A 72089-nucleotide genomic window follows, 5' to 3' on the forward strand; every position below is an offset into this window, starting at 1 on the left:
ATTGTCTTTATCCTTCCTTCTTCCATGTTCGTGGCATATTTTTCTGCTTGCATTTCTTTTTTTGCCATTCTCAATATTTCTTCTAACTTGAATGTTTTTTCCAAAAGCTTTTTCCTAAATTTTATTGAACTACATCATTGTATCACTCTTAATCTTATTGTTTCTTCGTTATTGAATTTATCAAATTCATAAAATGTTAAAAAAAATTGTCTTGTTACAAAATTGTCCAGTCTCATATTCTCGTTGACATGCCATATTAAAATTGTATCTTTCAAAGTCTAGATTTCTTTGCAGAACAAATTTTGCATTTAAACATTTCATGAGCCCCTCATATGTATTTCTTTCACCTTCGACATCATCTCCTACAAGATTGAGTAATAATTCCTTCGCATGTTCATCTGTATATTTCTTGCATGTTGCCTTTAAAAAATGTTCAAATCTTCTGGTACACTTTTCCCATCTTTGTGCAACATTTTCTTGGTCACTTAAGTTAAAGGGTAATGCTTGAAGTGCTTCCTGAATTATCTTCTTCATTGAATATTTCTGAGTTCATGTTTACAGTAATTTCATTGTTTGCGCTTTCTGTATCCATAACTATTTTATATGCCTGTCTTTTTAGTTTTTTCTTATTATTTGGTCCTTTTTTATTTGTATTTTATTGCACTTCCTCTTTTTTCTTTTAAATCATAAAGACGGAACGACGTCCCACGTCTTTATATTAAATTCTTATGATGTTTGATTGTTATCTTCTTTTATTTTTTTTTAGAAGACGGACCGACGTCAGTGTCATCACATCATTACAGTGCTCCCCTGCACAGAGCGGTGCAGTCAGCGTTCACTCGGCTGCCATCAGGCCTCGGCCCAGCTCACCAGGACAGGGCACATCATCCGGCTGGAGCCACGTACCGCAGGCCAGCTCCGCAGCTGCCAGGGGGATCCCTTTGTTTCTCAGGAAAATCCATGGAGTGAGCCGCTCCCACTAAGTGCGGCAGCTCCGCTCCTCTGTGCAGCCCTAGCAGAGAGCTGCAACACATCAGGCCTCCATGCTCCTGCGTTGGTCTGGCGGCCCCAGGAGCCCTGCAAAGGAGCCCCAGGAGTCGGGGAGGCCGTCATTTCCAGGCCAGATAACAGCAGTTTTCCTTCGGGCATTGGGAGCTTCTCTAGTGCTTAACCGCCATGATTGCCACCTCGGCCATCTAGCAGATTCCAGTTTTGCTTGTTCATCACAGTATAGCCCCAATAAATACACCCTCCATATCTCTGCATTAATGTTGTCATACAGGAACATCTTGCTCTAGTGCCTAAATTAGCCCCTAGAATTGATTTGCGTTATGCAATGCTGGCCAGTTCTTTATATTGTGCCAACGTTTGGCTTTAAATTATTTTTCTCTTCTTTCCATCATTTCGCTTTATGATCTGCTCTTAAGCTATTCATTTCTTCTTGTTGAGAAGAGGGGTTCCACACCTGGTGTGGCACCTGGAGGGGCAGTTAAGCTGACTTTTAATGGCCCTCAGATCGTATGTATGTTTCATGGGCTTTTTTTGTTGTTTAACCTACCTTGATGTCTCCCATTGCTGGAGGGCTTTATCACCTGCTCTTACATAGAAATCAACTAATGATGAAAGGATGTTATCCCAATAACAATTATAATCACATTCAGTCACAGACTGGAATTATTCCTTTATTAGTTTACTTCTGTGTAACTGTCACCAGCATTCGCAAACCCCTGCTGAGTGTTCTTCTGAAGTTTTCCAGACTAGGATTGTGTTTGTCTTCTGCTGTGGTTATTAATTGATTAGTGCGCTTAATGCACCATCTAACTTATGTTACCGGAGGCCAATGACCGGTCTCCATTCTGGGCACTATGTAAAATGAAACAATTTGCTGCAATAGGGAGGAAGTTACTAGGGTAATACCTTATAAATTGCCTTTTGTACCCACAAAATGCAATGGCTGAGCAGTTATATCCAATGATATGTGTCCATTTAGATTATTGACCTGAATGCTGAATATTGGTAACGTAAAACTGGAATTGATTGTGGTGGAAGACCTTAGCTTGATTTTCATAGCTGGGATCTCTCGGAAGAATAGCAGGTCTTTTACTGGGTGATGAATAAGCCAAATTGGGTTCAGAGGCTCGTTTAAATTCTCTGTAAGGATAAACTACATGATAGTATTTCCCGTTTGCTGACTCAGGGTGTGATCAAAAAGGGTGGAAGCCTAGATATTTTACGTAATGCATCCGGTGGGATGTAGATGCTATACAGCACTAAAACTGGATGGTTAATAACCCAGCAACATTTTATTTCTGTAACTAGAATATAATCTGAGTCACTTGGAATTATTCTTTTTGGTATTCTCCAGACAAGATGTAATTACTGTGTCTTGTTTAATCCAGGAGGTAGAATTTTGAATCACAGGATCATCCTTCAACTACGTTTCATGTAAACATTCAGGGCCTGATTCACAAAGGGCCTCCCACACACGTTGCGGAGGCCCAACAGTCATGGGGGAACCTCCGCATTCAAGGCAGAAGCTTGGCAATAAGGATTCTCATTGCGGAGATTCCTCACCGAGTGCGGAGACTCCCCCACGACTGTGTTAAAGAAATAGTGTACATTTTTGCTCTGTTGATTTTTGTTTTTCATTAGCTTTTTTAGCTTTCATAATTCCTTCTTGACATCTCCAACATTGGCTGCTCCCTACTTACATGTGAAACGGGCTCAGTGTTAGTAGATTATCTTATTGTTTATCCTCCTCCGGCTCAATGGTAGCCAATATTGATGCTCATTCAGAAGTAGGCATACCTGGAATGGAATTTTCAAGCAACTCTGAATTTGCATACATAATTGATTAGTTTCCTCTACTCTATATTTGTAGACGGATTACGATTGCATTAATGTATATTGATTAGTTTTCTCTACTTTATATTTGTGGATGGATTATGATTGCATTAATGTATATTGATTAGTTTTCTCTACTCTATATTTGTGGATGGATTATGATTGCATTAATGTATATTGATTCGTTTTCTCTACTCTATATTTGTGGATGGGATGTGATTGCATTAATGTATTATTCCTGATTTCCTGGTTTGATGGTCTACTCCTCATTGGATCCATTCAGCCTACTGCATGCTCCATTTTGCCAGGCACTAATCAGAGAATGAAAAGCGATGGGTAGTGACCTTAGCTTATTGATGATCTCACCACAAAAGCAATGTGAAATTTCTTTAGATTGAATATTCTTATGCTTCCAGCTGACCTCGGAGGAAATAAATTTGGCAATGCAATCTACAGTAGGCTATTGATCTGAGTATCCATTTTTTATGTAATTGAAGATTGAGGGTTTCCACTGTGATTGCCAACAGGGCTGCCAATCCAATGTTTGATTGATTCCATTCTACATTGTTAAATACAACCAGCTCTTTTAGAGCCTTGTTTACCTCCAGTCTGGTCCATCTCTGATAAGCACGGCTAAAACATTATGATGGAATTAAATACTGTGATCAATCCATTACACAGAAGGTCAACCACAAAGAGCAAACAGTAGCAGCTCACAAATAATTGCAGCTGTTATCCCAGGTCTAGATTTGTTAACTAAGCACCAGGACTCTCAGTAGTATTAGAAAGTGTATGTTTGGGGACCATACACGAGCTCATTGTTAGTGTGTATATCAACATATCACTCCTAATTTTACTCATGTTTTATTGTTGCTCTTGATGCTCTTGTCATAGACAAGGTGTAGTGAACTAAATATGCACTCACTCGGCTGATCCCCAGAGCACTAGTAGCAATAGTCACAGACTTTGTGCAAAATAAAAAGATTTGAAGGGTTGCAAAAGGAAATTGTTTTACAATATTCCAATTTTCTGGTATTTTTTGTGGGTTCAATAGTTCTGTTATCAATATGCCATAGCAGTGCCTCTGCTTTAAGACCCGTGGCCACCAACCACCCAGATATGTGTTGCCAGCAGTATTGTGAACCTCGTTGAAAGCTTTTGGAGACCCGATGCCAAACATATTTTGAAGGCCCCTGTTCAGAACTTTAGTTTTGAGTTTACAAATTACAATATCATAATAAAAAACATTTGGCATCAATATATGTAGGCATATTATTGACATTATCAGTGGGTTATAAGGCAAAAGGTGGCGTCCGGTAGTGAGATGTACAGTGGGGAAAGGAGAAAATCATGTACAATCATATCGCAGTGAGGGAAGAAACCGGGCATATTACTGAAGTCCACTGCCCACAGTACTAGGGTCAACTCACCTGCCTCTCATTGTGATTACACCCCCCAGCTATACCCAGCCCACTTCCCTCCTCACTGTCGGTTGCCTCTTGCAAAGAGGATCCCCCCTCTACCAACCCAGAGTGATACATGTCACGCCAAAGTAGTAGATCTTCTTGCAACTTTGCATCCCTTCTAGGAAGTTTCATGTGGACCTCTTCAGCTAGGGACCATTCACGAACGTCTTTGAGCCAGGTGGGCACCTCTGGGGCCCTTTGCCCCATCCAAGTTATAGCTACTCTGAGCCTGGCAAGTACCAGCATTAATTGCAAAAGATTATGTGGGAATTTATTTTTTTAGGCTTCCGGACCAGCACCAGCAAACAATACAAGGGTTCAGGCGTCATCCGAAGGCCAGTGGCCGCTACAATCCTTCCCACCACCTCTATCCAGAACTGCCAAACCATTGGACAATCCCATGCCAGGTGTAAGAACCCCGCCTTCTCCGCGGCACATCTAGGGCAGCTATCTCCCCTATCACCAGACATGTGTTTTAGGGACATGGGGGTTAAATAAGTGCAGTGGAGGAAGTTGAAATGCGTTAACTTAAACCTGTTGTTGCATGACACTGAGCGTGTGAGCGAACCTATGCATGCCCACTGTGTATCATCTAGTTGGATTGCGATGTCCCTTTCCCAGGCCGCCCGAGATGGCGGCCTGGGACGGCAATGTCAGTCACCCTCCTTGCTGCCGCAGTCAGCCCCACCCCCACCCCCTTCAGCACAGATTGAATGCCTGCCTGAGCGGAGCGACTCACGCTGGGGCGGTGCGTCCATTGGGGCGTTGTCCCAAGTGGCCAAGTCACACTGCATGCAAGCAAAATACTAGAAAACGTTAAAGTACTCGAGAGTTGCTCCGCTCAGGCAGGCATTCAATCGGCGCTGAAGGTGGCTGGGGGCGGGGCTGGCTGCGGCAGCAAGGAGGGTGACTGACAGCAGCGCTTACTAAAGCGCAGCTGCAATAGTGCGCATGCTCGACCAGCCATAACATGCGCACTACAGCCACCTCCTAAGGACCAGGAGAGAGCGAGGGGGTTGTCGGGACCCGAGAGGCCGAGGGTTGCTTCATGCAGCAATCCCCTGTCTCTAATGGGGAGGGCGTCTCCATGACCTAGCCTTAGCAGCGCCAGGATTGGCTGCCTGAGACACAGTGCAGCCCGACGGGTCACTGGAGTCAGAGAGCCTGGTCACTGGAGTGTGATAGCGTGGGTCACTGGAGTGAGAGAGCAGGTCACATTGGAGTGTGCGCACACGAGTCATTGGAGTGTGAGAGCCCAGATCACTGCAGTGAGAGAGCACGGGTCATTGGAAAAGTAGATAACAACTGAAACCCGCTTCCACTTTTTGGCTACTTTAATTTGGAGGACATAAGGCCAGTCATGCGCACACAATAAGTTCAACACTTGTATTGCAAGGTTCTCTTTGTGTCATCAGCCGCTGCCCGTGCAGGTAAGCGCAGAGGATTGTTTCAACAGACAACAGTGAGGGGAAATTAATTATTTATGTAATTTTCCCTCATGGTCGTCTGTCGAATCCCCCTCCCCAACCCGGCCCCACCACTCCTACATGCAAGGGCAGGGGCTGTGTGTCATCTGTTTCACTGTCCAAAAATAACTCTGATTACTAACCTTCACTTTAGTGAGAGAGTTGAACCACTGCCCTTTTATATTCTGTTAGTGAAAAAGTGGGGCTGCCCTAAGATATATGCCTTGGTTTATCATTCTTTGTGGCACGATGGCATGCTGAGGGTTTCATGTGTCATGGGTTAAGCAAAAAATGCCTGCAAAGCCTCTTTGGGTGGTTATTTGGGGTCGTCTTTTGGAGGGCTGAACATTCATTGTCTTTGAGTGGTGTACTAAAGGTGAGAATTTAATTGTAAACCTGAACTGGCTAAGTGAATTAAACTTAACCTGCCTGCCTCCTGACTTTAGTAATGGACTGCAATCATCAATGATTATAAGCACCTCTCCTGTTTAATTTAAACACCATTGCATAATGGCAAAGCACCTCGTGGCAGATTACAGAGTGCTAAACAAACTTCGAGGCAAAAGAAGCATAACATTGTCATCAGTCCATCAGGCATAGCTTTTAATCTACATTAATGTGAATCATCAGCCCATAATCAATGTACCAAATTTGCTTCCTTTCTGTCCTCTGAGAAACCTCAATGGCCCCGGAGATTCCAATAAATACACTTTGATGAAGTCCTAGTATTTCCTCAATGGAATTGAATTCTTGAGCTGTACCAAGGATCCTCAGACGTGTAGGCATAGTGCCACTTACAACTTCTGTGAGTCGAGGTCCCCTCCGAAGAACACAGAGTCGTACTCCATTGTCTAGCGAATTTGATATCTTGGTGACAAGCAGACGTAGTTGTCATTCCTAAATAATCCTGCACTCTTAACAGAATGGGGAGGAGTACACCCTCTCTAATAACATGATGTGTGTGTTGATATTGCGACATTGGGTTGTTCTCATACCCAGGTCTTTTCAACAAGGAAGACATAGAACCTAAGCAACTAGCAGAGAGCACCACCAGCATATCATGACTGAACAGTCCAGCCCACCTATTACCTGAGAAATGCCCATATTCTGTACAGTCCCCTGTAACCAGGCTTTTCATAGTTACCAGCATAAAGAAACAAGTAGACATTGGTTCTAGTGGAACAAGCGAGACAGTGAAAGTTAATGATTTGCCCCTTTCTTCCCTTCCCCTTCTTTCAGATGAACTTGCACAGAAGCACCAATCCTGTGAGAGCCTAGACATGTTATCGTTTTCCACCACTCTTATCAGGTGAACAAATACATCAACAACGCAGAGGCAGTCTTGAAAACTTTATTGCATTAGAGGAAAAGATGTTCTAGAACAAACAGTGCAACAACAGGCACTCGTATGATCTCCACAGTGTATACAACTCCCAGGGAACCCATCTGACATCTCACACATGCCTGCATCACAACAGTAAGCTTGCTTGCTGCCTTTGACTCTCAGATCTGCAAAACAACTAAAATACAGGAATGGCCAACACGTTATGAGTGTGGAAAGACAGGGGGATTGCTGTTTGTAAAGTGGGAGATTTAATACCACAAATGTGTGCTTTGTGGCCACTGTATGTTTCTTGAGCATGATGATTTAAGACAATCCAGAGGAAAGGTACCAAGATGGTGCAAGCACACGATGCTGGTTGTGTTGACAATGCTTAGGCTAGAGCTGCCTCTAATACCATTAAAGGTGATGGTGAATTAGGTAGATGCTAGTAGCTTTGCAGGGAGTGACCAACCAGCCCACTATTCCTTAGGTCATTCCAAGTAGAAGGGCCTGATATCACTTACTTTAGGAAGTGTAAAAGATCTCAAGTGTGTGATTTGAATATCCAACATCACCACATTTGGCAAATAAATGCTTTGAGATAGTCATTCTTTTTGAAATGTGGGTTGTAGTATAGTGTTTGGATTCACAATTATTGTGTTGGATGGTCTTTGTCACGTAGAACAAAGCATTTTTTATTCTCTCTGTGAAGAAGGGGAATGTGTCCTTTTGTGCGTTTTTTACTGTATCTGTTGTATGACATGAAGATGTTATGAGGCTTATAAAGCGCACAGCTGCCCCAACAACGGGGCTTCCCAGCGCTGGACCCACAGGACAAATAAACTGCAGTTGCCGGCACCCCAAGAGAAGGGGGGGTGGTAGATGGAAAAAAAACATGTCTTGAGGTGTAGCCTGAAAAGCAAGTGTTTCTGATGTTCCTAATGAAGAGAGAACGTGAGTACCAGCGAAATAGGGCCAATGCAAAGAAAGATCAGCGCCCTGCTTTTGAGCTTCAAACTCTCCGATGTGATGTTAGTGCCATGCCTAGAGATTTTATCAATGAAGACTCTACACCCTAGGCTGTATTCAGGACAACCTGATGCATAACGAAACGAAACACCACATTTGACAAATAAACGACATTTAGATCATCAAAGCATGTGCCACCTGACCACCACAGAACAGTCACCCCATGTTAGATGTTGTGCTAACTCTGATGAAGTTTGATATGTTGTCATCTGTAATGTGATACTAAAGTAGCAGGGAGACTATGGGGTGATTGATATTGTTGAAGGGAGCTCTTCAAATATGATGCTCATAGCAGACAAATAATGTAGTCCTAAGTGCCCATATTTAAGCCTTCTCTGTTTAATATGGTATTGGACTTAATAGGTTTTCTCAGGTATGTATTTTAGCTTTGGATCATTAGGAAGTCAATGGATGTGTTTGTTTATTACATTTCATAATGTGCCATTGCAGCCACTTTTTGCCTCAGAGACACTCCCTGAGACACTGGGTGACAGAAAATATATAACCCAAAATATATGAAAACAAAAGGAAAGAGAACAGGCAGGGGAGATAAACAATTACATCAAACACATGAAAGTAGTTCAAGCAAAGCAGCCCCTTTACTAAGTAAGTATTTACTGGATTCCAAATCCCTTTCTAGGTTCTGAATCTTCTGAAGAAGGTGATTTCAAGGCAGCATCTCTCTGGCCATCACTCTTCTTACTCTGTTCTAGAGCTGGGACCACCTACTGGTATTAACTGGCAGCAGCCCAAAGTGTCCGCTTGGGGACACGAGGATGCCTGGAAGATAATGGTAGTAAAAGCTTCCTCTTTCATAGGAGCTGGTCAAGTCTTTCTCATGTGCACAACTGGTCCAGTCCTCCTCCGCCTAGCAGTCAGCCCTCCGATTTTCGTTAAGGCACACACGAGGTCTGGGGTTCTCTGCAAAATACAAGGAAGACAGAATCATACTGACGCACTCGGACTCATAACTATGTTACAATTTTCATTCCTTAGCACTGTGATCTATATTACTTTTGGTTTTGGGACTTCTGAAAACCATTGTGTCCCATCCCTTCCTGTTTGTTTACTGAATCCTCAGCGGTTCCACTCTCCCTGCAATTCGCTCTGATTGGCCCCGCTTACTTCTAAGGCAGCTTATATCCTTAAAACGGTGGTCACCTTAGATTTTGTAGTATTGAAAACCCGTTCTGAAGCAAGGACTAACTTTTGTACCAACATGCCCTGATGGTAGTACCTTTATCATTCAATTTTTTTACTTAGAAAATGCATCAGTTTATGTTTAACAATTCTTGCATCACTTCGAATTTATAGGGGTTCCACTGAAAATAATTAAATACAGTTTTACTGTGGAAAGTAACACTTCGTTTTCTTAATTTTGAAGAGATAGACTTAAGTCAACTGTAGCAATCATCAACTCACCTTCAATTAAAACTAAACAAATTTAACCATAAGGGTTAACCTGTAACTAATATCCATTAACCCTATAGCCCTAGACCCATACACTTTATCCCTGTATCATTAACCATTTCATATTAACAAGAACCCTATAACTTAAACCATGTATACTTTACTATATCCTTAACCTCCACACATGGTCAACCCTTTTCCCCAAACCGTTAACCCCTTGTCCTTATTTTCTATACCCCATAATCTTAATCCTGTATGCCTAACCCATAACACTTATACCCCAAAGACCTAACCCCTAAACCAATACTCTTAACCTCTGTACACTTAACCACTAACCATATATCTCAAACCCTTATCCCTACACCTTTAACCCTAAACCCCTAATCCCATGTGTCTGAACCCATGACCTTTATTCCAACATGCATCCTACACCCTTGACCCTTAATCCAAAAACCTAACCCATTAACATCAAACATAACCACTAAGCCCTTAACCCTACTCGTTATACCCTACAGCCTTATCTTCTTTATCCTTGTCCTAATTCTATAATATTTTGGGAAGAAACACTTTGGTAAGTGTTCCTTTTCAAAGTATTGTTTTGTATAAACAGATTATATTTGGTGTTGACAAATGAAATACAAACAAATCAGGACAACATAAACAAAAATAAAGCTCTGCATCTTTGGTCTCAGTCCCTCCCCTATTCCACCCACCGCCCCCTGAAAATCAAGCAACATTAAAAGGCAAATAATTCAACGTTGGGGACAACCCATAATGCTGCCATCATTAACCCAAATATTTTGAGAATTTCTCCAGACATCTCTGGGCAATATAGATCAGTTCCTCCTGTTTAGCACAGCAATCCATTCAAGAATGCCATTGCTTCAACGTTGGCAGGTTGGATTGTTTCCAAGATTGCGCTATTTCTCATTTGGCCTGGCTGCCAGTCCCACCAGTGTCCTATCGCCCCAAGATTACCCAGATTCATCCATTATACACAGCCGTGCCACCTTTGAGGTCAGTTGGATTAAGGTACCAAAGATGGCCAAGAAGGAAGAGCTAATCCTGGACCAATAACGAGTAACCTGCGGGTATTGCCAAACCATGTGAAAGAAATATGCAGTCGGAGATTGATAGCGGGCACATCTGGAGTCTGAAAGGACACCTGCGTAACCCAGTCACTGGGGAGTCATGTAGGTTTGGTGTAGGTAGGGCAACTGGATCAAACCGAAAAGGGCTAAAATCGCTAGTTCTCTAGGAGCCATATGTGCTTCCCGCCACTCAACCTCCTCCAGTTCCCCAATCCATCCCTCCCATTTCTGTCGAAGCAATACCAGTGTCTCCAAGGCATAACCTACAAGGGCACGATATAGATGGGAAGCACCCCATAATCCCAGTCTCCCCATCAATAACCTAGTCTCCAAAGGGCTGAATGCCAGGAGTTCTTGTAGGCAATCACCATAACATCCTAGGCAAGAGGTACAATGGAATCAAAAGTTGTCTTTTTTTAAATACCTTGATATGGCTCTGAAAGAGCGTTCAATTTACAAGATTTGGGAAATGCCCTTAACCCCACAAGCGTTTAAGAAAATAATTAACAAATTAGTAAAACATTTATCTCTTCTGAAAGATAAAGATTTGTTTATTAAGCAGTCGCATGCATGGATGATAGTCAATGAATATACAATGCTTCAAGTTCAGCCGTACTTAGAAATACCTTGGACAGTACAAACCAAAAATATATTTATGAAAGCAAGATTCAGCAACTTGCCAGGCTTAAAGCATGCGATGCCTTGGCTGAGACCTTCTACAACGACTCCCTGCAGACTATGCAATTTATGGGAATAATATATCACACATTTGGTTTGCATATGCGCAGCAATGACAGCTGAAAGCAAGAAATACCTGAAAAACTTCTTCATCAAAAAAGGTGTTCGCACATGTAGACATGCTATGGTAGTTTGTTTTAGTCCAACTGACATTATAATGAATGCTAATTTTACCAAATTTTTGATACTTGCAAAAAAGAAATTGGATGTCAGAGAGTTGAGTCTGGTAAATCTGGAAATTTTGGATAGCTAGGGATGAATTCTGTATTATATAAGTAAATTTGCTCATTAGTAATGAAATTATTATTGCTATTATCTATATCAAGTATTTGCTATATTTTTTAAATATAAAGGATTGAATTAATAATTTTGTGGCACTATCTGGAAAAAAAATCTGATTTAGATTATTAGGAATTTTAGACGTATTTGAAATGTTTTATTGGGTGTGTGTTAAAAATTGTTCTAATTGTAAGATTTTAACTAATCATACAATAACATTTTACTTACTTACTTATATCCTAGGGTGTGGTAGAGCGCCATTGTGCCCTTTTTATTTGGAGAGGTGCATCATAATCACGAGTAGTTTGCACCTGCATTTATTTTTGTCGTGTTAACATAATGGGGGTCATTAGGATGGCGGGCGGGCTTAGTCCGCCCGCCATCCTATAGGTTATTGGGACTGCCCGCCATAAAGGCGGGGGTCCCGTGGGGGGTATTAGCATGCGCCCGCCACTGTGGCGGGCGCATCCTGCATTTTTAGCATTGTGGCAGGCGGTGCTATCAGCGCCGGCCGCCACAATCCTAAAAATGCACGTATGCATTTGCATAAACAAAGCGGCAGGCACCGCGCGGTGCCTGCCACTTTGTTATGCAAATGCAGGGGGGTACCACAGGTACCCCCCGTGTGCACCCCCCATCTCTCCTTCACTCTGGGGGCCCCCAAAGTGAAGACTGCATGCCTTTCCGTGGCAGCATCGCCGCCACCGAAAGGCATCTAAACAAGCCCATGCTAATATGGCTGGCCGTGTCTATTAGACATCGCCACCATATTAGACCTTTTCCGCCCCGGTCGCAAAAGCGGCGGACGGTCTTTCTGTCCGCCGTGGTCCCCCCGCCATACTAATATGGCGGGGGGTCATTTAGGTGAGGATGGTGGGCGGATTGCCCCCGCCAGCCTGGCGGGGGCAATCCGCCCGCCATCCTAATGGGCTCCAATGTCATTAGAATGTGAAACATAACAAGAAAAGGTGAAAAGACAGAAATATTCAGTAAAATGTGAAGAGATTAACGTGGCAGTTGTGTTTTGAATAATGTAAATCTTAGTATTCTTTTATAATTGACTAATGAAGTTCATTTATCGAAATGTGATGCATTGATACATAGTGCACCATGTAAATGTCCGAACTTAGGCATGTTTAACTGGAGCCTTAACGTGTAGCATTCGTGTAGGTTGCTTACAATTTTAAGTATTTGATGTGTTCATGTAACGTGGTGATTTAGAGTTTTAGTAAAATGTTAATTTCCATGAGGCTTCATAAGGCCTACGTGTTATTCACTTATGTTGGCTGGTTTCTGTTGGCCTGAAATGCATTACCCCTGACGCTTATAGTAAGGGTTGTTTGTAATTCTCATGTGCATGTCGAATCTTTTTCTTTCTAACGTTTCTGTTGCAGGTGAAGAAATGTATCTTTCTTAGTTAGAATAACGCTTTTGTTTTAGGGTTAGGCTTGGGGAGGAGAAGATACATTTGTAAAAGGACTGCCGATATTGTGAGATGGTGTTCTTTCTCATTTAAGACGGCCTGGGAATCAAGGCAGAGTGTAGGTTCTCCCAGTCCTACACTGTTCAACGTGTACCTTCAACACTTGGCGGATATTATAGCTCCCTACGTGATTTCTATCATCTCTTACGCAGAAGATAACCAGCTGGCTTTCTCAATTGCACCAGACATGGATCCCTTAGCGTCCACCTTCTGACCTGTCTGGAGCAGGTAGCCAGCTGGATAAACACATCCTGTCTTAAGTTGAATGGTCCCAAAACAGAACTTATAATACTTAGGAGCAAACCCCATACCCGAAGTACCATTGATTGGCATGGCTGCCTCAGCCCTCCGCCGGCTCCCAAACCAGCTGTAAAAAGTCTGGGAGGGTGGCTGGAAAACTCCTACTATGGAAACAGCCTACTAAACTGTCTACTACCTGCTTTGGAATCATGCGTATGTTGCACAAGATTCAGCTTTTATTGCCTCAGCCCGCGGGGAGGCTGGTAGTCCAGGCTTAAATTCTCTTGTGCCAGGACTAAGACTTAACCTAGGTGCTCCCTAAGCAGTTACTTGAAAACTACAAGGCGTGCAAAAGGCTTCTGCATGCTTGCTGTTAAGATTACCTAAGTATGAGTCAGCTAAACAGGGCTTGATTGAGCTTCACTGGTTATCTATTGTTCAAAGGATTGTATTTAAATCCTTGTGCACAGTACACAGTCTTCTATGCACATGGTCCCCATATGTTATGCCAATTGGTTCCCCCTACATCCTTAAAATGCTTCTTAGATCCACCAATGCATACCTAGCCAACGTCCCCTCTACTAAAAGATCTAGAGGTGGAGGAACGTCTTTTTGCTCTAATGTGGGTAAGCTCTGGAACTCCTTCAATTTGGCTGTTCGGTCCATGAACAATTAGCTGAATTTTTGAAAATCCTTAAAGAACTGGCTTTTCAAAATGGAATCTTCTAAACTTCTGGCCTTAGTGGAGCAGCTTTCTTTCTCTGTCAGGGCTGGGATGCCTTCAGGTCGCCATGGGCCTCTATAAAACCCAAGCATAGCATAGCACAGCGTAACCTTTTGCTGTACCCGTGTCAGACAAGAGAGGGGTATGTCTACAAGCAACCGCTGAGAGCTTTCAGCAGGAGTACGCGGTTGGCGTGCATAGAGCTACTCATAGTAAGTAGCAAATACTGCTGCAATTTCATCAGCTCTGGTAACTCAATGTACATTCACGGCAGGGATAAATTGCAAACCAATGTTTCTGGTTGCCAGCTGATTTAGAAGCACACTGCTCTTATCGGCATGTTCATATATGCGCTGGGTGGTCACGCACCAGCACCGGAAGGCCTCATGAGAGACCAGTTGGTGCAGTACAGCTCAATCTAGTTCAAACTGTCGGTTCAACGCCACAGAGGAACTGAGAGCAATTGCAGTTTCATTATTAAGTATACAAGTCTCAAGGTCTACAATGTCGCAATGCCTATCTCTCTCCTTGCATTTAAGGTAGACCTTTGCCACAGGATTGTCGTCCTACTAGCTGCCCACGATTTCAAACATTTTGAACTGTCCCAGTGTTAGTCTTGACAGTTAGTCCATTGTCAACAAAGAACCATGCGTTAAGGCTCTGCGTAAGATGTTTATGGGGGGGTTGGGGATCCTAGTTGATGAAGTTGTTATAATGGTCTGATATACCCTGGGGGAGCATGGAGGCTCCCGTCATGGCAGAAATGGCTACCGCTGGGAGAAAGATATAGTTAATACAGGACATAGTGATGGTGGCTATGCCAAAATGTACGCACATCCTAAGCTGTAAAATAGTTCAACTGAATAAATTGTGAAAAATCGAGGAACTAAGTAAGGATTGGTTCTCTCCTGGTATAAATACCCTGCCACCTGGGGTGCATTGGCCAGAACTGGAGGATCCCCAGTTTGGCGTACAAATGGTCGAAGAAATACCAAAGCACACAAAGAAGTCCAACGTCATACACATGTATTCAATAAAGCAGTGAAGCAAAGTTGTAGGTGAATTTTGTGTGATTTAATCTTTCCACAGTGTTGCAAATTCCTTTTGTCAAAAGTAATATCCAATCAGACAGGCAGCCGACACGTATTTCATCACAGAGACTTTTTCAAGACTGAAAATTGTGGTATAGAGGCAATGGAAAAGGTGAGTGTGCCGCAGTATGGTGCCTCACTGTAAATATCAAAGAAACCAACCCGTAATGCTTGTGGGTGAGCAGATAATGGTAATATGAAGCTCTAGTAATCCTGTGAAGCAACAGCGTAACACACATGAAGAATGTGTATGCTACTTAAGAAGTTTGGTGTCAAGCATTGATAAGCCTTAGAAACGTTTCCAGTCCTCCCAAGGGTGTTGCCAGAACGAAGTAAACCAGCACTGGTGTCCCAGTCCATAGGCAGCCACCATTTTAAGTATCGGGGAAGTGGAGCAACCCGGTACGAGTTCAGCAGCTCCCTGGGCCATTGGGCAATAGCCATCCAAGCCACAGCCACCTCAAGCGAGCAGAGGGCCAAACCGGCTAACTGCTGGCAGTTTAGAGAACCTACAGTTCTGAATCTGCAGAATTAACAAGAAGGTCTCCAAAGCATCTTTTGGACACGTCCTTCATCTTGACTGTGTTGGCCACACCTCCTTTATTTTAGAACGAATAATTCGGAAATGTTATTTTTAAAAGTTTTATTTTCGACGATGGGAGGCAATACCACCCTGATGCACAAGTCATGTCAATCTTTGGACGATGGTCATCAACATGGGCTGTCTCTTGCCAGTGCTTTGTGCTGATGTGACCATGTCATATGCCTATGATGACACTGGCGCTTGCCCACCATTTGTATGTTAATGAGGCTTTGTTGTTGTTTTACCCCTTCCAAGAGCCCCTGCCGCTCCACTCAGCCTATTGCTTAAAGTTTCAGCTCCCCCGAAAATGTTTCTTAGCCCCCCCCGAAATGTCGCTCTAGTTGCGCCTCTGCATCTGTTCACACTATTTTGCTGCAGTCGCACTTGGAGCTATGGACTGATATGACACCATTCACATTCAATATGTGATTTTCAAAAGTACATGAATGTGGTGTAATTTGCACTGATATAATTCTGTGTGGTGCAATCAGTCGCAAGAAACATTACTGACTGAGGCATACTTGGCTGAAGTTACTAGACTTGCTTTGGCAAACTGCAAACAAAACTAAATATGTTGCACCTACTAAGACAGAACACTCCATCCCTTTACAAAATACCAGGACGATCAGGCTGACGTAGCAATATCTGGTCATGGAAGTGTTTATTGGTGGGAGACGGACAGCCTTCACTCATGACATCAACACGTCTGCAGTGGGGTTCCAATTTCGGAGTGTTTACTCTTTCATTTCACTGGATTTGGCAAAGTTCAAGAACATTTTCCAAACAAGAAAACTAAATATGCAGGAATTGTTCCTATAGTTCACACTTATTTACAAGATACATCCTGTTTCGGTCCAAAGCACGCAGCATATTGGTGGAGAGTAGACTTGGTATGCAGGTGCAGGTCACAACTGCACCTGGAGTGAGGATTCACAGATTCCGAACAATGTAGACTGTTTAGTTTTCCTCTCACAAGACAATGAATTGCTGCTCAATGCATGCTTGCCAACTCAGGTCAGCAATAGAAATACAGTTACCACAGATGTTCCCTGGAACAAATTGAGAGTTGCCCAGAGGATAGCAGTGTTTCAGCAGCTGTCTAATACACACTAGGATCTCAAGATCCTGAAGTTCTTCAAGATTCAATATATCTTTAAAAGATGCACATTGTCCTCCAGATTTACTGTGTGACAAACCTTTGCCAATAACAACAGCTGGTTTACCTTTGAAATGCTTCTGGCAGCTTGTGAATTAGAATAAAATCATTGAGACTTATGACACCTCTTGTAAATTTTTAAGTGGTTCCTTAAATGTGTTTCAGCACTTATACTCATCCTCTGCAACTGACTGTTAATTCCTGTAGTGAAATAGATCCAATCCATTGCAAATCTAATGGCCTTTACAAATGTAGGGCTAAAAAGTCCCTAGTACTGTGTAAATGTGACAACCTACCCCTATTTTATCATTCAGACTGACCTGGTATGTTTTCATGTGCACAAGATCCATGTCATGCATCTCCTGAGAAATGACTTACATGATTTGGTAAGTTGCTCAATAATGGAGTACTAGACACTACCTAATACTAGATATGGAGTGCCACGAAAGTGGTATTCCTTTTAATATGGGTGGCAACGACCACCATGGCCAGACGATTGACAGTGCTAATGGTTGATTGCAGCTGATTATCGTAGTGGAGTATAGGTCTGTTAACTGCATCCCAGTGGGGAGCCTGCCTACAAGCTCTCCCTAGTGCGTCTGTGTGGTATCCCATGACTGGGCTTGCTGATTATCCCTGAGTGTATGTAGTGTGCAGTAGAGTGCATGAGCACATGAGAGCTGGGGTACCACTGGGCTGCCGGGGTATAATTACACTGTAAGACTACAGAATGCTCTATTGGTGCTATCTTCCCACTGTTTTGCTCTCCTGATCCTCCTTTGCTGTAGAATTAATTGTAAAGCAAGGTGCATATGAGTTTGAATTCACAGTATTTTGAATAGAGCATAAAAGCTGTTTTATACTCACTCGACCTGGACCAACTAGTGCCATCAGGTCACCCTGTGTCCTTAAAGAGGCAATACTTATACAAGGACAAAGGGCATGAAAGAGACTGTATAAGGAGCAAATGAGGACCCCTGTAAATTCAATATATAGTGGAAGAACAAGAGAAAAACAAACTACAAAATACACACATCTGCCAACTCAACTACTTTATATAGGTAACATTTTTCAAAAATGTAATATCCAAAGTTTGGTCTCAAGCCACGAAATATTCAGAAGGAAAATTGTATTAAGTGTTATTTTCATTATTTAATATGTTTGTTTTTTAGCACTTAATAACACTTTATTTTGAATAGCCTTATTAATCACAAAGCATTTTGACTTAACAGAACACGTAAATAAAGGTAATCCCTAGACAGAACAATATATATAGAATGATCAATCAGTTGTTACCATGTGCCTATTACAGGTTTGAAGCACCACAACAATTCATCATATCACTGATTGTAAATTTTCACATTCAATTTGTATAGTCAAAAATATTTTATTAAAAATATATTTCAACGATTAAAAACATCAAATATCACAATTGTAATCACAAGCAAATGATTTAAAAAGCAGTTAATACAGTACAAGAAATAATTGCTCAATCCAAATAATAAATACCGTTATGAACCTGCATAACAGAGAAAACAACATTTATGAGACAACACAATATGTCATACACTATTGCACATCATATAGAACAATGACTTCAGTGCATAGCTTGGGATACATTCATCAATTCTGCATCTACAAGTCTATGTCGGTTCTTAGATTGTGCCTACAGATGTGTCGACGCGTTTCAATGGAGTAGCTTATAGTTCCATCTTTATCAAGAAAAATATTTAGGTTTTCTCAGATGGCATTTCTGGTTTCACTCTCCTATAAAATTATATAGGTACTATGAAGGGGGAAATGTATGTGGATATGATATCGAAATGATGAAGATAATGTGCAGGATATGTAACTGCAGACATTGATTGTACACATTTAGTTTGTACAGGAGAGTAAAATCAGAAATGCCATCTGAGAAAACCTAAATATTTGTCAGGAGAGGTCAAATTTACTATTCCCACTCCACGCAGTGCAACAGTAGGGAATGTGTTGGATTGCAGAGGGGTAATTTTCTATTCCCACTCCAGTCAGTGGGGCAGTAGGAAAATTGTTGGATTGCAGAGGGGTAAAATTTACTATTCCCACTCCAGTCAGTAGAACAGTAGGGAAAGTTTTGGATTGCGAAGGGGTAAAATTTACCATTCTCACCCCAGTCAGTGCAACAGTAGGAAAAGTGTTGGATTGCGGAGGGGTAAACTGTACTATTCCCACACCAATAAATGCAACAGTAGAGAAAGTGTTGGGTTGTGGAAGGGTAACATTAATATTCCCAACCCAGTCAAAGCAACAGTAGGGAAATTCTTAGATTGAGGAAGGGTAAAATGTACAATTCCCACTCCAGTCATTTCAACAGTAGAAAAAGTGTTGGATTGTGGAGGGGTAAAATGTTGTATTCTCACTTCAGTCAGTGCAACAGTAGAAAAAGTGTTGGATTGCAGAGGAGTAAAATGTACTACTCCCACTCCAGTCAGTGCAAAATTAGGATATGTTTTGGATTACGGAGGTGTAAAATGTACTACTCCCACTGCTACATTTAGGTATGTGTCTTCTAGGTGCGCCGCAAGAGTATCAGAAATATTTGATTCCAGGTAAAGGGAGATATATCCCCAAATTGTTAACTGAATGTGATCCATGCTAATTTACAAAACAAAATGCATTCTGGAACCACCCAGGAGTACACTAACAGTTAGTACCAAAAAGGTTAAATTCAATAGAGGACATTTATATAGGCCTTGGCGCAGGGCACATGCCATTAATTTTAGCTTACATCTTACTGCTCCTCACTACATGGTGGCAAGAGTTAAGAGGATGAAATCTGGTGTTTACACCCCAAAGCATTCATTCTCTCAACTGTCCCTTCTGCAAGGGACACAGGTACAAGCAGTCTGATGACGGACAAGGGCTCCTAAGTTAATGCCTTGGTGTTGACAAGGGGGACAGTGGAAGAGGTGTGGCGCAGCAGCCAGGGTGCCTGACTCCAGACCACAGAGTTCATGGTTTGATCCCCGGCACCAGCGGCAGGTTAGCCCAGCACCATGTGACTCTGGGCAATAGCTTGCTTAATCTTCCCGACGGCCCCCAGTGCCGGGACACCTCTCTGAAGGTAGCTGTGCGCTTTACAAATGCTGGTATTTCACTTTTTTTGACTAAGCATACATAACATCACAACACAAGTCTGTTCTCTGATCCCTAAATTATTAATGACAAGATGAGATTTGGCCTCTCGAATTGAATGTGCTGATTTCATAGAGCAGAAAAGAAGGTCGAGACCATTTCATCACATATTTACAAAATACTGTACATGTGCTAGAGGCTGAGGTAAAATATTGTCTCTAGTGTCTCTAAAAATAGAAGCTCTGTTCTTTAAGAATAGTTCTACTTTAAGCAGAGTACCATGTGCCAAAAAAAGGTAAATATTTTGGTAGTGGAAAAAAAATTTTTTCGCTTTCAGGGGAAAAAATAGTTCCAATTGTTTTCAGTACTTTTGTTTATCAAAAAACTGAAGGCCAAATTCAGAGTTCAGGGAACGCTGTGTGCTCGTTGTTTTAAAAGTTATTCTCGTTGTTCGGAGAGAACATCATATCAGACAGAGTTGCGAAAAATTGGTCTACAACATCAGGTGAAAGTTCGACCAAGTTCAAAAATGCTGAAATTGTGCAAATGTGAGAGTCATTGCTATCATCGATGTCTGGATCAGCAATGCTCACGGAAGGTTGTACCTGTGTGGTGCTGCTTTCATCTCGTACTTCACCTCCACCTAATCGTAATGGTGAAGTCTCAACGAATGCCGTCATTAGAATAGGTTGCCGCTGGGGACAACACGATTCATGAGCCGTTACCGAACCAAGCAAAGTATCGATATCCATAGGTACTGCTGATGGTAGTGTAAGACAAACGTCCAACACGCATTCTTCTCTGCATAGCAGACATCGAAGCACAGGTAAGATGCAATCTTGCCAGATTGGTCTGAATGAAAGAAACCAGGTTGCACTCAGATCTCTTAGCCGGGCTAATCCGGGGATTCTAGTGATTCGGTCTCGGTAGCGTATTGCTAAGATCGTTTCTTCCATTGTAGCTGGAGTTCGGTCTGTGGCTTGGCTTGCCATATCGGAGCAGAAGGATAAAAAATAAAATTCCTGCTATGAGTCCCAAAAGAAGAGGCCGGCCGCCGAATAACGAATGCACAAAATTCGGGAAAATGCCCAGAACTGTTTGAAAGGGTGCTACCAGTCCCGAAAAAATTGTCTTAAATACATGTGCGATGCCACTGGTATCAGACATGTTTAAAATTTGACCTAACATTTCTACGAAATGCACGGGGAAATTTGTTGATAATAGGGAATGTATCTCTGCCGCTGTGCTTGCAACTTGCAGATCATACGTCTCTTTGGACGAGGTTAAAGGCACAGTTGTCTGTAAAAGAATAGACTTTATTCTGCTTAAAGTATCAATTCGAATAGAAGAGATATTCAAAGAAGGCTATATTGCAGCCTCCATGTCTGGATTGCCGTTTGGATACAATACTTGCATACAGCAAATGACCCTGGAAGTGACGGTTACGAGATAGGCTTTTCCTGGCACCATGCCACAACAGCTGTGGTCACTTATTAGAACATAGCTGCCGTTGGAAAGCGGTCTGAAAAAAGGCTCTATCTGTGTTGCAGGAGTGCCGTGCAGGTGACATGAAAGGTTATTTGATGAACCTTCGCAGGCTCCATGCAAGTTAATACCTTGACACAGAAGTGTACCACTTAGTGATTTTTTACAATTGTTACCACTAAGGAATACCTCTTTTTTCCCTTCACTATAACAATTATGTGTATAAGGTAATTTCCAGGTTGATTTGATGTATCCTTTACCCAACCTTTCATACAGGCCTGCTGGTATATATTTTTGGTAATACTTAAACTGGAAAGTTGTTATTGGGATTGTAATCGTTCCATGTATTATCCATTCAATGACAGTTCTCTCTGACATTGTCAATGGTAATCTCGCAAGTTTTTCAATGCTCAGAGTCGTATAGTCTGCTCCTTTTTGTGCCAAACTGATTTGTTTATCAGTAAGGTTAAAGATAGAGAATAATGACGTTGTGTTAATTAGACGCCATGGCACGTAGCCTGAACGCAGGTTTTGCAACGTCCAGCCTAGCTGTACAATAGAACGTAATTGGGACTGACCATGTTGTAACATTAGTAAGTCCTGCTCTATTATATCAATAGCAGATGATACAATCCTGTCCAGTGAATATATTCTGGAGGACAGAGTTGTTAACCCATTGTCCACTACAGAAAGGGATTTTTCCAAATTTATACGATCAATTTCTCGTATTTTTTCTGCTGTTTCAATTTGCATTACTTTCCAAGCTTCGTTGTAAGCAGCGTATATACCGGCGTATATGAAACGTTTTTGACGCTGTTTACGAGGTCCCAGTATGAAATCTCGCAAGTCAGCACCGTCTTTAAGTAAAGTCAAGTGTTGCTTAATTTCTGGCAGTGTGGATTTCTGTAGCCACTCAAGGCATAGTTTTCCTACACTAAGGGGCCGATTAGGATGGCGGTTTTTCCGCATCCTCCGGGCCGGCGGAAGTGTCCGCCGGCCTGGAGGATGCGGAAAAACCGCGGCGGAGACTCCAAAGACCCACCGCCAAATTAGGATGGCTGGTGGGTCTGATAATCTGTCCGCCGCTTTTCCGCCGCGGTCGGAAGGCGACCGCGGTGGAAAAGCACTAACATGTCTGGTGGTGTCTATCAGACACCGCCAGGCATATTAGGATGTCTGAAAATATATGCTTTTCCGCGGCGGCTTTACCGCCGTGGAAAAGCATACGGACCTTCACTTCGGGGGCCCGTTGCGGGCCCCCTGGGTGAAGGTGGGGTGGGGGGTGCACATGGGGGGTACCTATGGTACCCCCCTGCATTTGCGTGCACAATGCAGCAGGCACCGCGCGGTGCCTGCCGCTTTGTGCACGCAAATGCTGTGCATGGATTTTTTACATTGCGGCGGGTGCAGCTTGAAGCTGCACCCGCCGCAATGTTAGAGATAGAGGATGTGACCGCCACCCTGGCGGTCACATCCTAATTTGATCGGAGGGAACGCCGCAGCCCATGCGGACGTTCCCTCCTCCTCAGGGGTTGCGGACGGACTCAAGTCCGTCCGCGATCCTAATCGACCCCTATATGTTGTAACTATCCCTGGATGTTGTCTCTGGAATATCTTGGGTCTGGCCTGTTCTGTTTTAACCCCTGTGTTTTGTTCAGGAATCTATCTTGACAGTTATTTGTGTCTGTGGGCCAGATCAACCATTTTTCCAATCAGGATTTGTTCTGTTTTGGTGTAAAATATGGGATACGTCTATCTCCACATCTGTAGTGCTATTACTATCAGGTATGGGCTTCGGAATAGACGGTTTGTTTAAGTCTTTTATCTTGGCTAAACCAAGACAGGTTGTCTGTTGAATGGTGTCATTCAGGAATATTATCTGCTCTGGGATCATGCAGGCTCTAAATAATGCTTCTAAACCTTGTACCTGCCAGTCTTTTGAACCCCAGATGGTTTTTGTTTCAATGATGTTTTTCCAAAATTCAAAACCAAATGTAGACATTTTATCATAACATTTTTCAGAATAAATCAATTTAGTATTTGTCAACATTGTTTTCATTCCTGTCTTATCTGACATTTTAAAATAAACGTTTCTGGATTACTGTTGTTAAACCCTGAGAAGTATGTGAATTTCTCATAAAATGTTTTCGAACTGCCTTTTGGCGGTGTTGGACAATGTTCCCATTGATTATAATTTAAAACATTTCTAGGTTGAGCAGATTTATGCAAATAGTGATGACCATAATGATTATAACAATACATTTCTTCATAGTTTGATGAACCCTGCAAATAATCATCTTCTGTGAATGTGGCTGACATTACTAAATCTGACATCATATTATTAATATTTTCAAAGTCCCAATCATCAGAGAAAATACTTGGTGTCACAAAGTCACTTAAAAACTTTAAATTGATGTAGATATTTCAAGAGCTCAATCGGGCCATAGATTTCATAATCCGTTTTGTCCCATGCTACACTACCAGGTATAGGATTGGCTGTGATGTTCACTGATGACAGTTCTCTTTTCTTGATGTGAGAGGATGTGTGAGGCTTTAGGACCAAGTTGATGTTCTGACTTGCTGTGTCCATTGTACTATATTTTCCATCAATAAATCTACCCAAACATAAAACCATGATGAGCCAAAGCAGGAGGAAAAGTACACCTAACACAATCCAAAAGTCAATCCATGGTGAAATCAGATATGTTTCTTTGAGTTGATGAAAGAGTTCAGTCATTTTTTCTTTGAAAGTTTTTGTTGCTGGCGTTTCTTCATGTTCACTTGGATCATCCGAAAAGTCATCGAAATTGATAAAGTAGCCAGATGCAGTTCTGTCAATTGTTGGAATTTCTTCCGGATTTTCATTTGTCTTTGCATTTTTCTTTGTTTCATTAGCATAGTCTGAGGCTACATCGTTGTAGACAGGTGTTTCTTGATGAACTGTTGCAATTTGGGTTTCAAGAGGCACAAGTTCCATGGCTTTGTTGCATAGTCCTTTTTTATTCACTGCAGGTTTATCAAAAGTAATTAGTCTCTCAGTTTGAACCTCTTGGATTGAAGCAAGATTTGGTCTTCTGCTATTTCTTGGGAGTCCACTGGGCCTACTACTTATTATTGGCCACATGATTGTGGTTTTACCAGGTCGATGGATACAACTCTGTTCTACTTTTTACCAGCAAGGGGCGGTAGTACTACTGATCTTGTTCCGCTGACAGCTAAGACAGGTACTGCTATTCTGTAAGAAGGCCCAAATTCCTTCTTCACCGCGATCTTCTCTCTGACTAGACCCCAATCTTTGGAATCCAGACAGGTATTGCTGGGACAGGTGGTTTCTCTTCAGTGGCTGTTGGCTTTAACTTTGTGTTACTAAGACTTCTTCTTGTTTCATTTAAGTCCTGTAAAACAGCCAAACGATCGTTGATATCAAAGGCTTTTTCTTTCACCACTGAAGTGTGACAATCTAAGTCCTGGATTTGCATTCTAGTGCCGAACAATAGTTCATATGGAGTGATACCTTTTAGAGAATTTCTTGGCAGATTGTTAAGACTACGTTGGACACTTGTTAAATGTTTGACCCACCCATCACCCGAACCTAATACCCTCGCTGTTATAGATTGCTTTATGTCACGTTTTTTTCTTTCCACTACCGCATTTCCCTCAGGATGGAAGGGAGAAGAGTACCACAATGCAATGCCCCTGCTGGTCATGGCCTCTTTGTAAGCTCGAGAGCTAAACGCGGGACCCTGGTCAGAATGTAGCATGCCAATTGCGTATGTGCCGATAAAGACTCGCAAATCTTTTATAACAGTTCTGGCGTCAGCCGAGCGCTGGGGCCACATCCAAATGAATCTCGTGCAGGAATCCACTGCGACCATGATATATTTATAGTTGCCATCCCTTTGTAAGGGACCACAGTGGTCCAGGTAAACACATGCTAATGGTTTATCTGGGATTAGAAGGGGCGTCTGTGCTGGTCGTTTCACTGTTGATACTTTCATTCTTTGGCATATTTCACATTCTAGAACATAGGGGCTCATTAGGATGGCGGTTTTCCTACATCCTCCGGGCCGGTGGAAGCCACCGCCGGCCCGGAGGATGCGGGAAAACCGCCGGGGAGGCACAAAAGACCCACCGCCAAATTAGGATGGCAGTGGGTCTCAAAATCGGTCCGCAGCTTTTCCGCCGCGGTCGCCTTCCGACCGCGGCGGGAAAGCTCTAACATGGCTGGCGGTGTCTATCAGACACCGCCAGCCATATTAGGATGGCGGAAAACAGATGCCTTTCCATGGCGGATTCTCCGCCATGGAAAGGCATACGGTGATTTCTTTGGGGGACCGTAGCGGGCCCCCAGGGTGATTGTGTGGGTGGGGGGTGCACATGGGGGGTACCTATGGTACCCCTCTGCATTTGCGTGCACGAAGCGGCAGGCACCGCGCGGTGCCTGACTGTGCATGCAAATGCTAAGCATGCATATTTAACCTTGCGGCGGGTGCTGCTTCAAGCAGCACCCGCCGCAAGGTTAAATATTGAGGATGTGACCGCCAGGCTGGCGGTCACATCCTAATTGCACTGGAGGGACCGACGCGGCCCCTGCGGACAGTCCCTCCTCCTCTAGGGTGCCATCCTAATGAGCCCCATAGTTCCTAGTTTGTTTTCTCATGCAAGGCCACCAATATCTCTGTTTTAATAATGATACGGTGGCGGAAACACCAGCGTGTGCAGAAGCGAGTCCTTCGTGTGCCGCTAAAATTAGTCCTAACCTGTGTTCCATGTTTGAAATTGCCCTATCCCCCACTCCAGGGATTCGAGCAAAAGGAACATTATTCGCATCAGTTATGTATGAGTACTTTACTGGAAAGCCTTTCGGGAGTGTTTTTCTATCATCTTTTACTGAAGCACTGACAGCTTGCATTATATCGCTGTCTATTTTTGTTTTTGACCGGGTGATAGCAGCTACGGAAGCCGTTTGCACAGCAGCCTTCACGGCCTCATCAGCCAATGAATTCCCCGCAACGTGAACGCCATCACGTTGATGACTCAGTGTATGTATCACGTGAGTCTTTTGTAGTTTTTTCTGTAAAAGAACTACTTGTTCCAAAAGCGTTTTATGCTTGATTGTGCCACCTTTAGCATCTTTGAAGCCGTTTTGAACCCAGTTCTGCAAGTATTCATTGTAAGACTGAATGCAGTAATATGAATCGCACACTATTAGTGTGGGGAATTCGCGATCGGTATTTTCAAGCGCCATCTTAAAAGCCAGTAGTTCAGCTCGCTGAGCTGTACAATCTCCTAGAGATTGAGTTTTAGTAACCAGTGGTCTAAATTTTCCTTTGTGCCAACGACCTTTAACAATCGCGCACGCAGCACTGTATGCTTGTTTACCCCCAACTGCGGGTTGTGCTGAACCGTCTGTATATATTATACAGCCGTAATGTTCCAGAGGCAGGATTTCGGTCAGCAGAGAACATTCATATTCATATTGGAGAAATTCTTGTGTTTTTAAATTAGGATCTAATTTGTATACTACGTCTGATGCAGCAAGAGAATTAACCCATTGTATCCATCTCGGATGTGGAGCTTTAGCATTGGGAATGCTTGCTCTTGTTACTGCTTCTAGGGCAGGTACCCGTGTAACGATTATTATACTTTTACCTTGTGCGAGGGCTCTTTCTTTTGCTACAGCAGTTTGAACCGCAGTTAGAATTTTTTCAGTAGAACTGAATTTCATTTCAGCAAGTGTGATTTGTAAGCTATTGGTACCGTTTCTCTCTCATTAGAGGTCAGGTACGTGAATCCGCATCTTCCTGGGATGACTCGGATTACAAGGTTGCGTTCATTTGCGCGTGTTTGCAGTTTTGTTTTAGCTAACATGTCTGTTTGTAATGATCTTAACATTTCTGTGTGTTTCTGAGTCCAATTAATTGGTTTGAAATCAGGTTTTAATAATTCATAGAGAGGTTTAACCCCCTCTGCATAATTTAGAATGTATGTTCTTCCGAAATTCAGGAAACCTAGTATTGTTTGTAAGTTCTTCAGCGTTTTTGGAGCTTGGAGTACAGCACATTTCTCTAAGAAATTGTCTGCTAGGCTTTTGCCTTCACTTGATAATTCATATCCTAAAAACAGGACAGTTAGATGGGCAATTCGTGACTTTTTAAAGTTGAATTTGTACCCTTCAGCTGCGAACCCAAGTATTATGGTGTTCACTCTTTTTAAGTGACTCTCCAGGTCGTCGTCTGTAAGATAGATGTCATCGACATATGATAATGCCTCATCATCATACATTTGTAGTAACTCTGTTACCCTTGCTGAGAATAATCCTGGGCTATTCTTGAATCCCTGTGGGAGTCGACAGAATTGTTTTTGCGCTCCCATTGTTGAGAAAGCGGTCAAATACCTGCTTTCAGGTGCAATGTTTTGACAAAAGAAACAATTTGAGATATCTAATGTAGTTTTATATTTTTTGCGCACGATGTTATTCATTAGTGCTGCACTGTGTGAGTTTTGTACTGCAAATGTTTTGGTTTTTTAGGTGTTTTAGGTGTCTGTAGTCCAAAACTAGACGATATGAATCGTCTGGCTTGGAGACAGGAAACAAAGGATTGTTCATTTGTGAGGTGCATGTTTCAATCACCCCCTGATATTCAAGTTGATCTAAGATCTCCCTGACTTGTTTTTTAGCTTCTTGCTTAACAGGATACTGCCTTTGTGCAGTTGGTAGATTTTTTAACTGAATTTTATGGTGAGGAGAATCCTCATCCCATCCTACATGATTTTTATATAATGCAGAAGCTTGGGCCACTGCCCATTTTCTAGCAAATGTGTATTTTTTATGAATTGGAATTTGATTTGAGAAGGCAGGCATAATCATTTCTTCGCCATGAGGGCACTCCCTGACAAACTCTGGTGGCCAGTCTTTCTCAGCTAACAGGATATCATAGCCTTTCGAAAGGTTATCCCAAAAGAGACCCTTTATTTTCCTAGTCTTGTCCCCCTCTATACGCAATGTTATTTCGTATAATTTATGGGTTTTGCTAACTCTGGTGTCTGCAGTTTCCACTTGAATGTATTCATTCGTGTCCACTGTCTCCAGAAGATTCATCAGGATCTTGCGAGCTATGGTTACTTCTGCTGCGCTGTCTAGCACTGTCTGGGCCCACTCTCCATTTTTCAGTTGTGTCCTCAGAATCCTCGGCATGTTTTATTTTAATACAAGCTACCTTCTTCTTTGGAAATTGTAATTTTTTACTTTGATGAGCAGGTTCCTTGTCTTTGGACTTGACGTGCTCTTCCTTGTGTTCTGACCGTCCTCTTCTTTCCGATTTCTGTGAGGAAGTCTGAAAAGATCGAGAGGGACGTGTATCAATATCTTGATATCTGTCAGGTTTTCTCAATTTATCCCTATCTCTAAGGTTGTATCTTTTCTCAGAGGGCTCCCTGTGGGGAGACTTGCCTCCTCGTTCTGGAGATCTATCTCTTCGTTGAGGAGACCTTCCTCTGGACTGAAACCGTTTATCTCTGGAAGTGGATTGTTTATTACCCTCCCAACTCTTTTTTGGAGTGTTGAGATTATTTTTAATAAATGTTTTTTCAGGATTTTCAAGTAGTTGGGGTTTTAGTGGTTTCCGACCCAAACTATCTCTACCTAGTTCTTCATAGGATTTTTCTATGATTCTGGCAAGTTCAAAAGGTTGTTCTGCTATATCTGTTTCTTTCAATTTCTGGCGGATCGCCACAGATGCTGCTTCTCCTTTTATGTTGGCTAGTAATATAGCCGTGACTTGCTTAAAGTCTTTTAGTAATTTCATACCTAGAATTAAAGCAGGTTCTGGACCGTATTCATTTTGAATCTGTCTTAGTACATCTGGTATAACCACCATGGACGGAACACCATGTGTTTTTGTGTATATTGAAGCAAAGACTGTGCCCCAAGTGTCACAGTCCTCCACATGTGGTACGATCCCCATTGGAAGACAGATAGTCAGAATTCTGTGTTTCTCATGAGGTGTAGTATCAGGAAATACCACCTCTATTTGAGTGATTTTCTGGGCTAACCAGAATGGAATCTGTTCCTGTTTTGCGGGAATTTTGCCAATGGCTGATTGTATATTCTGTGGTGTGATTTTATTTGTGTTCCCCTGGTGAGGGGTGGTCTGTGGAATTTTTATTGCTGGTTGGACTGTTGAAGTCCGCATGACATATTGGAGCAATTGTCTATGTATTTTAATTAGTAGTTTTAGCTGAGCTAAAAGTTCCCGGTCTGACATTTTTCCAATGTCGGGAAGTGGTGTGTAGCTGGCTAGAACTGGCCATGTGGGTCCTGGTCTACCTAGTGGACCGAGCCTGGTGATGTGATTTTGATGTTTTAGGGCGCCATTAAACCAGAGCAGGTGCTCTTGGTATGTTAGTGGGATTTCAACGTCCTCGAAAGGAACGTATTCATCTGGAGGTTCCTCTATTTTGTAATAGTGGAAATCTTGTGTCACAGCGTGTGCTGCTGGAAAATGTATCCATAAATAGAATACCTCTGTCTGCCGATATTCATGGGCCTCTACCACGAATATGACTGTACCACCTTTCGGTGATAGCCCACTTTCTATAATTTTAATAGTTATAGTTCTTCTCACATTGACCGGAATGATTATAGCATTCGGGTCTTCATCTCGGAGACTTGTGTCATCCGCTAGGAGTTGAGCTGCTATTCTAGCTTTCTCCCTTTCATCGTCACTTTCCGCCATTTGCTGACTGAAAGTTTTGTTGCAGATCAAGTTTCATGGGAAACAAAGATTAGGTGCACAATATTTTGGAACACTGTATCCTTCAACGTTGACTAAACCAAAAACTAATACATAGGAATCTCTGCCTACTAAGTTCTGGCGGATATTAACCTTTTACCCACTCCAGACGTCTTTTGGAGTATTTACGGGAAAAAGGGGTCTGTGTGAAAAGGACGACTGAGTTACTCTAATGTCTTGCGTTAGATTATCGCCTTACCAAACGTTGGGCGCCATGTAGTGTAGTTCCTATATTCCCAATAGGCTCTGCGCAGTGGAATAATATAAATAGCAGTTTAGACGTAGGACTGAGGTCATCTAGGTCTCTACTGACTATATTAGACTTAATTAGGTTTGCCAGCTAGCTCAGCGGTCACTAGAAACTTTCTCGAGTAAACAAGGAGGTGTTAACTTTCCTGAATAGACAAGAAGGGATTAGCTTCTGACAACCGCATAAACATGACAACTTTGCTCCCTCAGAATAAAGAGTATATCTCTAGAGTCGTGTGAAAACAATAGACAACTATTTCACTCAGTCAATCGTGCATACTTAGTTTCACCAGAGTGCAGAGAAATAGAGAGACGGGCGTTTTCAATAAAAGTTGTTATTTATTGAGCAGTCTTCTTTCTCATGCAAGAGAAATGAATTGCCACAATTGCGATACTTATCATAAAGTAAAGTGCGTACAGTAAAAGTAGCATTATGAAATAATACTGTAAAAGCATTGATATGGTTTCTTAGCCATATGATACTTTAAAACGAATAAAATATATACATACATAAAAACATTGACTAACGTACTCAACTGGTGCTTCTAATATATGCCTACCTCCGTGTACCTGACCTAAGCCTAATACGTGGGAAGGAGTAAGTAAGTTGCAGTTTAAGTTAAGTTGGTTTTTTGCCAAGAATCTGATTCAAGAAATCTCTTAAGGATTTAGTGAGCTCAGTACCTTGGTTCTAGAATGAAGGAGGTCTTGTATCTCGTGTCTCAGGACTCGATATCCCAGCAACCCGCAAGGGTGACTGGAAACACCGGAGCTGGATTTCTCGGCAAGAGAAAAGACAGCGTCTCTCTCAGTGCGTCAATGGGAGGGTCGGCTTCCTTCAGCACTCGCATCAGCTGGGCTTCGGGCAAGCAGATAGCCGCTCTGCTCCAAACCACCGTGTGTTTGCTTAAGGCAACATTGGTATATTTATACCTGAAAGGTGCCGGGTTTGAAGTAAGGTTTGACATAAGACGTCACTAAGAACTAACAGTTCTTTCTGGACTCCAGGAGTTCTTGTGCAAATCAAAACAAAAGCAGGGGGAATTCGCGGGCTTCTGGAGGCTTGGTTTGTTTAAAGAACACATTGTGCTTTCTAGGAGTCTATGGGAGTAGCCTTGCCGTATTTGGACTGCATTTTCTATGCCTAAATATGGACATGATTCTTATGCCTTTATAAGGATATGCTTTGTTATAACCACTTAAGGGCATGAATCGGGGTTATCTAATTAGGGTCCTAGATAGATTCACAACAGAATGAGCAGATCCAGTTGAGGGCCTTGTCCCGGATCCCTGCATCATGAAGTCTGCGTGTAAGGGTGCGGTGAGAGACTGTGTCGAAGGCCGCTGAAAGGTCGAGGAGGATGAGGGCTACTGTCTCTCCTCTGTCCAGGAGGGAGCGGATGTCATCTGTTGCGGTGAAGAGGGCAGGTTCCATGCTGTGGTTCTTTCTGAAGCCAGATTGGGAGGAGTCAAGGATGTTGTGCTCTTTGATGAAGGTGGCGAGTTGGTTGTTGGTGGCTTTCTCAATGACTTTCGCTGGGAACGGGAGCAGGGAGATAGGTCTGTAGTTCCTGAGGTAAGAGGGGACCACTGAGGGTTTCTTCAGGAGGGGGTTGATCTCAGCATGATTCCAGTTGCAGGGGAAGGAGGCGTTCGCAAGGGAGCGGTTGATGGTGCGGCGAAGCATGGGGGCGGCTCTGTTGAAGATGTGATGGGGGAAGGGGTCCATGGGTCCCCCAGAGTGAATTGACTTCATCGTCGTCAGTGTGTCTTCGGTGGTGAGGGCTGTCCAGCTGTCAATCATTGGCTTCAAGGTGTTGGCTATCTTCGTCAAAATTGTCGTAAATGTTCTTGATTTTGTGGTGGAAGAAGGTGCTGAGTTTGTCGCAGAGGTCTTGTGAGGAAGGAATGTCTGTAGACTCGCCTGATGGGTTGGGCGAACTCCTTGATGATGCTGAAGAGTTCTTTGCTGTTGTGCGTGTGTGTGGAGATTCTGTCTTGGATTGCTTTCTTTTTTGTATTTCTAATGAGTTGGTGGTGGGCGTTGATGGCGGCTCTGAAGTTGTTGTGGGCTTCTGTAGATTTGAAGGTCCTCCAGGCATTTCGAGGTGGCGGCATGTGCGTCTGGACTCTTGGAGTTCGGTGGTGAACCAGCTGTCTTTCCTGGCGTGTGTGTTGTTGTTCTTCTTGAGGGAGGCTATGGTGTTGGCACAGATGGAGATCCATCTGTGCAAGGTTCGGGTTGCGGTGTTGGGGTTGTCATCCGTGAAGGTTGGGGTGGAGTTGCTGAGTGAGGAGGTGGGTTGGTTGTCAGTGATTTTAGGTCAATCTCTGCGTGGGAGCAGGTGCTGTGTTTTGTGGATGGTGGGTGTACTGAAGGTGAAAAGGATACAGCGATGGTCTGTCCACGGGTGTTTGGTGGTGTGGCTGAAAGTGATGGAGTTTCCTGTGGTGAAGATGGGGTCGAGGGTGTGTTCTGCTGAGTGTGTGGTATCAGCCAAGAGCTGGTGTAGTCCTATGTTGTGGAGGTTGTCCAGAAGGGATGTGGTGTTGGGGTCTTGTTGGTATTCGAGGTAGAAGTTGAGGTCCCCCAGCAAGGTGTAGTTGGCCTGCGGGGTGATGCTGTTCGTGATGGAGTTGGTGATTGGTTCATGTGGTCCAGGGGGTTGGTAGATGAGGGTTCCTCGGAGGGTGGTGGTAGGGCTGGCCTGTATCTTGCAGTGTAGGTGTTCCATCAGGTGAGTGGGCTTGTCGGAAAGTGTGCTCAGTCGGAGGGTGGATTTGTGGATGATGGCGATTCCCCCCCCACCCCGGCGGGTGAGGCTGTCCTTCCGGGAGATCTTGTATCTTTGGGGAATGGCGATGTCAAGTCCCGAGGTTGTGTTAGTCCAGGTTTCAGTGAGGAATGCAATGTCCGGGTGGTGCTGTCGAGGAGGTCTCAGATTTCGGTGGCGTGTTTGTGGAGGGATCCGACGTTGAGGATGCATTGCAGGGTCTTTGGTGCGGTTGCGTTGTTGGGGCGGGTTGTGCTGGATCTGTGGTCTTGGCGGTGCTGTTGGAGTGGCGGCAGCGGTGACAGATGAAGGGTCCGTGGGTGGTGGCTGGTGATGCTAGCTTGCAGTTGTTGTTGAGACCTGGATTGAATGTGTAGAGTGCCACTGGGTTGTAGCTTTGGCGGTGCGGAGGTCCAGGGTTCCTGGCGCTGGTAGCGTTCGGGTCACGGATGGGAGCAGACAGGCTCGCCTTTGGGATGCCAGAGGCACGCCTGCGCAGCGGCGGGCATCAAGTCGGGGTCAGGGAGGGCTGGACAGCTGGGAGCGAGGAGGGGAAACTGGCTTGGGCTGGTCACGCTGGGGGGATGGGCCTCAGGGGCTGTTGTGGAGGGGAAAAGCAAGAGAGAGGTGCACATAATAAAGAATCAAGTACAAACAGAGTAAAAGTGAAAAGGGGGATGGAAAGTGATAGAAAGAGAGTGACAGTAAAAGGGTGAAAAACGAAGGTGAAAGGAAAAGGCAAGCAGAAAAATGGAGCAAGAGAAAGAGTGAGAGGTCCACTGGACCACCAGGGATGGGGCGCAGGTATCGCCTGCGGGTGGAAGAGGGCCTCGAACACCAACACTCGAGAGTGTAGGGGCTCAGGAGGGCCTCACTTGATGGTGGAGCTGCAAGGGTGGGAGAGCAATTTCACTGACAATAAGTCATTGGTCTTTGTGATTTGCTTGTTTTTAGGTCGAGCTACAGTGCGCATGCGCTGCCTGCAAGACCTGCTGGAATCGATAATCCGACTTTTTTCCTACTTGCTGCTTAACATTGGTTGACCCTTGTAATGCTCTTCTTTGGTGCCTCCTTACTGGTTCCAATAGCCGATATGTCATTTCCTTTGAAGGCTACGGAGCACCGGTAAAGTACTGTTTGCTTATGCCTTCAGTGTTCATCTGTTGTTTGGAGAACTCTTTTTCTTCTCTTCAGGCTGATGATGGTGTTGTTAGTCTGCACTAACGTAAGCACGGGAAATGCTGTGATACAATGCTCCATAACTAAGCATTATTTGTCGATCCCCTCTGTTGGATCAGTCTCATGAGGGTCCGGCTCAGGGTGAGGATAAAGGCGTGTACACGTGTGCCTGTTTGCCGATGGGTCCCTGTGGGTGTGCATTTCTTTGTGCGCATCAAAGCAAATAAGCCTGCCTTAAATGGGCTGATGCATAATGACACTGGAACATACAAAAGCGGTTTCCTTGCATTAGCACATTAAATCCAGACACACTGGATTTGCTTGTGCTTTTTTTAAATTTGTGAGCTGTCTGCTGGGATACATGAGGTTTTTCTTTTACTTTTCATGTCAGATCTCCCTGATAGGACACAGCAGAAGAACAAATACACAAAATACGGTGTCCGTCTTCTATCTTTACACTGCCCACGCCTCTGTTGGTGCGCATCATCAGTGAGCTGGGTGAAGAGGCCTCCGCCTCCCACTACGAGATCCGGTGACCGGTGTCACTTGCAAGTGAGTGTTGAGCTTTCTATTTTATATGGGACCCATTCCTCCGGTGCCCCTTTGTTGCCCTTTTCTTTTGTTTTACTTATTCCTTCTGCAGCATGGCTGGGAGAAGGTCAGTTACTTGGACAAAGCATTAATCAAAATACAGGTTGGCAATTCTTCACCATAAGTATTCACTTAAATAAAACTTGACCCCGTAGGACATTCGCAAGTACACAAGTATTCTTTGTTCTGAATGCATCTTCCAGGGAGCGTGTTAAGGTTTTGCAACACTGACCCACAAGTTACACAGCAACAAGACAGTGTTTATAGTTGCACACAAGGATTTTTTTATGCTGCGGCCAGTGCAGGCTTCTGCCGAGGAACCAAGGGGAATTATTCATTCGCTCCTCCATTACCTGAGTGGTTTATCACTCCCACCAGCACCCCAAGGTGGCATAATTAGCCATAATATACACCAGGAGTTGGGGGAGTGTTGGACATCCACTGATAAATAGCCTAGCACTGGTCCACAGACAACCACATATAAACCATACACATCTGTCGACTGATAGGCAGGTATGGATGACAGTGACTCAATGAACGTGTTGATTTTAATTGTTTTCTTTGAATTCACATCCCAAGGAATTGGATATGGACAGTAAGATACAAGGACAATTGATAAAAGACTATCATTGATGATTTATGACATGTTATACACTAGACAATGAATGTGTTGATATTTTGATTCCTTGTTTCCCTATCTTATTTAATTGATTTTTTGACATTTATAGTCGTTTGTAAACTCATGACTATAAGTCATATTTCATTGCAAAAATGATGTTATTAAGATGCTCACACACAAGAACACATACACACTTTGTTTCACTGAAATTTATCAGTGATAGTTATCACACCGCATGTTTACCCGGGTGCTCTTACAATCATTCACACAATTTGTATTTACATTGCTGGTTTCGCGTTTTTCACTGCTTTAGAATCATAGCTGCCAAGGTTTCAGATTGCTATGTGTGACACTTTCATAATTTCTGTGTAATTATGAGTGACATTTTAACGAATATGAGTGACACTCATGAGCAAAATCAAGCAATGGTTGTCATTGTGTCGACTGAGTAGAGGTCTGGGGCAGCGTCCTGAGAGCATGAGCTACAGGCTCTGGCAGAGCAGGAACGCTGTAATTAAATATAACGTACTGTTGACTGGAAAGTTGGACGTTACCTGACCACAATTAAACGAAAAACCGGATGGGACTGACTCGTATGTATAGCTCAATTTACATGAGGCAATAGTAAATAACATGTAATTAATGAGATCTGGCTCATGCTCCGAACTAAGCGGCGCTGCTCAGTGCAGCCTGGGAGAGCGGAGCTGTAACGGGGTCTCAGTCAGGCTGCAGTGAGTGACGCTCTAAATTAAATATATAACAGGCACTGCCAGATCCTGTATTCATTATATTTACCACGGCGCCGGCTGCAAAAGTATGTGTTACAGCCAGTGGAGGTTATAGCAAACAGAGGCAGGGCTCGGCTGAACCGCCAGGCACAGGCACAAAACGAAAACAATGTTATTAATGCTGCCGCCTATTTGACATACCAGTAGGTGGAGCGCGCACACTGGTACTTAAATGCGCAGCTCCTTGATGTGAGGAATCCAATCAATGATTCCCACGCATGACTGAGTCTGACCAGGCGGCCAGGCCTATGTCCAAGTGAGAATGACTGAGCAGGCTGATAGGCACCAGCGCGGACATCAGCTCAGCTGCTGTCATTTAACCAACATTAACGGGCACCAGCTGAAAGTTAAAAAATTAGGCTGACTCCAAAGAAATATTCAATCCCAACAATTTTATAAATTCACACACCTGTCAGCGCGGCCGCGACGAGTTCTGTAGCATGCCAAGGCAGTAAGATCCTATTGCAATAATCACTGGCTGATGAGAGAGGCTGTCTCGTGACCAGCCTGCACTCTCTCAAATTCCCCCGCCGCTTCTGCTAAATTACTTTCTGTTCCTCCGGACGTGACGGCACTCTACCGCCGCACATCCGGATTTAATCCCGGCCAATTGTGATTGACACGGATTGAGGGCAGTCCGGCCCCCCTGCAGTGTGTGATTCATGATGAGCCGCGCTGGCGCCGCACCCTTGTTTCCACGGCATTAGGCAGAGTGCAAAGAGAAATACATTGTAGCGCTCAGAGCTGAGAGCAGTCTCTGATTAACTGTTTAGGAACTCGGAAGCAGGCGCACCTCAGCAGCAGAGAGAGCCCGGGCACAGTGACAGGCGCCGCTGGTGGCTCGCCTGGCAGCAGGTGGCAAAATGCGTGACAATGCATTTCACTGTGGTGATGCGGATCACCGCACTGAAATGCGTGAGCATCACACCTGTTGCGTGACGTTTGGCAGGACTGTAGAATAGTATGATTTTTTTCATTCTTAAAACAACGTGATTCATCCAACCTCATTTACAATAGAAGCAATTTACATGGAGCTTCGAGTCTTTCTTCTTTCACTTTTTGACGGGCATTTTACTTTGCTTTGGAATGTGAGTCTTTTCACCATCACTACACGGTCACGTGACACTGTAGGGCAGGCCCTTAGAGGTTTAAACCAAAGCTTGGAAGTTGCTGATTACCTCTCATGCGGATACCGAGGACATTTTCTATTTTCAACTCAGCTTAAGCTTACTAACTTTTAGACGCTTCTCGTCTTTTCACTTATCGTGTAATTATGCGATGCTCACTTTTCTTCGTTATTATCTTTATTTTACAGCCGACTGACTGTCGAATATGTAAATAACGTGACACATGAGAAACCGCCACATCGTGTTGTGAGTTTCAACTCTTTAATCTCATACACGTTTGTTTAACGGTCTTTATTTCACGTCATACACAGTACTTATATTATTTTTACAGATTTCATACTGAAAAGTTCGGAACCACTTTTTGACATTCATGTAACAATTGAAAGAAATTGTGAGTATCTAGAAGGTTCACGCCATTCTTTTAACGTTTGCCGCCGATTCTTGCGGTGTTCTGGCCGACTTTCACGAGTCTTTTCACCTTCGCTGCAGTTAAGAACCTTGCACTATTAATTTGTTTTTCTGTTGCACAATGTCATTACTCGCACAAGTCCATGCATGCTTCACGAGGTTGAGCACAAAGAGATTTTCGCCCACATTTTTTCAGATTTTCCATTTCTAAACTTTATCGAGGCACGAAGTCAGTTACATGTTTACATTAGACCTATGTGACTATTTACAACACATAGCGCTTGCTGAGGAGCTTGACATTCATCATTATATTGGGGATACCTCAGCACCAGGATACCTGCCAGGTGATAGTGCGCTTAATAAGTTGAATAAATAAATAAAAATAAATAAAAGGTATTCTATCATTTATTTAATGATGACCCATTTAGACAACTATGTACTATTAGGGTACCGGTTTAAAACTAAAAAGTTGTTGCTTTATGATTACAGAAAATAAGTCCCTGAAGAAGGGCACGACCCAAAATGCATTGGGAAGAAGGGCACGACCCAAAATGCATTAGGAAGAAGGGCACGGCCCGAAATGCATTGGGCATACAACTTGAAACATATGATAAATATAATTATCATTTGAAGATAAAAAGATTTGAATAAACTACACCGAAGAAAACCTAAAAAATACTCGCTTGAACTTTAATTCATTTTTCTATTCGAGTGCACCCTGGGGACGTTTCCACTGTGAGGGATAACGCAAGTCTTGGAACAAGTAGAAGTTCCCATATAGGGTGAATCGGAAGAAACAATTGTGCATTGTTTTAATTAGATTTTCATGATAGAGGAAATCTTTCCATATTATAAAAGTGTATTTTGCTGCACAACACTTACATACCTTTCACCTACTCTCAGACACCGCTCACCCACCATTTTCTCTGCACAGTCACCCTGACATTGCGCTGGCAGTCACATACTGCTCACCCATCACTCACACAGTGCTGGCTCTGCACATACGCACACACACCATTGACATACCTCTCACACAACACTCACATTCCTTTCACCCTACACCCACACCTTTCAGCCTGTTCTCAAACTGCTCATCTTGCACTTATACTATTGACATACCGCTCACCCTATACTGGCACACATCATACCTTGTACAGGCTAAGCTTCTCTCGCCCTGTACACTCACACAATTCTCAGTCTGCACTGAACACTACTTTTCATAGGTCCTACCCGCTGTGGCAGACCCAGCTTTATCGCGAGGAACTTCTGGCATGTATGAAGTATAACAGGCTGTTGATATTGATTATGGGTTAGCAGTCTTGAGCTCCCAAACACTTAAACCAAATCCCCAGGAGAAAGAATACCATATCACCCAACGGCTGCAAAATGGATGACAAAGTAAACAGTGAAAAATACAAATTTGAGTTATGGGTGTTTTGAAGCAGTGCCCCCTCCCTAAAATCCTGAAACTGTCTGCGCCAACTTTATATGAATTTAAAAACACAAGAGAGGAAACCTCCTAACTGAGTGGGCGAGCTGAGGGTCGAGCGGGTAAAATTATCAAAGTAAAGAAATACAGAATACAGCCTAACTGGACTGATACTCAGACACAGCGAAAGGTCCCCAGGGATAGTGCGCCTACTGCAGATTGTAGGCAACTAGGAAGTCTCAGAGGTCAATGGCAAGAGGGCCAGTTTTGGCTCATTCTTCATTTCCTTCTGTCAGTTTAGCTCCAGAACAACAGCAAGAACAACAGTTTATGATTTTAATACACTACCCCTGCAGCTGCTAGGACACCCAGCAGCAGTGGGCAACCTCATGTCCATCCGGTAGCTGAAGATAATGGTGACAAGCTGCAGTTACTCAATGCATGTAGGACACATGCTGCTGTTTCATGCATTACCAACTGTGACACGCACAACCACTGCCTGGAGTGAGAGGGTGTGGTCACCAAGGGATTGGCTGGGGGCAGACCACTTTGTCTCACAATGCTGCACCCTTCCTACTCAGGCTCAAAGAAAAGATGCAAATGTAAACTGCCATCAGTCATAATGCGTGACAGGTCCCAATAACAAATGGATGTCCTCTGAGCTGATTCAAAATGTGGGTGACACTTCTAAAAAATGTTAATGGCTGAAGGGACACCCATCTATCTGCCTCCCTACATGTGCTATCCTTTCGGCTGATTCAAAATGTAAGTCTGAACTTCTGCAAGTTCAAGTCTTTGACATCTGTATCAAGTATTTACTGGGACTGCAACACATCTTGTTAGTAGATGTTTTGTAGTGGAACTCATTTCTACACAAGATCCTTCCTGACCACCCATTTGCATCCATGTGAGTTCTCAGAGGCCACCAGCTTGGTTGGTAGTAGCTCCTAACAACAACTCTAAAATAAAATAAAATATATCACACTTCATTTAAGCAAGGATGAATGGGACTAACCCAATGCCTCGTTTAGGTGTCATTTTTATCTTCTTTGCATATTCCCTGGTAGACAGCTAAAGCAGTCTTTAAACCAAGTCATAATAAATCCTAATGACAAGAAAGTCTGAGGTTCTTTAGGGATCTTTGGAAGCCTTAAAGGGTAGATCTTGGGTATTAGAGGGTGGGTGCATCTTCAGGGGGTAGGGGACACAGGTCCCCTAGGAGTAGAATAAGCACAGGTAAATGCATTAGGTTTCGCCTATGGGATTAATAATATGTTAAAAGGTGTGGGAGCAATTTATGAGTGCATGGTGAATTGTGTGTGTGCTCTCTGTGCAGGGTGAGTGGTGCATGAATTAAGGTTGCTAGGCGTCCGAGTGCAAGGTGAAAGTGCCTCAATGCATGGTGATTGATGTGTGTTCGGAGCCGAATAAGAATTGTGTGAGTGTACAGAGTGAAAGATGTTACCCTGTACAAGGTAAGAGGTGTGCGAGTATAGGGTGAGCGGTATGTCAATAGTATAAGTGCAAGATGAATGGTTTGCGCTCAGGGTGAGAGGTGTGAGTGGAGGCTGAGAGGAATGTGACTACTGGGTGAGAGGTATGTCAATGGTGTGTGAGTGCAGAGGCAGCGCTGTGTGAGTGGTGGGTGCGCAGTATCTGACTGATAACGTAATGTCAGGGTGACTGCAGAGTAAATGGTGGGTGAGTGTACAGGGTGAGAGGTGTCTGAAAGTAGGTGAAAGGAATGTAAGTGTTGTAAAGACATGTCAGCAGCGCAACCAAAAAACGTTCCACTATATAATCTATATGATTAATAATAAGCTCTTTCTTGTTGTCACACTGCACAGAGACATAGGTTAAGTCATCACAGACTCACATTGGGTCCAAAACAAAGACCCAGTGTCCTCTTGGTACACTATGAAAAGGTAAAGGAAAAACTGTATACACTTGCGCTTTGCTGCACTTATTAATTTAACTGTGCCAATAAAGCATTATTCTACTTTGTTGCAGAGAACATAAAAAGTCACAATGACGACTGCCGCCTCTATGTGACTGCACTAGCAGAACGTGCTAAGTTTGAAAGCGATCTGCGTGGTAAGTTCGAAAATAAGTGTGATGAAGTAACAGCTGGTTGGTGAGGCCAGGACAAGTTAAACAAAATCCAACCAATATGGCAGAGGTAAGCAAAAGCGGGTCAATGTCGCATCTAAAACACTAGAGTGACAATTTAACTTGACTAACTTCCCATGGTCAAACTATATTGGGGGGTGGTCACACTCCATCTCTTTCATAGAGAATAAAAATATGGCATTTTCTCCTTCCCATATGAGGTACTTGGGCGAACCCACACCTAATAATGCTGCTAATAAAATGCACATTTGTGTTCCAGCATTTAAGTATTGGTCCTCTTCCGAGTTTTCTGCATCTCAACAGAAAATAAAATACTGCAGAAACGTCAGATCTTGTGGCACCGTAGTCTACGGATGAGTAACACCTGTGCATCAAGGCCCTGCTGCTGCTCATGCGCACTCTGGCTTGCACGTAGTTCAACCAATATGCCCATGAAATGCGCTACATGAAACAGCACGAGCGGTGCATGTCACACGAGGAGAAGTGCGCAGCCAAAGAAGAGTTTCTTACTCAGAAAGCCGAACACAAGCAGACATGGGCCATCCAGCTGCTTGCCAAGCTAAGCCGTGACCTGAGCCCGCAGAGCCGCCAGGACCTGGTGCTGACCATAAGTGGTCGTAAGCCACCCTGCTGCCTCCTCTCTAACCCCGACTAGCGCAATAAGATGCGCTGCACAGACTGCCAGCACCAGGGTGATGAGGAGTGGGGGTAATGATTACAGAAAGACAAGGGGGGGATGAAAAAACAACACACAAGGGAGATGAGGGTTGGGGAAAAACAGACAGTGCAGAAAGAGGGCAGGAGTGAGGAACTGCAGACACATGCACAAAAAGTGGAACCAGCAAAGAGAAATACAAACAAAATATGGACATGTATGTATGTATTTAAGCTTGTATAACGCGCAGCTACCCCCAACGGGGGTGTCCAGGCGCTTGCGGACACGTGTGAGGTGAGTTAGAGTTGTCAATCCCTAGTTTGTTACGGGAGGCTGAAGAGCCAAGTCTTCAACGTCTTCCTGAAGATAAGCTCAGATTTAGCTTTTCTGATATGATCAGACGTGGAGTTCCATAAGATCGCAGTTTTAACGGAAAAAGACCGCCCTCCAGTTCTGGACTTAGAGAAACAGGGTATGACAAGGCACTCATGATTATTAGATCTTAAGGTCCTAGACTGATGGTATTTGCGAACTCTCTTCCTTAGGTATTGTGGACCAGTATCATTAAGTGCTCGGTATGCAAGAGTTACTGGCAGATGCATCAAGCAAAATACCTCCCGGTAAAATACCGAATCGGTAAAACAGGCAGTTACCGAACGCTAAACCTGAAAATGCCATGCATCAACCAAAAATTGCAAAAAAATAAAGAATCGCTAACAACATCCCCTCGGTAAATTACCGAATCGCTAATCAGACAATCGGAAATAACGAACACCAAAGAAGACCTCGGTAATACCGAATCGCTATTAAAGAATCGCAATGGAATGCATGAACAATCGCTAATACCGAAAAACGCAAAAATCGCTATTTAGCATGAGCAAAATAAGGGGAATCTGAATTAGGAGGTAAAGTTATTTGAAGGATAGAAAAAAAAAATCTGAGCAGGTGCTGACAATCAGTAACCCTTCACATATGCCCTGGGAAACCCCACAAGTCATCCAAAATGGCTGCCCTCTACGTGCTTGCTAGGAGGAGGAGGATCAACGCCCAGGCTCAGCGCAGGAGGATGATCCAGGACAGGGTCTTCAGGGTGCGCATCACTTTGCTGGGGCAGACCGAGGAACAGGTGTACGATAAGTACAGACTCAACTGTGCCATGATCATGCGCCTAATAGCAGATCTGGAACCATTACTGCAGCATGAGACCCGTAGGACCAACGCCATACCAGCCCATGTCCAGGTCCTATGCTGCCTGCACCTGCTGGCGTCTGGAAGCTTCCAGGGGGTAATAGCTGAGACTGGAGGCGTGTCGCAAAGCGCATTATCACGCTTCTTCCACCGGTTCCTAGAGGCCATGCTGACATTCATGAATCGCCACATCACCTTCCCCACAACCCCCCAGCAGCTGAACCGCACCAAACGGGAATTCTACCAGGTGGCACAATTCCCCCATGTGATAGGGTGTGTTGACTTCACGCATGTCCCCATCTGTCCTCCATCAGCCACCAAACACATATACCGCAACCGGAAGTCATATCATTCTATTAATGTGCAGGTTGTGTGCAATGCTAAGTACATAATTACGGACCTTGTAGCCCAATTCCCCGGGAGCACACACGCACTCCACGATGGGTGTCAGTGGCAGTTGCGCTGCGCACACTGCGCCTCCTCCCGCTAGTCTCCGGCAGGGAGACGCTGCTCACACTGGAGGCTGCCTCACTCCCCTCATCCACTCCCACACTGCTGACACTGGCTGACCCAGGCTGCAGTTGCTCCACTGCAGTGGTCACCCTCTCAAGGGCCTTTGCCACATCCCCACAATAATGCCCTAGGTCCACTTGCAGGGACACAGACCTGTGGGACAGCACAGCTGTGCTGTTGCACAGCTTATTGATGGCCTTGTTGGTGGAATTCAAAGCAAGCATGACCTGCTTTTGAAGCCGTAACTGCAAACACAACAATGATGGACAGAATGTGGATCAATGTCACACATTCACCCCAGTCCAAAGATCTGGGCCCAAATCCATCGTTTTTCCACTCCACACCACCCTGGGTTGGACAATTTTGAAGCCGGCGCTCACTTTGTTGGCCTGTGACTATGGCACGTGTCATTTCCTGCAGGCAAAGCTTGATCTCATTGTTGCCCGCAGCAACGGCAGTGGTGTGCTCACGCACAGCGTCAGTCATGTTGCCTATTTTATTGCACAGTTTTGTCATGGAGAGTTTCATAGCACCCATGTGTCTCCCCTGCAGGCGCTGGACACGCAGCATCCGGGCCTCCACAACTCCGTACCCTTCGAACGGATCCACTTGTCTTGCTACTGCCCTGACCAGGGGCACAGCCCTCTGTCTGACCCGCTGACGTGCTGCAGTTTGGGTGGTTGGAGTGACGACAGCCTGGCGTGGGACATTTTGGGGTGCTGAACTCTGCTCCGACTCCATCTCGACCAGGGAGGGAACATCTGCCCTGCGGCTCTGCGGAGTTGACCGCACTGGTGGTGGTGGTGGTGGTGGTGTCTTTGCCCGTGAGGATGGCGGTGGTGGTGGTGTCTTTTTCCGCATGGATGGTGGAGGTGTTGTCCGCGGTGGTGGTGAAGGGGAGGACATGGCTTCATGTCCCTGTGAGCACTCCGCATCGGTCAGCACTGGTGACTCCAAAATGACGAGGCGGTCACTGCCGTCAGAATCCATGGGGGATGCATCTGTGTGTGAAACAGTGCATAGTTAATATAAATGTATTGTATGTGGATATAGCATTGTTGTCTCTAAATAAAGATGTTTTTGGACAGACATTTGGCCCTTGGCTGCTGTATTCATTTCATTCACTCATTCATGTATTGACTACAACTCCCATGGTGCAACACTGTGGTGAGGCTATGTGTTTGAGGCACGGCTACATGTGCACTGGGTCTGGCATGGGGGAGTGGGCAGGGATTAACTACACGCTGCATTGCTACGCTGCCATGCATCTTACCTTGTCCTCCTTCCGCAGCACCAGAGGTGTCCAGATGGGTGACCCCCACAACAGCTTCTGGCTCTATGGTAGACTCCACTAGGTCCTCCAGGGCTGTGTTAGGTGTCACATTGGATGTGCCCCCACCTGTGCCTGCAGCATCCTTGACCCTCTGCGCAATCCTCTCCTTGGCCATTTTCCGCAGGTCATACCAGCGTTTTTTTAAATCATCGATGCTGCGGTGGGTGACTCCGCAGGCATTGACCTTGTCCTTGATGCGCAGCCACATCTTTCGTTTTTCAGCCTCAGGCACCTTCAGCGACAACTTCCCAAACAGTTTGTCATTGTTGCTGGTCACACACTCTATCAGGATTTCGAGTTCCTTGTCTGAGAACTTGCGCTTCCTCTTTCTGTGTGTGTCCTTTCCCTGCTGGGGGGCCTCCTTCTCCATCTTGACCTGCTTGCCTAGTCCTGCTTGCTGCTGGTTCAGTCTGGCTCCTCAGCTCCTGTGCTCTGCCTCCTCCTCTGAGCTCCTCGGGCACAGAATGGAGCATGGACTGTCCTACTTCCTGGTTGTGATGTCATCAGCCTGCTTCCGATGCGTCGCGCATTTTTGCCGTTTTCGCTATTACCGATTTCGCAAATACCGGATTCACTAATACCGATTCGGTATTTGCTAATTCGGTATTTGCTAGTCTCGCTGACGTTGTTTCGCTATTTAATACCGATTTTTACCGATTCGGTAATTAATACCGAATTCATTGATGCATAGCGGTTTGCATGTCCTTAATAGCGATTCCTTATTTTTCGCTATTAAGGACATGTAATACCGATTTTTTATGCATATGCCCCTTAGTGCCTTAAATTCAGTTCTTCTCTTGACAAACAGCAAATGGAGACTGCCCAAGTGGGGGGATATGTGAAGTCTTAGTGGGATGTTTCTAATGAGCCTATCTGCTGCATTCTGCACTATTTGCAGTTTTCTGAGTAGGTATGCTGGCAGCCCCAAGTACAGGCTGTTTGCATAATCAAGTTGTGATGTGATTACTGCATGGACTATTATTTTCCTACAGTCCATTGGTAAAAAGTAGAGGAATCTCCAGAGGGCCTTCATTTTCCAGAAGCACGACGAGGAGACTTGGCTTATTTGCGTCTTACAAGACAAGGCGGTATCTAATTTGAACCCTAGATTCCTAGCAGATGAGACTGGAAGGGGAGGAGGGTTGAGTTCTATAGGCCACCAAAGATCTGATAGTGGGGGTGAGGGCTGGTTGAAAAATAGCATCTCTGTTTTTTCTGTATTCAGCTTTAGGCAGTTAGCTGACAACCAAGTTGAGATGTCCGTAGGACACTGCCTAAAGTTTGAGAAAACGGCCTTTGATCAATCTTTGAAGGAAAACACGAGTTGCGTGTCATTAGCATATGAGATAACATCAACACCGTGTTGCTTTACCAAAGTGGCAAGGGGGGGCAAGATAAATGTTAAAAAGGGTTGGGCAAAGTGCCAAACCCTGACATGATTTACAGCGCTTTAGGAAAGCCAAAAAAGTTATGTGGATGATAACAGTACTTGGGCCTTGTGAAACTGATAAGAGCAAACACACGAGGAAGAGCAGGAAATAGCATGCAACAGCCAAATGAAACAGAGGAAAAAAAGTAGCAAGCACAGGAACCAATGAAAAGCAAGGGGGTGGAATGTAAGCCCCTTTTAAGATATATATTAACAATAGATTTCACAAGCACAGTGCAAGCACTGTGCAGGCAAACCCTAAAAAAGGAAATTAAATAAAAGTCTACCTGTTTGACTTCCTTTACGGGCTTCTTTTAATGTCTGCAAATATTATAGTAATATACAGAAGAAAGGCTTACAAGAGAAAATACAGAATGAGAAAGTACAGGATAAACAAGCATTGGTAAACGCAATAGTTTTTGCCTATGGGATTAATAATATGTTTTTGTTGTAAGTTTTAGCTTGGTGAGCAGTGGTGCAATATAAGCCTTCTTGAACAGCAGAGTTATCAAGGAAACCATGTAAACACAGACAAGTACCTCCTACTTCCTGCCTCTATGACCCAGTGCTTAAGTGACAGACGGAGCTCTGGGTCGAAAGTTACTGTTGGCAGAGCTAGCAGAGATTCCGCTAAAAGTAACCAAGAAGTCCCAGTACCGTTACATAACCTCTACATATCTTTTAGCAGAGATAGAACTGGTTTTAAAATGTTCAGCATACGCAGGGCAGTTAGGAAGTTTTAGCCATGCTCCCCTCGTACCACAGATATAACATGTTAACATAGCAGTGCACAAGCAGAGGCTTTTGCTCTCGGGTTATGTACTTATCATGATGGAGAGAGGCTTTCTTCTCCAGTTAATGACTGAGGAGCAGAGGGTGCAACTACTCACTCCAAATGTTGTCCATTAATACATCCTTCCTAACTGCTGACAGGCCATTCACCTCACCTCACTCCATCCTCACCCACACTACAGAAAAGCAATCTTACCTCTATCACCTAAAACATAGCAGTAAAAACCTATCTCCTAATCACTAAAACAGCCTGGTAACAGTACATTACATATCAGATTTCCACAACATGTGCTTATTTTGAAGAAAGTTATTATGTTTGGGTGAAGCAATGGTTTGGGGGACTGTCTCATAGACTCACCAAACACTAGCAGTGAATGGCAGTTGATTAAAAAGAAAAGAAAGTGATATGAATCGGCCAGCGTTGATCGTGGCATTTGTTTTTTTTTAAGCCATGTTACACAGCAGCCTGCTGCTGTGCAATATGTTACACAAAGCGGCTGGGGAGCAACATAAGGGAGGCAAGGGGAGGAGGGTGGGAGCAGCAACAATGGGGCAAGAGAAAAGCAACACAAAGGAGGTGCGGGTGGGGGGAGGCGGCATAAGATGGGGCAGCAACACATAGAAGGAAGGGGAAAGAAAAAATAGTATGAGAATCACAGTGCAAACAGCGGACACGCACTAATTAAGCTGATTCAATCTGTGCTTTGTCCATGCAGCACAGAAAGGAACGTAATTGATGCTTGCCCTGTGCTGGCCAAATAGGAGGCAGCAAAGACTAGTGACATTGAAGCTAACAAATGATAAGCAGAGTGTGAGCTCCAAGCCCTTTATTGCAAACAATACGTCTCACAAGAGCGCATGCATGCAAAACACATGTTGTCGCAGGGTTAATTTTTTGAATTCTTTTTATTAAAGACCCTCATAAGACATTACAAGGTTAAATATATGCACATGCATACAACTAGCTTGAGTTATTAACAAAAATACATCTTGGAAATGGTTATACCATCATAATTATCATAAGAATAATCGTCAGGTTGGATTAGCCTTCCTACATAAGGGGAGTGAACTAAAGCAAGCTCAATATCATTCATTGCAGAGCAGGTACGTTGATGCTGTTGCAAGATTGACCTAAAAATGAGAAGAGGATAATGCAGAAAATGGGGAGGAGACGACTACAAGAGAATTCAAAGTAGACAGCAGTAAAGAGCAGAAGAGAGCATCAGAGTAGGGTCCAGAAGTGAGATGGAGGGGAAGGAAAGGGGAGGAGAGAACAAAAAAGAGGGGAAGGAGAGGCTACAGATAGAGGAGAGTTAAAGAAAAAGAGTAGAATAAAATGAAGAACAGAGAAAATAGGGCATGAAAGAGAGAACAGAGAAAAAGCGATGTAGAATGCGATACAGAAAGAGGAGAAGTGTAAGAAAGGGAGTGAGATATTAGCGATGATATGTGAAATGGGTGCACAGGCGAGAAAAATAAGAGAAATGCATGAAATGGGGTGAGGGAGTCCGGCGGCAAAAATATTATGAGCGAGCGGTTTGAGGGGAGAGAAAAGCGAAGAAGGTGGGATTGCAGGGTTAGGAGGGGCATCTACTGTGTAAAAACATTGTGAATGGCTCTGACAATGTAACAGTGTGGGGACTGCATGGCAGACATTCTTCTCGCTGTTTAAGATTTAGACCTAGGCTACTTGTCTCCTGTACTTGAATGAGCTTGGGGTCAAAGGTTACCTCCTACCTATCATGTTTGATCAGAGTAAGGGACTGGCCCGGTGAGAGGGCTTAGATACAAGTGATTATAAATTAAGGCCAGCCGAAGCCTGTTCAGAATGTGCAGAATTATGTAAATAATAACTATGTGTCTTCACAATCTGTTAGCATATTGAAAGGGTAACATGCTAAATGTCTCATCTAGTACCCCTAATGTTATCAAACACAGCCGTTATATAGAGAAGGTAAAGCCATTACGTTATCCAACATAAAGCGCCAGTTGACTCGTCAAACAATTTAATAAATGATATGCACATGCAGTGTTAGTGAAATGGATTTAGCTGTGGAGCAGTCCTTATTGAACGAGTATCAGTGAGCCTCTTGGTTTTCAAGTGAACATTTACAGTAACAGATAAACCACTGAAATGTAGCCACTCACTCCCCTTCGTTGAACCCTGAGCCTTTGCAGAGCCCTTCAACCAAGGCAATGGTTAGGAAACAAATAACAGCTATAGAAGAATGATGCATTTCTGGCCAAGACTGGAACACAGATAGAGATGAATTTAGAGACTGACCCTCTGCCCTCTTCCAGCAGAAATGCTCAAGTACTACAAAGGGGAGAGATACTTGGCAAGGGGGAAAAAAGTCTGGAGAACGACCCTCCAAACCCCTGCCTATTGCAATGCCTCCCCATTATATAAACACCTGTTACAGGTATATAGAGGCTCAGTAATAGCTACAGCATCATCAGTTGCCTGGTTGTTGAATATGGGAAAATTACATACGCACCATGTTTAATTTGAACTTCCTGTCTTTACTTAACTGAGGGTATAAATTAGGAACCTGATTGAGAAACATGCATGCAGCTAGTTCATTCTGGATTTTGGAACTCTCACCTAATGTTATTCAATGGATGCTTCAGTACTAGAACTATGGCTTAGTTTGGGGAACAGGCGGGGTTGTTTTCAACTACAGTAATTGATTGCACTGTAGAAATTCAGGCTTAGATCAATGTTTTCTCAATGATTCCTCATTGATTTATCTTAAATACCAGCATTAAAGAAGTATTCTAGGAAAATAACCACATTCACTTTAGATACCTCTCTGAATGTTAATGGCTTCCTTTCCAAAATTAAACATACAGAAGTAATCAAAATGGCAAACAATATACTCAGAGGTTCTGATGCTTAGATGATGAGTACTAACAGCAATTTCTTTGGAAGGAACAGATACTACTTAGTATATCAGTCTGACTTTACTCAGGACTCAAGTGGGGTGGCCACACTGCTGAAGCAAATGGAAAAATTACATGTGCACGAATGTAAGCAAAATTGATTCAACTATGGAGCAGTCCTAAGTGTACGAGTTCAGTAAACTTCTCAGTTATCAAGTGAACATTCACGTGTTTGACATGCCCTGTTGTGTTAAAGAGAATAGAGTGCAAACGCCATGCATTTGTGTACATACAATTATCAAAAATAAAGTTGAAATGCCAAAGTGCCTTGTAGACCTGTGTCTTAGTGATTTCAGAGACTCTATGCGTGTGCAAAACATCAAAACCTTTCAGGGCCAAAAGTGTAACTGGCACAATATTCTTAATAAATAACTCACTGTGTTTACAATTTTATGAGCATTATCAAAACGTTTCTATCGGGCATCTAAGTCAGCCGCCCTGTTGGAAATGTTAAACATGAGCGTTGGTTTCCTTACCATGCGTGATTACGTAGGTGTCATAAACATGAAAATAGGACTAAAACCAAGTATCTTAACATTAGGCGCCATGGTGAACAACCTTTACAACACAACTTTTACATCGCAGAGCCTTTACAACGCAACCATTACAACGCAAACTATTACAACGCATTGCTCTGGGGGGCGCTCTAGGATAGGGAATAGGTTAATTTATTATCCAATAACCTTCCCTAGTGTCCACGGGGACTGGAGTTGGAATAGTAAATTAAACTATTCACTATCCAGCACCCCAAAGCACTATGCGTTGTAATGGACTGCGTTGTAATACTTACGTTGTAAAGGCATGCGATGTAAATGCATGCGTTGTAATGTCATACATCCAGGCGCCATTTTAGAAAGGTGACGGATGATTGTATGTTTACAGAAAACGACAAATGTGAGACACCCTGAGTGGCCAGGGTATAACAATATACCTGCAGTGTGCATTAATGTGATTCACCCTCTTATAAGCATGTTTCCTATATTGATGATATGAATATCTATTAAGAATGCATGAAACAAAAAAATGAAATCCTAAATACGTGCTTTGGTAGCATGAGTATGTATGTTTACGCAGGTGTCGGAAACAAGAGGTAAAACTAAATACCTGGGATCACGCTACACAAATAACCATACCTGTGCGGAGACAATAAAAAACTGTGGGCAAGGTAAGGGTAAGGTCAAGCCGCTGCGCCTTAGGAAGAGATCGGTGGAGGGGACAAGCAGAGTTGATGACACACTTGCTCAGAAAGTAGTTTGATGCAAACGAAAAAGAGTACTTGGGCCATGGGATACTGATAAGAAGACCACACGAAGAACATCAGGAAATGGCATGCTACAATTAATAGAAATGAAGGAAAAGTAAGTAGCAAGCACCCCAACCAATGAAAAGCCAGGGCGGGATGTAAGCCGCTTTTAAGATTTATATTAACAATAGATTTCACAAGCACAGCGCAGGCGAAACCTAAATAGCAAGAGTTTCTGAGGGAGAAGGAAGGGTGAACATAAAAAGGCAGACAGAAATTTGAAACACTAGCAATGGAAAAGGTAAAGTGAAAAAGGACGCTGTTCCCTTGCCCTGCCTTACCCTTCACCCTGAGGATGAGTGGTGTTATTCAGGTGCGATGCAGTCACTCTGGGCATCGGAGGATTGTTCTCCACATTCAGCAGCGAAAGGGCCCTCCTCCTGACTGCCAGACACATGTGGTACAGCTGCTGCCTCACCTCCTTCTGCCAGTAGGCATAGATGAGTGGATTGAGCAGAGAATTCCCAAGCCCCAGGAGCCAGAGATACCTCTCAAGTACTGCGTAGAGCTCACATGATTTACATGCCAGCTGCACGATACTCACTACAAAGAAGGGTGACCAGAACAGCACAAAGCAACCAATCAATATGGCTACCGTCCGGATGGCTTTGAGATCATGGCTGTTGTGCAAGTTTGTGCAGTGTAGTGCTGGTCCGACTTGCTCAATGTCCCAGATCTGGTGAGCGTGTGAGCGTGCAATTTTTAGGATGTCACAGTAGAAGTAAATGAAAACAAGCAAACCAGGAAGGAAGCCAAGACTGAACACGGTAAGCATGTATGATGGTTCGAAAACACTGAAGAAAGTGCATTTCCCTTTGTAGTCATTGAGCTGGAAGTTCTCAATCATCACCGGAAGGAACCCAAAGAAACATGACACGATCCACAGTCCCACCAGAAATGCAGCCACCACTGGGGCGGTCATGAACTGCAGGTAGCGCAGCGGCTGCTTGATGGCGACATAGCGGTCCATGGCCACTAGCACCATGGTCAGGATGGAAGCAGCAGAAGGAGATGTGATGAAGGACATGGTCAGGGCGCAGCATTGCTGCGATGTTGAATTCGGTTGGGCCAACTCTAGAGTGGCAATTCCGGTGATGGAGATGCCAATGAAGGAATCCGCCACCGCTAAATTCAGTACGAAGCACAGGCCTAACGACTCACTTTTGTGAATGAGCAAGATCAAGGTGACAGCCATGACCGAATTTGTGGCAAAGATGAGGCATGAAAAACAGCTGAGGATGACTCCAAAGACAAAGGAATCCATTGCATAGTGTTTCCTGGACGACACGGAATCCAAATGTAAAAGCCAGTGTCTCACTGACGAGCTAATGCAACACACCGCCAGCACGTGCAGCGGCTGTACTTTCCAAACATGAATCGCAGCATGCCACAAACAAGTCCTGGTGGGAAACGAGTTCACGTCCCAGCGTGTTACGCGGATTATTGATCACGCTGCGCACGTTCTCCTCTGAAGTATTGTTGGGCCGGTGGTGATGACGCAGCACCAGGGGGCCAGCAAACAGGTTCAGAAATGGGTCTTATTCCAACTTCCAGCAGACAAAACGAGAAAATACTGCATTGCAGGGAGCAAGGAGTGCACGAGTTTCTGTGGGTCTCTTTTATCAAGGATTCGCGCTGGAGAACTGAAGGTTGCATCCCAGTTCCATGCAACACGATTAAACAGTCTGACAGCTTTACAGGTCCCGGGACAGTAGATGTAAGTAGTCCACCTTCACTTCCACTGATGAATAAAGAGGCTTCAAGGTGCGTTGCCTGGTTGTCTTCAAAATACCCAGCTCATCACGGCCTTGAAACGAGTGTCTGAGGGAGTTCACGTGAACTTCTCCTCCCGCGGTGAGGACGCGCGGCCGTGTTACAACGTCTGTGCGCTAGCAGGGCGCGCGCGGCTGACTAGTTCATTTTATTGCCGCTCTCAACGCTGCCTACGACGCTGGAAATCAAGTCAATGAATAGCCACATCTCATCAAGAGTTTCCTGTCCATCCATTTCTCGCTGCTCGTGCTGCACCCGCAGCCGATAGGGCACTTGGCACCTGCCCGCTTTCATCCTCAGGCCACCTTTTAAGGAAAAATACCGACCATTTGTTAACGATTTGTTATTCTGGAACATCCACGAGATGACAGAACGACAAAAAAATCTTTTAAACTTGTCAGATTTCTTTTGTCACAGGGCGGTCACCCTTTCGTTTTTTCTAATAATCATTCTGGAACGATTTAGACAGCTCCCAAATACTTTTAACTGATTTCCCTATGTCATTGGTGTTTCAGGCAAGAAGGAAAATACGGCATCACTGCTTTTTCGAATATTTTTACTAGCCTGGACTTCTCAGTGCCAGCCAGGCTATTAAAAAAATTGTAAGATGGCAATCTTAGGACATCGATCAAGTGGCATTTTAATTCTGGATCACCACTAGCCTTCTGGTCAGCTACCCTTGCATTTTTGGTAGGGTACTAACTTTCTCTAAAAGGGGAGTTTTGAGTTCGAATCACCTAAAGTGAGCTCTAGAAACGCTAATTTAATCAAATCACACCTCAGTCACAATGTTTGACAGACTTGTGTCTTAAATAGTTGAAGTGAAGCCTAGAAGGGTATGCCCAGACTTGGGTCCTGTTCACACTTGGTCACTGAAACTAAGCTATGCCTAATTGCTGGGCCCTAATAAGGGCAAAACCGGTCTAGGGTTGCATGTGTTTCAGTACAAGGGCGATCTGGTCTAGCAGTTTTGGGCTGGACTGTTAATTACCAGTGGCTAAGATTAATTCAAGCATTCTAGTGATTACTTTTTTGTATGCTCAGTGGCGTAGGTAGACTTTAGACCGCCGCATTACAGAGCGGGGGCCGCTGCCCCCAAAACTTGTGCCACCTGGGCGGCCAGCCCCCCCACAGCCCCTCTTACTACGCCACTATGTATGCTTTAATGCTTCAGCATGACACCCTATGTGGAGAGGGTATGCCCAAACATGGGTACCATGCACACTCTGTCACGGGAACCAAGCGATACACAGCTGATGAGCCCATAACAAGTACGTAACCGGTCCTGGGTTGCATGTGTCCCAGTTCAGGTCGGCCCTGGCCTGGCAGTTCGAGCTAGAATGTTCCTAGTGGAGTAGGGCCAAAACTGATTTCCATATTGATGGATCCAAACTGGGATGGCAAGGTGTGCAAAATAATGAATCAATTAGGAATTTATATAGCACAGCTACTCACCCGTAAGTATCTCAAGGCGTGACAATAACAATGGATTGAGATGCGGCCCGAGTAATTACTAGTGGCTGAGATTAATTCAAGCATTCCATCCTTCACTTTTTGTATACTAAAATAGTTGAAGAGCAACATTATTTTACCACCTTACAGGTAAATTATTGTGGGTGACAGGCACTATAAAGACGTGCTGTTTTTGATAGGGAATGTGGCAACATTTGTTGATCTAGCAAAAGTAAACAACAAAAAATAACACAACATACTCAAAGCAAAAAAAATAGACAATTAAAACATAACAGAGCACAAGACAACAAAAAAGTTGAAATATAATGCAATAGAGCAGGTCGCAATAATTAGGCATAGCAACACTGCAGGACAAAAAACTACAGATCACATCACCACCACAATAAAATGCCACACAACAAATAATGATCTTTCTAGTGTTCAGGAACAAGCAGAGTTGTATGAAGAAACAATTTTTTTTACAACAGTTTTGTATTTTTTTTAAGAGGTAGTCTATTTTTCCTAATTCATGTTGTTTCAGCCTGCTTGTAGTTTGCAGTGGAAACATGTGTGAAGCCAATGGGTGATCCCAGAAAACTACACAAATTTGAAAGTACTTAAAAGTCTGAATGTAGCACGGGGTCATTTGTGTAGATCCCACCACGTTTTTCCAAATAAACTAACTATTTAAATAAAAAAAGATGAGTAGGAAAAAGCAGCAATTTGTGACAACATTTTTATCTCTAACTTCGTTCACGCTGGCTGAGTTACAAAAGCAATATACCGGTATGTCCAGCCGACCCTTCTGGTCGCAGTAATATATAATGTTTGCAGGTTCTCCAAAACATGCAGTACCCAGAGCCAATAACTGAGATGCACTGTACAATGATTTGTCTTTCTGTACAGACTGCACAACCATTCATATGGTAAAATATAAAGAATGAAAAATAGGTACGGATGAAACCTATTTCTGAAATGTACACAAGATAGTGAGTTTAGGAATAGTGGTTACTTGTACACCACGTAATTTCTGGTTATCCACACTATCATGTGATTCAGAGTGCATTTTGCAAAATGTCTTCTTTCCTGCACACAGGCTTACATTTGAAGGCCACAGATGTAGGGAAATCTGATTGGTAATAACAAATTGTTAGACCTGTTAGGGTGTTCTTCCCTCAAATTTCTGTTCTACTTACCTTCTCTTTTCTCTGTATCTTTTTTTCGGCCTTAGGACTCTTTAGCACTGGTCAGCTGGAGTGCTCAGTGCAGGTGCTTCTCCCCTAAACATGGTAGCATTGGTATATACATAATTGGAATATTTAGTTTACTTGTATTTCCCTTGTACAATGGTATATCATATACCAAGGGCTTCTAAATTAAAGGCTACTTGTAGTGGGCCTGCAACACTTATTGGGACTCCCACACCATAGCCTTTCAAACCTGGCTCAGGCCTGCCATTGCAGTGCCTATGTGTGCAGTTAACTTGCACTTCGACTTGGTATTTAAAACCATTTGTCAAAGACTAAACTCCCCATTATTATACATAAATCACCCGTCAGGTAGGCCCTATGTAGCCCTAAGGGCAGGGAGCTATGTAACTTAATGGTAGGGCATGTACTTTTCAAGTTTTACATGTCCTAGTACCAACAAACAGCTTAATTAGTTTTTCACTACTGTGAGACCTACTTCTCTCAGAGGCTAGCTGAATCATCTTTTATATCTTTAAAAAGGTAATAATAAATCCTCTTTAATGGTAAAGATGGATTTACCTATACTATTTTAGAAATGCCACTTTTAGTAAGTGTGCATTTCTCTGTTCTTACTGCTCTGTGTGCCTTGCTGTCTGTCTCCAGTACACATCTGGTGTTGGTAATAACTACACTTTGTGCAATCGCTCTAGACAGCCACAAACACAATCATTTGCATTCACATGCATTCTGATAGCTCTTCCTGGGCAAGAAGAGTGGGAGATGACACTTACACCTGAATAGGCATTGTCCTGTTTCCCACCCAAAAGGCTGATTACCCCCTACTGATAGTCAGGAGCCAGGGCTGGGAAGTAAGGGGGACCTGTGCACTTTAAGGACCTGCTTTGAAGTCACCCCCGCTTCAAAGTCACAAGTGGGTATAAGAACTGGGCCTCTGACCCTATCAAGACAGTACACTACTGGACCTTTGATGAACTCTGCCAGGAGTAAATACTGTTTTGATAGAAGGATTGCCACTCTGCGTCGCTGCTGCTCTGTGTGAACTGAGTTTCTGCTTTGCTGTGCTGACCTGCTGCCTGCTGATCTCTGCCCTGCTGAGGACAAGGACTAGGACCCATCTCACTTGAACCAGAGTGATTCTAAGGGCTTGCTGGCTGGCCCCCTGTTTTCAAGTCTAAGAGCCATCAAAGTCTTCCTTGAATTAAATGAATGAGTGAAATAAAATGTATAAACGCGCGCCACTACCCAAGCCGACTGAAGCTACAGAGGTATCTTAGCAGATTTACTGGCTGAAAAGCCACGTTTTAAGGGCTTTCCTGAAAATAAGTTCATTTGTTTCCTTTTTCAATGAAGTAGCAGAGAGTTCGAGAGTTGAGAGATGCAGCCTACAAAACGTTTTCCTCCCCATTGTGCCTTTTTGAATTTGAGGACAATCAGATTGAAAGCAGTGGTGGAATGGAGTAATCTGGGGGGCCGGAGGTGTGGGGGGGAGGGGTAACAACAAAGCTTTGCCTAAAATAAGCTGGTCCTTCTTCATGAAGTGTCCTGAAGGCAAAGCGTAGGGCCTTAAAATGTATACCTTTCTTTATGGTAAGCCAGTGAAGAAGGGGAAGAGTAGCAGAAACAGATTCCCTTTTAGGAATGCCTAAGAGTAGATGGGCTGCAGAGTTCTGCAGAATCTGCAATTTGTTAAGACATTTCTTTCTAATATTGACAAAGAGGGGATTGCCATAGTCGGTCCTATAAAGCAATAAGGACGATGCCACCGTTTTCTGCAAGTCCCTAGGTGTAAAGAAAAAACTTCTCCTGAGAAGTTTCATAGTAAAGAAAGAGCCTGAAGTGATGGAGTTTATGTGACCCTCAAAAGTTAGTTTATTATCAAAAACTGCTCCAAGATTTTTGACCTTAGATTTTTGACCTTAGTGACTTGGGTAGGGAGTGTACTGAGTTCTGTCGGCCATCATTTGACCAAAAGGAGTTATCTTTTCTAAAGAGCAGAACTTCGATTTTCCCTGAATTTAGCTTCAGACAGTCCTTGGCCCTATCTCCTGCATACAGTTATGGTAACGCCTAGCTGTATTTACAGGATCGGTTGACACAGAGACCACAGTTTGTTTATCATCTGCATAGGTTACCTCTGTGAACCCATATGACCTGAATAGCTTGGCCAATGGAGCCACATACACATTAAAACGGTTGGGCTTAATGACTAGCCTTGGAGAACGCCGCAGGGAAGAGTGAAGGAGGAAGCATTTAAGTTTTCCAAGGCGACAAATTGTTTCCTGTCAGAAAGAAATTATTTAAGTAGTAGATAGGCTTTATCCTTAATGCCAATAATGGAAAAGCGGTTCAGTAGAATATAATGGTTGACTGTATCGAATGCTGCCCATAAGTCTAAAAGGATCAGAGCAACTTTTCCAACAGAATCCAAGGTCTGTCTAATTTGTTCTGACACCCTTACAGGAGCCAGCTCCGTACTGTGGTGACTTCTGAAGCCAAACTGGCAGGGGTTTAAGTGGCTCTGCTCTCAATGAAGGAGGCCAGCTGAGAATTGTTGACCTTCTCGATGATTATTGCAGGAAAAGGAAGATGGGAAATCAGATGGTAGTTATTGGGATCTGAGGGGTCCAGATTGGGCTTTTTGAGGCAGCGAAGGATACATGCTAGCTTCCATTTCTTTGAGAATTGCCCTGAGCATAGCATTAGATTGAAGATTTTGGGTAGATGTTCAGAGATGACTTCTGGAGCAAGATGTATTATTTTGGAAGGGCAGGGATCAAGAGGGGAGCCTCATTTAGTTTGAGTAAGTAATATCTGGACGTTTTTTTTTTTAAACTCTTTATACACAGCTGCATCATCAAAACAATGATAATATAAGAAACGTCTGCGGTACATCAGCTGGTATTTTCTATTTTTCCCCCCTAACCACATCAACCCACTTTGTCTTGTTGGTTCCTAAACGAGGAGCCATCAACAATTCAGGCGGTCTAACCACGGTGTGTAACGCCTCTCATTTACATGTCTGTATTCGTATTCAGTAATATCGTGGGACCTTAACAAGAGGTTAACTCATCTTCCCTTCCCCACCCTCCCCTTCCCCCATACATTCCCCTCCCTCCCCGTCTCCTGGTGATCCGTGCAATTCTCTTCATCTGAGCTCAGGTTGTGCTGGCCGTCACGTAACATAATAAGCGGTGTATCCTGAAATGTCTTACGGTTCGCGGTTGCCACCAGGTCTCATCTTTACAGTCCTCGACCCCCACCCTCTAACCCTGAGAGCCAAGCCCCGGTGCCAGGGCTAGATCCATATCTTAAAGCGCTATGAGCATGACCTCCCAATCCTGGGATATGGGATATTTTCTGTGGCCCCACAGTTCCTCCTTCCTGAGGGCTACTCCCTCCGCTCTGCCCCATTTCAGTACCTCTGATTGCCATGTGTGTATTCCCGGTGCCCTTGGAGATTTCCATCTCATTGTTAATGCCCGTATTGCCAGTAACATGACAAAGTCCAATAATTTCAGTCGGGCTTTCTGCGGTTTAGGCCGTCTGCGCAGCCCCAGAAGAAAGGGCAGTGCCTCGACCGGTATCTGTAGGTTCGTGACCATATGGAGCACCCGGCACACTTCCAACCAGTATTCTCGAAGGCTCGTGCAACTCCAGAGCATATGGAGAAACCCAGCATCATCCTCTCCGCACTGCGGGCATTTATGTGGGGCGTCCGGGAACATCAGGTGTAGTCGTTTAGGGGTGAGGTATGCCCTGTGCAAGATCATTACTTGTATGAATCTGAACCTAACGTTTCGTGAAACCCTCCTGGGATGCTCCAGTACGGCATGCCACTCCTTCTCTGTCAGTATCCTGTCCGTGTCCCGCTCCCAAGTATGTTTTATTGTTGTGAGTGGAATTGCAGCGTGCGCCCTGATGCCAGTTTACAGCCAACGTACCAGGTGACCCCCTGCACCCATGTAATACAGTAGGTGAACCAGGTCATGTTGTGGAGGTCGGAGTCGCTGCGGTGCCCATCTGGTGCGTATGAAATGTGTGACAGTGGCGTGAAACAAATACAGCTGTGGAGGGGCCCCGGTAGCCTGCTGGAAGGCGTCATGGTCCAACAAATTGTCGTCCCCGATAAAATCACACACCATAGTCACTCCAGCGTCCCGCCAGTGGCGCATTGTTCTATCAGTGAGTCTACCTTGTGGCGTCGGGATTCCCAATAGGGGGATATTATCCGCGTACACCACTGTTGAGGCTGTGTATGCCAGGGCTCTCCGCCAGCATACCAAACCCGTACGAAGGAGTGGGTGACAATCCGTAGGGATGCGGCTCCGCGGGAGTAATAATGTGTGTAGTTCACCTCGGTTCAGCCTGTCAGGTGTGTAGCCTATTTCGTGCAGGTTTCGCCCTGCCGTCCAATAGGAGAGCCACTGGAGCTTACTAGCCAGATAGTAACCTTTGAAATCCGGTGCCCCCAGCCCTCCATCTTTAGGCCCCAGCTGTAGTTTCCGGAGACCTATCCGGTGTCTCCCATTTCCCCATATTAGAGTAACTAGTAGCGTATTAAGAGTGTCAAAAATAGACTGGGGCAAGCTAACATGGAGGTTGACAAAGAAGTATAGTATTCTGGGAAGCATCACCATTTTGGAAATTGCGATCCGGCCTACTACCGATAATGGCAACGTAGTCCAGAACCCCACCGAGCTGCGGAGCCGTGTAATGGCCCTCTTGATGTTTCCGTCGATCTGGTCCACAGGCGTCCTGTACACCTGGATCCCAGGTATCTGAACGTAATTGGAGCTACTGGAATAAGATGGGCCCCAAACGGAATGGGGCCTGGGTTTGGGATGTCCCGGAAGTAAAAACCATTGGATTTTTCCGGGTTAATGGCTAGGCCGGAGACCCTTGCAAATTGCTCAAATATGTCATGGATGGCCGTGTGATCCGCCCCCAGGTCTCGTAGTAATATCTGGACTTGAGCTGAAGAAAGTTCAGCTAAGGTTGATAAAATTGCCTGGTCTTCATCCTCCTTGAAATGAGGATCGGTTGCACTATCAGTGTGGTTTATAGGATTAGTTGAAAAGAGATCAAAAACTGCATTTACCTTGTCTTGAAAAAATGTGGCCAATGAGTCGGGGAAAGTTTGATTAATGTTATGATTCACATTTCCTGGGGGATTAGATAGTTTTTGGACTGTAGAAAAAAGTTATTTTGAGGAGTTTTTAGCGGATTCTATTTTATGAGTATAATACCTGGCTCTCTCCTTGAAGATAATTTCTTTATGGATGGCGAAGGTTCGCATGTACATTTCTTTTTCTGTTATACCATAATGGACCATCCATTTCCTTTCTTGCCTCCAACATGCCTGTTTCTGGAGTCTTACATTTTCTGTGAACCAAGGTTCTGAGGGAGAGGACCTAGAGTTTTTATTGGACTTGACTGGTGCTGCCTTATCCTGAACCATATCTAACCAGTGGTGAAAAGATTTAGCTGCTGAGTCCCGGTCTTCAGTGACCGGAGGTGGAGTCGAGGGTAAGGCAGCCTTCAAATCATCGGAATTGATGGTGTGCCATTTGCGGGAAAGCCTTGTGGGTATGGATGCTTGGTGGTTGTTGCATTCAGAACCAGTTTAATGTTAAACATGATCGCTCAATGGTCTGACCAGACCACGTGGAGGGCTGGGATGATTTGGGGATGTTGACAGTCAGAAAAAAAATACAATCGAGTAGATGCCCTGCCGAATGGGTTCGTCCCTTAATCAGTTGCTCTAATCCTATACTGTTCATCATGTCTGTAAATTCGACCAAATTATAGTTATAGGTAAAAATTACCCAAGATTGTGAAATACAGGTAGTCAACTTTTATGTCCAATAGCTGCGAGAGATTGGTTGAGAAGGCTGCACAAGGGGCTGGAGGGCGATATAGGAGTAGACTGTTGAAGGACTAGCGCTTAGTGAACTGTATTTTAAAGGAAAGTGCTCCAAACTCCTTAGAGCTACTGAGCCCAATGAAAGAGGTTTTAAATGAGTTTTGGATTATGATGGTAATGCTGCCACCTCTTTTACCGACACACGTCGAGTAGCCTACTGGTACTGTTGTAGAGAGCTCAGGCCAAGAGGCCACATAGGCCCATGTCTCTGTAACAAATGCTACATCTATTATTTGCGTTTCTAAAAAGTGAGCGAATTCAAGATCATGTTTTATATGGGAGCGCGCGTTAATGAGGGAGCACTGAAGGGACCCAATAAGCGGAGATGTCTTATGGTCAGAAACCCTCACGTTTTTTATGTTAAAACTGTTGAGGGTGAACTTGCACCTAGGACAGGTCAGATGATACTCGGGGTCCGCTAGGCCAATTGTGAGACCTTTGCATTTCCTACCTGGGTAATCCATATTGAGCAATTGCTCCTTAGTGTAGCGAATGATGGTTGTGGGCTGGGAGGCAAAAACCATCAAAGTGGCTGGCGCTGGGCGCATTGCGGGTGCTGACAGGCTTGCCTTAGGTGTGGTTTCGGCGTGCCACCTGTGTGCCCGCTGCACGAATCCACATGAAAGCCGGCATCAGTTGGGGGCGTGATGACACAGTGCTTACAGCGCAAGCTAAAACTGTACTCAGGTGGAAATAAAGTCAAAACAATGTTCCGGGAACCCATTGTGTTCGGCCTCAAGCTCCCTTGCGGCAGGCACTACTGGTAACCAAAAACAAACTAAAGAACATAGGATAAAATGTAGAGACAGAATAAAATAATTAAATACGCTTCACAATAGTTGAAGGACTAAAAGCCCTTAGGAAGATGGCACTCCTAATACGCTAGGAGCCAGGCAACTCCAAAACAGCACTACAGTACTTACAAGGAAAGAAAGACAATAGAGTATCGGCTACCTTCGTTGAGGCAGCGCGGCTCACTCTGCGGTTCAATTTGAAAGCCGACATCAGCAGGGGGCGTGTCTTGGGATGTGACAACACAGCACAAAGTAAAACCGTCCTCAGGTGGAAATAAAATCAAAACAAGGGTCCAGCAACCCCTCGAGTTCTGCCGCAAGCTCTATTGATAAACAGCAAAGATGCCTATACCACAATTGTTTTCTAAGCTATCGTTATTCTTGCTTATTTGTCAAACACAAATTATTTTTTGTCTGCACCTGTATTTTATTTATACCTTTTAATTTAAATTTAAATTTTTGGTTTTCATTTAACACATTTTCTGTATGAAAAGAAGAAATAAGATCCATTTTGTGCACCATTTACAAACACATATACAATTATTTACAACACCAATTCGAGTCCACATTATCAATAAGACAAACTTAACATACTACATTGAGAGTACAAAACTTTACACAAGAAAAAACAAACATTCATGACCTTTCTTGGATTGCAAATGAATGAATCAATATCCAAATATAAATAACCCGGGGAGCAATCATCAAAAATAAATGACAAATTTCAATGATAGCACAAGTTTATTCAAACTATCAAAAAACACATTTTTGTTTTCCTTATATTGTTACGCACCTTTGTTATGCCTTTGTTATGCCGACGCGTTTTGAATCCAGGGAAGTAAATACCCAGATTATCATCAGGGCTTTCTTGATTTTCTGAATGCAATACAAACTAGTCTCCTTCTGTTTGTAATTGCAGTCTTTCTCGATTGTTCGTGACATCAAAGTATACAGCCGCCTTGTTTAGTCCTCAGGTTTGTTATCACCCTTGTTTGTTATCACCCTTCTTATAGCCAAAATTGCTGCTTTGTTTCGCAAATACGGCTCTCACCAGTTTTCTATGTACCTGGCGGGTTTCCGTGTCACGCTAGCTCTATTTTCGTTCACGTTTTTCAAAAAGGCGCGTGTGTTGATTTACCGAGTCCTCTGTAGACCAAGCTCACGGAAGGGGTTTCCCAGGCGGCGCTGATGCTCGTAACTCCTACCTTTTTCTTACTTCGGTTTCTGCATATCACTCTGAGGGGCAGTGTTGGCTTTTCAAAAGATTGTGGCGGACATCTCATGTGGCAGGCACTACTGGTAAGCAAAAACAAACAAAAAACTTCAAATAAAATCTAGAAAAAGCCATCCAACTTTATTACCTCCATATGGCTTATCTAACTCCTGCGCGCCTGCACAGGGCAGGGAAGTGACCCTCCCTGGAATGTACACGATGCAGTCATGCCCCGGCCGATTTCTTCCACATGGTATGGCTATGTCCAGCCCTTGCTCAATTTTGGTCGGGTGTGGAGTTGGAGCTTATGCAGGTTCTGGGGTGGCAGGTCCCTCACGATCCCATACGCCTTCTTCCGGGTGTTTTTGATGGCTTAGATGGCTCCAGAGCCAACAAGCGCTTCTTGGGTACGGGGTGGTAGTGGCCAAGCGAGACATCGCGGCGGCCTGGGCCCAAGCCAAACCTCCCACTGTGAGAAAGTAGCAACGGGGAGTGGATTGGTGCGCGGCTCAAGAAGAACCCCTCTTTGAGGCCAGGGGATGTCCCGAGAAATTTAAGAGGATATGGGGTAAATGGTTGAATTTACTGTCTTGAGATATGTGCATCTCCTTTCTTCACTATCGCTATATTGGATTTTCAGCAAAGTAACTACCTTGCAATTTTTCACTTATGTTTAGGATGCTTGCTGTAAGCTGGGGACAGACTTTGATCTATTGTGTATCCGTGTGCTGTCTTTGATCCGTTTGTTTCTTCAAATGCCAATAAACTTGATTATAAAAAAAATCAAGAAAAAGCATAAAATAACACTCTTCACAATTGTTGAAGGACTAAAGCCCATAGCAAGATGGAGTTCCTAATGCGCTAGGTGCCAGGCAACTACAAAACAGTACTACGGTGCTTACAAGGAAAGAAAGACAGTTGAGTATTGTCTACCTTCAACCCTGCAACAGCACCTGGACTCTGCCATCTGTGAGTCCTTACCTGCCAACACAGTCCTGGGCCTTTGAAAGGTGATTTCTGCTGTCCTGATCCATCAAAACAGATGCATTAATAACTTTGCACCGAGAGGAACCAATGCATTGCCTTTCGACACCGATGCAGTTGTTGCTCAACGAAAACGCTTCATCGGGCTGCATGGCTCAACAATGACAGACTGCTATGCTCGACGACGACACATCATGTGCATCAAAAAGGTGTCGCCACCAAAGACCCACCGACTGTGTGATCGGAACCAACACATTGCCTACATTCAAGGGATCGATTCTGACTCCTCACCCCCTCCGCTCCTCACCTTGAGTCATCGACGCTCCCTCCATCCAAGGTAGTTTTTCAGAAGACTAAAGCTGGTCCTTGTGTCCAACTTGCACCCCATCGCGGTCGACCACTTTGGATTTACCCTGGTCTAGTGCGATCAAATTACCCCGGTTGGCGCTTTATAACTCTAAGCACTATATTTCCATTAAATTGTGAAAAAATCATAACTCCAGTTCTACTTATTGAATTGTTTTGTTTTGGTCCTCTTTTACTCATAAAATGAAATCTATTTATTCTAACCCTGTGTAGAGTATTTTTTGGTGTTTTCATTGTGTTAATGTGTGTGTTTTACAAATACTTTACACATTGCATCTTTAGCTAAACCTGACTGGTCTGTGCCAAGCTACCTGAGGGTGAGTACAAGTTATCTTTTAGTATATATCTAGCTTCATCCTGATTAGAGTGGTGGTTCCTGCTTGTACAGGGTGTAAACTCTGAGAACCAGAAGTCGGTTTGAATACAATTTTAAAACCCCAGTAAAACACATAAGATCAATCAGTACGAATCTCAATAAAATGTGGTACCTTATGCACCTCTTATTAGACATGTTCAACTAATTCTAAAACAGTAATGGATCTCTCCATTAGTTTGTTTACTGGTGGTTTCAGGTTGATTCCCTGGATGATTCAACTATTAGCCAGCATACTGCTGGTAATTTTGATTACTGAGACTTAAGCAGTATGGAATCCAAATGTCAATGCCTTGGCATCTAATTTTGTACTGTTCAGGGCAACCAGCCAGTAATTATAGTTACTCTGGATCTTAAACAGTGGTTCACATAAGCCTTTCCCCTTTGCACCAGATGGCAACTAAATACCTTGAAACAGCAAAAACTATACGCTGATTAGTGTCATACTTTAAAATTCTAATGGCCATTTGACAGCTAGAGGTCCCTAGGTTCCTACAAATCTTTACTATCCATTTAGAATTAGATTTTTTGTAGACTGAGCAGATAAAGAGTGCATGAGCCTCAGTTTCTTCAGATGCACCACATGATGGACACTTCTGAGTTGAATCCTGTCTCCAGGTGTTGGTAAAAGAGGGCAAAGGGAGGGATCTCCATGTCCGAATTGTATGTACAGTTTTCTGCCAATGCTGGCTGAATCTCATCTAGAAAGGCCTCAGGACTATAGACATATTTGATCCAGATAAATATTTCTGTCAAGGTGCCTAGAGTAGAATTTGTCAACAAGGAGGAAAGTTTATACCCTTTATAGTGATTCACAAGATCCTTTCTAGATATTAGTATACAAGCTACTGCGGGATCACACTATAACTTCACAAGGTGAATTCCTCGTCAGAGGATCCGTAATGTAGGAAGGTTATGGCAATCTTTTGGCCCCAGTTAGTTCTAATATCGATTCCAGAGCAAGTCTATATGGTGTTCAACTCTAGGATGACCCAGAAGCTCATCCAAAAGAGGATGGGTCTCTAGCCGATTCCCTCAGAAATGGGCCTAATTCCTACATCAAGGCAAAGTGGGACTAAAGGAATACTCGATGGAAGACTCACTAGCTGCCTAATAAATGTATTTTCAGCCAACACTATGTCTTTCACAGGTTTGTTCCCCCAAAGCGTCGCCCCATAGGTAATGGCCCCCAAGGCTTGGGTCTTATAGATCCCTACAGAGGGATTTATTGGCTTGAAAAATTAGCCCCTGTGGACTCCAAAAAGTTTACCTGTGATCTGGGCAAGTATCAGCCTTTGTTTGCCAATATGGAAAGACCAGTCCATATGTTCATTGACAATGAGCCCTAAGTGGTCAAAGGTAGAAACCCTCTCAAGGAGAATTCTATTGAGGCAAGGATTGGGCCATGAAGAATGCGATGGGTTGAACACCATACATTGTGTCTTGGTGACATTTATTTCTAGGCCTCTCCTCTTACAAAATGAGCTTAACCCATCTAAGATCCTTTGCATACCTATGGGAGATTTAGGCAAAAGAAGGGAATATCAATGCTGGAGCTTTAGTCGTGCTGATCTTAGGGGCATCATTGTTGCTGACCCCATTAAGTGAAGTTACCTTTTCCTCTTGGCTCTCTTGACCATAATAAAGGGACCGGAAGTGCCCATTCCACACTTCGACTGCAATGTTGGGCTAAAGACGGACTCTACCATGCATATTCCCAAAGGTGACTATATTCCAAAAGGCCCATGAATCCTTTTGTTTTAGTGCCTGAAGGAGAGAGTCCCATTTGGCCTGGTCCTATTCTTTCTTGGCTAGTTTGATAATGTTTCGGTGTGAGACTACCTCACATTGGATAATTGCTTTGTCTTTGGCTTTGAATGCTAATATTAGAGCAGTTTTAGCAATCTATTATACAGTGTGAGAATGTTTTGCCTATGACTCCTAGTCTGCACTGCAGCAAAAAATAGATTCTTTAAGGTATCTGTTAATGCTGCATGAGTCTCTGCCAAGCTGCCTATCGAACTGGTTTTTCCGTCAGGTTCAATAGAATTGCTTAAATCTGTCATGGTGATACTCACAGCCTCATACAGAGAACTAATTACGTTGAGAGACTGCTGCATAATGGTCCAATGAATTTGGCGTCCTGATGATAACATACAAAGTCTGTCATCAAACGGATCAGGACACACAACTCTATTGCTCTCGTCATAAAGAGCCAGGTCTAGAGACAGGAGGTTGTGGCCACTGTCAAACCTGGGTAGGATAGCAAAATCAAGGACTGCAGACCACATCCCAGTATCCATAAAAATGTAATCGATTAGAGACACTGATCCTACCCGAAATATTATTAATATGTTACTTGGTCTTAAAATGTATAAAATATTTGCAATAAAAAAAAAAACAATATGATGATAGTAAAACTAACCTTTTGTGGTAGGATGTGAGGGTAATGGGTGAGGTAGTGTATTAAAATGAAGGTATTCATTTTTATACTTGGGCAGTAATTAATAGGCATTACATTTAAATTATAAATAATATTAATATTAATCTTTTAAAATTTTTAGACCTACAACTACACTCACCTTTAAGGACAGGATGCAAGGAATATAGGGGTAATGAGTGGGTATGTGTATTAATACCCCTGTATTCATTTTAACCTTTGAGAATTAATTTATAGGTATTGATACATTTTTAAATTTAATGTTACCATTACATTTAAATACTTTTTAAAGCTACTGTAACACTCCACTTTAGGGACTAGATGCAAGGGATATAGGGGCAATGGGTAGGGAAATGTAATAATACCAGAGTGTTAGACCTGGCACCATTGGCATGGGTCTCCCTTCCATTTTTTTGCTGTGCCTCATGTATTTTTGCTGGTGTTAGATGCTTTGGGCACTGTGCAACTGCTATCCAGTGCCACAGTGCAAGTGCTCCCTATTGTAAATTGATGTGTTAATCAGTGGTTACATGTTTGGCTATTTGGTTTACTTGTCAGACCCTAGTCTAGTGCACTGAGTGTGCCCAGGGCGTGTAAATCCAAATGCTGCTGGTGAGCCTGCAGCACTGGTTGTGCCACCCACAGAAGCAGCCTTGTAAAATGTGTCTAAGGTCTGCCATTGCAGAGCCTGCGTGTAGTCTGGTCCTGTCATGCTGACTGGGCAAGTGCACCCACTTGTCAGTCCCTAAACCTTCCCTTTTCTTCATATCAGTCACCCCTATGGTAGGTCCAAGGGCAGGGAGCATTGTAAGTATGAGGTAGGACAAGCCCTGGTGTGTGTGGCATGTTCTAATAGTGAATTACAGCCATTTTCGTTTGTCACTATTGCAAGACTACCTGTTCTCCATAGGCCAGAATGGGCTGTTAGATTATTACATGTTATAATCCTAACTGTCTCAGAGAACATGGTAGGAATTCGAGTTTAGTATGCCTGAACTCAGAATGATAAAATACATCTTTTAGTGAAGTTGGTTTTAACATTCTGTGTTTGCAAATACCACTTTGAGAAAGTAGATATATTCTTGCCTAACCTTTCAAGCCTGCCTCTGCTAGGTTGTGTATTCCTTTGTCTGGTTTTGTGAGTGACAGGGCTGGGGGATTCCAAGAGACAGGATGAGTCACCCAGTGGTGAGTAGAGAGATCTGCATCTAGAAGGGAGGGGGGAGTTGCACCTGTACCTTGAATAGGGCTGTGCCTGCCTTCCACAATGCTGGCTCCACCTCCTGGGGAGCGGCTGATGTCTCTGCCCTGCACACTGAAAGAAGAGAAGGAGTCCTGTAAACAAAGTGCTCCAGGACTGTACTTGCCTTCCACAATGCGGCTCCACCTCCTGTGGGGTGTCTGATATACCTGCCCTGCACTGTGAAAGGAAAGGAGAAGTCTGGTAAACAGAGTGCTTCAGAAGTGGTTTGGACTGGGCAAAGGCCCCTCTCCCCTCAGAGAACAAAGGATTTTGGGGTATAAATATTGGGACCCTGATCCCATGAAATTAGATCACTTTGGACTACAAGAAGAAACCTTTACTGAGGAGATGAACCTGAAGAAACTGAGGAGAGACTATTCCCAAGCTGAAGTGCTGCTTGGGGGATTGGCCTGCAGTGGTTGCCTTACTGCCAAAGGAAGGAGAAAGGAACTTTGTGTACATTGCTTTCAACTTGTGAAGGATCTCTAAGGGCTTGGAAAAGAGCTTGCCTCCTGCCGAAGTCTCAGGGACAACAGCCTTCAACCCCCAACTCCACAGAGTTCTTTTGGAAGTGCCTGCTGCTGATTTGGGCCTTCTGAGGAACTGCATGTCGCAAGGAGTTGAAAGCGTGACTCAGCGAGAAGAAGTGCGTCGCCGTCGCTGTGCCTGCCGTCGCAACTCCGAAGGAGGGTGTCGCCGCTGTAACTGTTGCACTGCACCGCATTGGAGAGAAGCGGGCTGCAACGAAGAGGAAGCGCGTCGCCGTCGCTGCTGCTGCTGTCGCAACTCCGAAGGAGAGTGTCGCTGCTGTAGCTGTCGCACTGCACCACATCAAGAGAAGAGTCTCGCAACAAGGTCGGAGCGTGCCGCCGTCTCTGTGCCTGCCGTCGCAACTCCAAGGGAGGGTGTTGCCGCTGGAACTGTTGCACTGCACCGCATCGAAGAAAAGCGCCTTGCATCCCTGAGAAGCGTGCCGCCGTCGGAGCTGCTGCCGTCGCATCGTGGATGTCGCCGCTGTAGTTGTCGCATCGTGCGGAAGCTTCACGCATCGTGGGAGAAGAGTGTCGCAAGTGGATCGGCTGCTGTTGGATCGCGGAATAAGGGTGTCGCCTCTGCAGTCCACGCATCGACCGGGAACTTCTCGCATCCCCGGAGAAGCGTGCCGCATCACGGAAGATTTTCACATCTTTATTTTTTTGCACCTGAACTTTGCCGCATTCCCATCGCTGCGGCATTGCTTGTCGTGGAAGCGCAACGCAACCTAAGGTATATTGACACAAAGTGTCGCATCTAAGAACTGAACTGAACTAAGCTTAATCTACCATCTTAAAGTAACAGTATTGTGTATTTTTGTCGTCTATGGTCTTGTGGTAACTCTATATAAAGTATACTTATTTTTTATATAAAAACCTTGTGTGCTGTCCATCTGTAGTGTTGTCACTGGGTTACTGTATGTGGTCACAAATGCTTAACACACTGCCTCTGAGATAAGCCTTTCTGCTTGTGCCAAGCTACCAAGGGGGTGAGCAGGGGTTATTCTAGGAGTGTTATCCCCTTATCCTGACTAGAGGCGAGGGTCCCTATTTGTCACAAGTACCTAACTGTGCCAACTAGAGACTCCCAAATCTTATACCGAGTATTAATGTTAATGCTTGAGCATTAATTAATAGGCATCACAATATATTTTAATTTAATGTTATCAAAAGACTTAAATATTTTTTAACAGCAGTAACACTCACCTTTAGGGACGGGATGAGAGGCTTTTAGGGGAAAGGGGTGGGAAAGTGTACGTAGGTATTCATTTTAATATGGGGGTATTAATTATTAGGAATAAAATATATTGTAGTGTAGTTCCTATATTCCCAATAGGCTCTGTGCATTGGAATAACATATCCTGTAGATTTGACATAGGACTTATATCTTCTAGCTCTCTATCGAATGTATTAGACTTAATTGTGAGTGCCAGCTAGCTCAGTGGTCACTAGAAACGTTCTCGAATAAACAAGAAGGGATTCGTTTCTGACAACCGCATAAACATGACAACTTTGTTTCCCCAAGAATAAAACTAATCTTCAGAGTTGTGGAAACAATAGATAGATATTTTACTCAGTCAATCGTGCATGCTTCGTTTCATCAGAGGTGCAGAGAAATAGAGAGACGGGCGTTTTCAATAAAAGGGTTTTATTGAACAGTCTTCTTTCTCATGCAAGTAAAGTGAACTGCTACAATCGTAATACTGGTTGCAAAGTATAATGCGTACAATAAGAAGAGTATTATAAAATAATACTGTAAAAACATTGTATGGTTTCTAGACCATAGATAAATACATACATAAATAACAAAGGCTAAAAGTACTCAACTGGCGCTCCTACAATACGCCTACCCCAATGTACGTAACCTAAGTCTAGTACGAGGGAAGAAGTAAGTGAGGTGTAGCATAGGTTTAGTTTGTCTTTGCCAAGAATCTAACCAAGATTTCTCTTAGGGTCTAATCAGCTCCGTACCTTTGTTTTAGAATGAAGGAGGTCTGGTATCTCAGTCTGGGAACT

At 43.9% G+C, this 72089-nt stretch overlaps 1 protein-coding gene across 1 annotated transcript; it reads right to left on the reverse strand.

The window, feature by feature from the left end:
• Positions 1 to 7114: 7114 nt before the first annotated feature.
• On the reverse strand, positions 7115 to 53654 carry GPR119 (G protein-coupled receptor 119). Its single transcript, XM_078685890.1, has 2 exons — positions 52050 to 53654; positions 7115 to 9050 (listed from the first exon to the last, which is right to left on the reverse strand). Exons 1-2 carry the CDS (start codon positions 53030 to 53032, stop codon positions 9023 to 9025), a joined length of 1011 nt encoding a protein of 336 aa, XP_078542016.1. The 5' UTR covers positions 53033 to 53654; the 3' UTR covers positions 7115 to 9022.
• Between the last annotated feature and the right edge of the window lie 18435 nt (positions 53655 to 72089).

Source organism: Lissotriton helveticus, chromosome 4_1 (assembly GCF_964261635.1).
Source record: "Lissotriton helveticus chromosome 4_1, aLisHel1.1, whole genome shotgun sequence".
Taxonomy (NCBI): Eukaryota; Metazoa; Chordata; class Amphibia; order Caudata; family Salamandridae; genus Lissotriton; species Lissotriton helveticus.

What these genes read in the sequence shown, in the direction of transcription:
- GPR119 (XM_078685890.1), bottom strand. Translation starts at nt 53,032, where the DNA reads ATGGATTCCTTTGTCTTTGGAGTCATCCTCAGCTGTTTTTCATGCCTC. An exon ending in ACTCATCCTCAGGGTGAAGG is followed by an intron (nt 9,051 to 52,049) that starts GTAAGGCAGGGC and finishes TGTATTTTGCAG; the next exon opens with AGAACCCCAGACCTCGTGTG.